Below are 60,948 nucleotides of genomic sequence, written 5' to 3'. Positions count from 1 at the left end.
TCCTTACTGTTGTGCTTCAGCTGTACACTGCCAATGTTTATGACTCAGACAGCCAGATGAACTGTTTATCTGAGCAACGAAGCAGATCTAATCAGCTCTGTCCTCTGTTTTAACGTTAGCTGTTGTTAATTTGAGTCAGGTTTTTTGGCGAGGCTCCTATGTTTTTATGTTTTTTTTTTCCTGTAACCACTTCCAGCCTCTGGCAATTTAGCCCAAAATTATCATTAACGTGATGTTGCCTGACACGGCCAACCCCCATGTGGACCATAAAGAGTTGCCTTATTCACTGCACCTGGCACCACACAGCCTTTACCGCGGTACGTAGTTGTGACACGGGACCACTGCTATACAGGCATTAGAAGAATATTAATGAGGAAAAACGGGTAAAACTATGCTCATAGCAAGGTGACAGATGTAATACAGACTAGGTTTGACATTCACAGCGGAGCAGAATAAAATGTACATCTTAAAAAAACCAAAAAAAAAACCAGCCACATTTGAAACATCAGTGAGGCCGGTAGACTTTAATAAGCCCATGTGCGAAGTAAATACAAAGTGTATTATTGGAGAGATATTTAAAAAGGGAGAGTGTCTTGTATGGACTCTCGTTTTAACAACAGATTCTTGTGACCGTTTGCAGTTATACTCTATTGATTTCTGTTTTTGTCTCTCTGTCCAGCTGTCTGACTTGATCTTATCTGTTTTTCTTCTTTTTTTTTACGGCAGATGTGATTCAAATCGTAATTGAGCATAACCTTTGATCTCATTTGCCATCTTTAAGCACACATTCTCTTTTGCATCCATCAAACGGCGTTTGTTTCCACACGGAAACCTGCTCCTTCCATAAACCAATTTAGATTGATGGGGGCTATTAGAATTTCTTTCTTTCTTTTTTGTAGTGTGTTAGCAAGGGTTAGCAACACAGCATCTCATTCCCCTCATTATTAGCGATGCCCCCTGAAAGCCCTGAAGAAAATCTGGCACACAATGTCAAGATGTGCCCAAATGCCACCCATAAGGGGACGTTCTTAGTTTTTTTTGTTGTTGTTGCATGGATTCTTGGAAGAAGCTACACCCATGGGTGGAGTGAGCTCTTACACCAAGAGGTGAAGCGATTCTGCGCACCTCATAGGCCAGAGAAATTGCATCTGTTATCCAAGGCAAAAAGCATTACTAGGTGACCGCAGACCCTTTGCTGTGACCCAAGCAGATCAATAGTTGAGAGGATTTACGTCAATGGCCTGAGCGGTGGACGTAAATCCTCAGAGTCAGAATAGGTGAAGCATTTCTTGCTCCGGTGATTCAGTGACGGAAGAAAAATGTCTGAAGTATGACCGGATGGCAAAAGGATGAAACCGCATCAGGTGTGACCAAGTCTAACTCCTCTGAGCCAGATGCAGACAGCACAGGATCCTTTTTAGGATTGGAAGAATTCACAGAGCAAGCTTCCAACTCCCAAAAAGGATCACTGAAGTTGGTGGATATAGCAAGAGAGGGGGACACCCATTTGAAGCTGATCTAAGCCGCCATGCAGTCCCGGCAGACATGGAATCAGCAGAATGACTCCCATTTCTCAAGAAGAGAGCCAGGTGGAAACGGTTAGCCTAAAGGAGAAATGGTCACAATAAACTCAGTCAGCCCCATTAAAGACTGACCAAGCATGTTTTTGAGTGTAGTCTGGTCTTGGGTGCAAAATCCAAGCAGGGGGCTGCTCTTCAAAACAAAGTCAATGCTAATAGAAGATCCACTTAAAGCTGAAGATAATAAACACACGACTGTGACAAAATATAGTTTATTTGCGTTCTTGAAGCCAGGTGTTTTCATAAGAATAAAGTATATTTATAATGGAACGCTAATTTTTGGATCTTTTTTGTATACAGCGGATTAGCACACAAAACGAAAGGGTGTCGTTTTCAGATTTATCCACTCTGGGACTTGTTGGATCGCCTGGATGAAACGCCGATACGATAATTTAAAAAAAAATGTATATAGCTAAATGTATCTTCGTGTATGGGCTCTAATTTTCATTAGAAATAATATAGCTAGTAATAGCATATATATTTCGCTAAAAATAATATGAACCCACTTTATATTAGGTGGCCTTAACTACTATGTATTAACATTTTAAAGGGGTTGTTCCGTGGTGTTTTTTAGGCTTGGTTGTGTTTATGAGACGCAGTATAACTTGCTAATACTTCTTCTTTTTTTAAACGCCATATTTTTCTTATATTTTACCTTTATTCCACACTGCTGTCTCCACTGTCCTTTGAACGGCTCGTTTGCTTCCTGCTTCCTGTGAAGCCCATCCCTCCGAAAAACACAATGGTCTTAGATTGGTTAGATGGCCAAATGTAGTTTCATGCATTTTTAATGGCTGAAGTGTAAAGCACAGGTTGTCCAGAAAAGCCACGCCCCTTACCATTACGGGCAGAAGTCACATCTGGGGCAATGTTTTAATTATATTTTATGCGTCTCATGCACTTTATTCCTTTATCATTCATAGTATTCATTTAGAAGTTGTGTTAGTTATTCATTTTAACTTTTTGTTTTATTACACCTGTGCTTTCCTTGTGCTGACAATAAAGGCTCTACAATTTAACAATACTCCACCAATCTTTAAAATAAATCAGCTGACTAACTCACTCCATTTTATATTCATTCTAAATGATTGAACAGCCGCTGTTGGAAGTGTTTTCATAGTGCAAAGGTAAAAGTCCTTGACTGGTTTCCTGAACTAAGAAGGGGGGGAAGTGGTCATACTTATAACCACACCTTAAAAGGGATACTCCACCGCTTTTTCATATTAAACTGTTATTCCCTTAACTAAGACGAGTTGATACATCCCTCTCTCGTCTCAGTGCGTGCACTTAATCACTGACACGTGGTGACGATCTGATAGCATTTAGCTTAGCCCACTAAGCCCAGTTTATTCACTATGGTACCAAACAGAGATCAAGTTAGAAAAGCGACCAAACACCTCCACGGTTTCCCTATTTAAATACAGTTACACAAATAGTTGAAAGATCAAGTATGATGACACAAAATAAAACGTGGTGCTTTTCTTAGCAGGTTAAAAAGGAGAACTGTAATGTATGGCGGAATAGCACTTAAATTAACACCTGAAAAATCCTCCCTCACATCTCCCCCTCCCTCTCTCATTTCCGTCAATGGGGGAGGGGAGATGTGAGAGAGGATACTTGGTTGTTCAGTCTCTTTGCTATCTGGGTATTACAAACACGTATTTATTCTTTTTCGTGTTTCACCACTTTAATAATTTTAGTTTGTCAAGCATCTTTCCTATTGCCTGTTTGATGTAAGAAAATGTTAGCAAAAAAACTCAGCTATTTAATATTCCATTTTTTGGAAAAACCAAACTCTGGTCAGGCCAATCACATTGGCCCTCATTTATCAATCTTGCGTAGAAACGGGCATATATGCGTCTCAATCATCTTACTAGTCCACTAGTCAGGGCACTTATTGGGACATAAGTCAATGGGCTGACTCCCTGATCAGTGCCTACTACTATTTGCCTACAGTGACTACTAAACTATTGAGATGATTGAGACGCGCCCATCGAGACCATCCCCAGGGAAGTGGAAAAAAGCGAAATTGTTTTATTTGGGAGTTTAAAGAGTGGGATTAAAGGCACCCAAAAAAACAAAAACAAATATGGACCCACATTACGAGTACTGTTGTGTGGAGGTTGAGAAGCGCACTCCAGCAGTTTAAAGCTGTTTGGATGAGAAATTATCACAATGCATTATTTAACAGCACGTTTTAAAACAATTAGCATTTAATTTCGTATCACGGCACATGTAGGCTATTGGGGTGTACGATATGATGATGATGTGATATGGAGTAGCCTACCATTCATTCACATTAATAATTGCATGACAATTTGTATTTGTATTATTTTTATTGTTATAATTATGATTTTTATTATTAATGACGCTTATTGTTATTTAGAAGAAGAATGCCATTATTATTTATTTTATTATTATTATTTAAAAGAAGAAGAATGTCATTTTTATTATTTTGTCAGTCTGACTTATTCAGTCCCAGTCCGTGCGCAGGTGACGCACAGGCTCGCAACTGGAGGAATACATGCCTCAAATGCTTTGGTAGCCTATAGTCAAACAAATTAAACATTGAAGTCTACGTTGCACAAAAATAAACACAGAAGTTTATAATTACTATTTTGGTGGTTGTTGTTGTTTACAGTGCTCATAATATAGCATATCTTTGTCAGTGCGTTTTGTGGTGTTAGGAATTGTTTTTCTGTGCATTTTCGCACTAACTCCAAACGTGCGTACACCACCTCCTGAGCTGGTGTAGGATTTGAGCGTGCCGTACGCCAACGTCCATATTGATAAATCTCAAAGTCACCGTTTGGGTGTACGGACTTTTGATAAATGAGGGCCATTGTGTACAGAGTCGGTTGGCAGGCTTAACATAATGACGGCAGAGTTGTGATGGTTCCGCGTGCTTCTTCTAAACAAAGAAGCTGAGGTCTTTTGAATCAGCTTTGGCCGCGACTCTAGAAGACTTAGCTTTTCTCTGAGAAAAGAACGGCACTGAAATCATGCCTAAGAAGGGAAGATGTGTTCTAAGATTTGCCACAAGTTTAATTATCAGCTAGCTCCACTTCGTGTTGCTCTGGTTGGTTGTAGCGCTAACCAATTGTATGCAGAGGGAATTTGAAAGACAACCGTTTATCCCACCCCTCAGATTGAGCCCTGTCAATGGTGAGTTCCCAGACCCAACATCTTGATGTGGGTCTGGCTTGTCAGGCTAAATACAGACTTGATTCATCAGTAATGCAAATCCCAGTTAGGGGTTTCTTCTTAAAGGGTCTTAGTGAAGGGTTAGGTTCACTTTGTAACAAGTCTATGTGAAGGCATTCTAATTACATTGTTAAAGCAACCATTCAAAGACAGGTCACACTATTTTAATTGGACAAATTAATTCACACACACAAAGACAAAGTGCATTGCGTTGCCATATGATTTAACACAACTTTTATTTTACATTCATTTAAACAATACTTTCATTTAAACAACCATTCACTCCATTGATTAGCTCAAAAACGCTGGTTCAGCACATGGGCATAATATATGGTGGTCTTATTATAAACTTCCTACATGAAAAAAAAAATCTATACTTTAGCTTCAGCCTTACTGTATATCTGCTTAAATAGAGAAGAGAAAAAAAAACTTGCGGCTCTGCAAAAGTACACCATCTGAACGTGACACCATACATATGAGATATGAAAACACTGTCTCTGTGAATTTAAACAAGATTTGTCTGCTGTTCACAGATCAACCCATACGAACATGTGCATCATTTAAAGACTGATGTAAATGTCCCATGCTGCCACGGAGCTATACACTGAATAATCCATTTTTATCAAGCTAATGGTGCTCCGCTCATAACATTTCTCTTGCTTCTAATGAAGAACAGTTACCGTTGATGTATTTTCACATAAGCAGTTCTTATCAATGTCAATAAAATTGCTATTTAATTGCAAAAAATGACTTTTTCATATGAATTTATTACTCGCATGAGCAGATTATTCAGTAGGGTGTGTGTACCAGCTCTCTGTTTCTCTCTACCACCACATCATAAATACCCACAAGCCTTTACTAATCCCCAAACCTTCCCCAGGGAGACGTTATTCTCACAGACAGAAAAATGATCATAACGCTCTCGCAGAATCAAGTGCAAGTAAACCGATAGTTCTGAGAGGTGAGGAGGATCATGGAGTTCAAACGATCTCAACTGTGGCTTTACTTCAAAGGCTTGTTCTCCATGGTTGTCCTCAAGGACCTCCAGAAACGCTGCAGTCATATGTGTAGGCAAAAGGGTTATTTGTAGGTTTTGGGTTTGACTGAGGTTGAAGGACATTATGAACAGATTCCAACACATTTCAGAAATATTTAAACACTTCATTTAGTCATTCTGCAGTGCCCTCATGGCTCTTAACTGAGAGGTGCTTTAAAGCTGTGCAATAGAAAACGACTATTTATAAGAATAATCGTTCAGCATCCTGAAATACATGATGCACTTTACTGCGCTTTTCATCCTGAGAATAAAAGTGGACACGATGTCAAAGTATGATTACTACACTGCACATAATATTGCATGCCACAAATGAACTGCTATGAGGAAGATTGTCTTAAAAATGGTGTCATTATGCCACATTTTAGACATCCAAGGTGTTTAAGTGTTTGTTTGTTTTTTTTTAGAAATGAGAAAATCAGTTATCGCATCCATCCATCTTTCTTTAAAAAGTGCACAGCATCCTGGAATCCCTCTTGTTCCAGTGCCTTGAGTCTAGGTAATGAAGGAGGAAACAGGGCTTGGTTCAGCCTTATGATGTTGTCCTTTGAGAACTAAAGGTGGAAAGCAGTTGAAATTTCAAAACTCATTAGGTTATAACTGTTTAGAAGGACAATTATATTTTAAATGTTTACCGAGTTAAGTAGCACTGTACAACTATGAACTGAAAAGTAATTAGTAAGGCTTATTAATGCTAAACACTTACCACAACGCTCATGTTGGCCAATCTGAGATGAAGCTTACTTATGCCCTTATGTGCTGGGGAAATATCCTGGGGGCCGCTAAATGGCGACACTGTTATTGTGCGTCCCACAGGAAGAAGGGGAAGACTGTCTGTGAATCCACCGTCTATCCATTTCTGAGGAAATTAAAATTCATATACACACATACAGATCATTTAAGACATTCGTTTTTTGTCAGATGAGCAAATCACTGAATGACAATTAATAGGCTACTGCAAAAAAAAAAAAAAAAATTTCTATATTTCTATTTGATTAAATATAAGACTATCGGTGGCCATCAACCTTCCGTAATGAATTTTACAAAGATTTGACCAATCTGTCATTTAGCTTTTATTACAGTATTTTATTTAATAAGTTCATAACAATTGTAGGTTAATGGGTTTTAAAGGGCATATTCTTTGCTGAAGCACAAATTGCCATTGGCTTAAATTACAATCTTTAGTGTCTCCTTCAATGGACAGACGTGTAACTCTTTCTAAATGCATTTTTTTCTCTCCAAAATATTTATTTAAAAAGAGAAAAATGGGAATGATTTCTTAAAAGTGTGCTTTGAATGCTTTAAACATTAGTTCAGTCATTAGTAAAGTCTTAGTAGACTTTTATATAGTAATCCTAAATTTAAATTCAATAGATTTTTATTAATATTACTAATATACTAGTTCAAAGTAAATAATAAATAATTCATATAAATATTAAGGGGGGGGGGGGGGGGGGGGGGGGGTGAAATGCTGTTTCATGCATACTGAGCTTTTTACACTTTTAAAGACTTGGATTCCTATCCTAAACATAGACAAAGTTTCAAAAACTAATGTTGGACGTTTGATGGAGTATTTCTGTGTCAAAAACACTCCTTCCGGTTTCTTACAAGTTTCGGAGAGTTTTTTTCGAGTATGGGTCGGCTTGACGTGAACAGAGCGGAAGGTCCTTGTATGGGCCGTACGGGCTCTTCTCCCCGTAGGGTGCGTGTGCGCGTGACTAGAGCGAGAGGAAATGCACGCTCATAAACACTCTCAGGTGCAGATCCAGTCGTCCGTGAACACTTATGTCGCGCCGCGCTCCACTTTATTCCTATGGGTGACATCAAGCGGCTTCAACGCTTCAGCACAGCATTCCGGGAAGGCAGCGCTTCAGTCGCGTCGCAAAGTGGATTTCCACGGTCACTGCTGTCACAGGACTTTACCAAATCATACCAAAGAAGTGTGTTTTTGATGGAGCGGTCCCAGCGATAAAGGTTCGGTCCTGCTTTGGAAGCAGCCGGTGAGTAAAACTGCTTCAAATGTCTATGCTGTTGGCTATCGTTGCGTGAGTAAACATCAGTAAACGACACGATTGCGTGCTTCGTCATTCAAATGCGCTAATGGTTACTCCATTGTTGTTCTATGTATAACGTTACACTAGTCTGAAGGGCAAAACCGTTTTGCTTGCTACTGCTAAGGTTTAGTCCCATACAAAATTCCATAAACCGAATCATGTCCTCATAAACTGCGAGTAAACAAGCGCAAATGTTGACAGGCCACTAAATACAGTACATACCACAGAGACAGACGTCCTGCTGTTGCTGTTTCTCCTGTTCAATTTATTTCAGCCTCCGAATTTGATTCTGGATCTGTATATGCTGAGAATCGATAGCTATGGGTTTCTCCACGCTTGAGGACGTCACCGTTTTGTGCGCATTCGTCATTCTTTAGCTCCGCCCACACGATACGCCTCCAGACGCTCTGTTTTTTCCGGAAAGACTCGGTACAGCCTATCTTTCTTTTATAAATATAATAAAACTAAAGACTTTTCGGAGATATGCAATACTACTCTATAGGTACTCAAGATTGACATGAGATTGACTGAAACTGAGTGTTTCACCCCCCCCCCCCCCCCCCCCCCCCTTTAAAGGCTTAGTTCACCCAGAACATGATTTCATTAATTACTCACCCTCATGTCGTTGGACACCCTTAAGACCTTTGTTCATTTCCGGAACACAAATGAAGATATTTTTGTTGAAAGCTGATGGCTGAGAAAGGCTTCAGAAAGGCCTCCATTGGTATTCAGTACATTCCCACTCACAAGATCCATAAAAGGCACTAAAGACGTCGCTACAAAGTCCATCTCACTACAGTGGCTATACAATAATTTTACCAAGTGACGAGAATAGTTTTTGTCAGGGACGCCACTAGGATTGGAAGACAGGGCCCCAGAGTATTTGTAACTTACGTTTGCAAAATCTTGTATTTTGCTTGTTCACTATAGCTAGATTATAGTTTTCCGTAGCAAACCAAAATATCCCCTTTCCTTTACCTCAAGGAAACGTAGCTAAAGGTAAGCAGGTGATTAAAAACAACTTACAATTTGACTTTATCACGATTCACGACACTCACCAATCTTCCTTTCACCATTAGCGTGTGTATTAGTGTGTGCGGGCGGGAGGGTGCATAGTGAGTTCAGACCAAACTAAAGTTGCTGATGCAGGAGCCCCGCTCGCTATTGTGCTTTGATATTTGCCGTGCGCAACTGATCCGCGGCTGTAGCTATAGGCTACCACAAACACAGATTTATTAAATAACAATTATTTCAAATTTAAAAGTTGTTAGGCTATTGAACATGGCTTGTCATTATTGCAATTTTCCAGTATACACCCTTTCATAGATGACGCGTTTAAAAGCACTATTATAATATAAACAACGTTTTATTCAATTCCGTTATTCCAATTCCTTTATATTTATATAGCCTTTAGATTTATATATTAGGTTGCTCACACAACGCAAGTGGCAAAATATTTAAATCTTGTCTTTTATTTCGTAAATCTTTATTATTTTTTTCAAGAAATCCAGCAGGCATAAAGAACTTTGTTTTTCCACCTCCAAAAAGAAAGGAGGAAGGACGAGTGCTATCCATTATGTCTTCTTATTTAGCTAAATGCCAGGTATGTTGTTGTTTTCCTTGCTTTACCCAAGGCAAAAAAGCCTCATGACGACTTTGAATTATAGTAGAATTATAAACTATATTCACATTATATGCGTCTGTGGTGAAATTACTAGATTTTCGCGTCAATACATGTTTATTTTAATGCGAACAATGCACAATGGCACTTTAAATTTAGCGCATCCAGCACATCAATATATATATATATATATATATATATAGGCTAGACTTGATGCGGAAACGATCGCTGATCTGTAGGCTACTCTGATCTGTACGTACCGCTCCAGGAACGGTTCGCTGGACCGCATGCAGTGTGAAAGCAATAATCCGTTAACATGGGCACGGAAAAAATACGCACGGCAACCGGAGTATGTGTAAAACGGGCAGCAGTGCTCCGGTCTGCAATTAATGCTTTGAAAGCTGCCACAGTTGCAAAGAGACGGTGTGGTGCATGATCACAATGACTCTTTGTACTTCTGTAAACTTACGATTTTTCGACTATTTTTGGTAGCTGGATATATATCATTTGTTGCGTCTATATGAATGAGGATGCGGTTATTGATAAATCGAATTGTTATTGTTGTTCATTATCATTTAGGGGGGCTTAGGAACATTTTGGGGTAGCTTCAGCCCCCCTATAGGCAGGGCTCTACATAGCGCCCATTTTGGGCGCATTTACGCCTGAAAATTACTGTGTGCGACTGTGAAAAAATATTTAGGCGCACCGGTGCGAGTGACCCGATCGATTCTCATGAATGGATGTGTGTAATACAATCAGAATAAAAACTACAACTCCCGAAGTGAATCAACTCTGATTAACTGTTAGGCTACGTTTCCTAGTGCAATCAATTGCTTTTCATGCCTTCAGTCATCAGAAGAAGTGCAAAAAAGTGTGCGACGGACGGACTACACTTCAAACAACGATTGTTTACAAAGTGAAACGGATCTGAAGAGGCCAAGAAGTCCTCGCTGCAGCTACCAGACGCCTCGCGCTGATGATTTACAGCCAAATCAATATTAACTGGAAATACCACATTTGGATTTATAATAAACAAGCTCAGAAATGAACGGATGCTTGGGGCAAAAATGCCATCAAAAAATAATGTATTAATAATACATTTAGAAAGCCCTTGAGTTCTTGAGTTTAATCTTTATCACACATGCTGTTTAAAAAAATACTAAATGTATAAAACGAGCGAGTATATCGTGAAGATTTTTTCCAAACCGTGTTTTTTGTCTTATCCTGAATCACTATGGTACACATAAAACAAGTGTTTATATTCCCGCTGCGGATTAGCACAGTACCTGCGTGACTCGCCATAGACACAAACAGAGAAGTAGATCCGGCCGCAATGTTCTTGCGCAAGACGCATGCGGTTCTTTTTATGAAGCGCCAGCGCGCCAACAGTCACAGCTTAATTGCTTTTGCTCCGAGTACTGGTATGATTGCATATGTGATACTAATCTTGTACAAAAGTCCAATAAACAAGTTGATATTAAGTAACAACGTTTTAGCCACAACACTGTCTATTTAGTGAAAATCAAAGCCACACCAGTCCAGAACTAATTCGCATCTCCAAGCGATTCGATCAAATGAATCTGTGTTTTGAACTATTGACTGAATGAATTCCCGCCACCTACTGGCGGTTTTATTTTCATATTTATACTTTGCATGGACTTTTTATTTAAAATATTAAATGTAAAACTTACATGAAAAACATTCATACAACATTATTTACACATGTAAATGTGTCTAAATCCCACTTCAGATAGAGCTCTGCAGTGCAAAACTGGATCTTTTGATGCATATCTCATTTGATTGGAAACAGTCTTCATTGTTCTAACTGAATTTATTGTTAAATTAACATTTTAAAAACATTTTTTCTGTTTTAATTTAAGAAATTGACAGATGATGCATACATTTAATAAGATTAGAAAACATTGCTCTTTTAATGGTAAAAATGCCCCTGGACATTAATTTAAAGGGACACATATCGCCCTATAATGGGAAAGTTATAATTGGAATGCGTTTGATGGATTAGAAAGTACTCCTAAATTGTTGACTGTGCTCCTAATTTTTTTTAATTAGGAGCACAAGTGCTCCTCAAGAAAAAAGTTAGCGTAGAGCCCTGCCTATAGGCCTAACGACGTCCCTGGTTTTTGTGCGCAAAAAAATCTAAATAATGACTTTTTTCGCCAAGTTATTGTCTTCCGTGTAGGTCTCAGACGTGAATTCACGCAATCTGCGTCATTCTCACGTCAATAACTTGGTGGATAAAGTCGTTATTTAGATTTTTGTGTGCACAATAACGACGATAATATTTTCGTCGCATTGTAAAATTATTGTACAGCCACTGTACTGAGATGGACTTTGTAATGACGTCTTTAGTGCCTTTTATGGGTCTTGTGAGTGGGAATGTACTGAATACCAATGGAGGCCTATCTGAAGCCTTTCTCAGCCATCAGCTTTCAACAAAAATATCTTCATTTGTGTTCTCAAGATGAACGAAGGTGTTACGGGTGTCCAACAACATGAGGGTGAGTAATTAATTAAATCATTTTCATTTTTGGGTGAACTAACCCTTTAACACCAACACTTAAAATTGATTTTAAGTGTAATTAGAAAAGATAAACAAAAAACAAAACAAAAAAGGGTTTTAAAAGTGCATTACTTAAAAGTGTGCTATGAACGCTTTACACAAAATTTGATTTGTCTTAGGTTCCTTTCACACGGAGCTGTATAGCTGTATGCGTAAAAAATTTGTATCATATCAGCATTTCGTCCACATGGATCTGACGTTTTAGGAGCCTGAAACCGGTAGTTTTTTAAACCGGGTGGATAAATCCAAGGGGTAATACAGCACCCAGAAAGCGTGCCTCCCATTGCTAACCAAGCCATCACCTGCTGTTAGCATCCCATTAACTCCCATTAATTTTTTGCTTCACTTTGACAGTTAATAACTTTACATTTGAGGCGTTTTAATGACTCCATTTGTCCATTGATTTTTTCTAAAGAAACAGGACAATGCATAAAAGTCTCCATTACCTTGTATCTTACACTATCGCCCCGTAGAAGATGTTTTTGTAAAAATAGGCTAACGATTGCGTCATAACCAACACAAATGTCGCAAAGTAGAGAAACTACCGTATAGACAGGTGGAGACGCTTGCAGGCAATCTTTTACTGTCTATGAGGCAGTCGGGGGGACGTGGAGAAAAAGTCGGATAAAGTCAAGGGAGAAGAATGGCGAAAAGCCCATACTACAACTACTAGAAGACTTACAGCTGTCAGACAGGTTGCTCACATCACATCTACTTCGTCAAGCTCAGTCTGAGGCTGCGCAGTATGCTCAGCCATCAGGAAGTGAGTCACTTTTCGCCGTTGAAGTCTATGGGGTCACTGTGTCCATTTCTTTTACTGTCTATGGATGAATCTGAAACCGACACCCTCATGTTTTTGTGTGTACAGCCAATTCATATATTCTTTAAAACGGTGATGTCATCACACCACGTCCCATACGGTAAAGACTAGAAGGAATACAGCTATGGCCACTGGGCATTCGCACATCAATATTGCATCATTAAATTACTGTATTTGCATTATTGTAAGGGTTTAGGTTTGGGGTAGGTGTAGGTATTAATAAAACACAATCTGGTAAGTAGCACATTTATTTATTGTTATCTTATCGTGAGATTTTGCCTCATATTCTACCATTGCTGTACCCCTTCTAGCCAGTGGTTAATAGGTTAATAGGCAGTGGTTTCGTGTGCGCGCGCATATTTCTTGAGACGAGGGGAAAAAGATTGCATAGAAAAAGCTCTGGCTTCGTGTAGACGTGGACTTAGTTTTCAAGGATTAGTGTTTTCATTCATAACGTGTTGTTTGTTTAGATTCCCACCACTCATCCATTAACACAGACACTAATCATCACAGCTGTCTTTTAGTTTATCACCATTGTATAATTAAGTCTCTCCTGTCCTATATACCATTGTAGTGTTTTTGGATTTTAATCCAAAATACTTACATGTTGTGCCTTTAATAAATCATATAAGTGAATATTAAAATACTTACAATATTTTTTTTAAATTAATGATTTAATGTATAAATATATGTGGGCAATATATTATAAATACATTTTGTCTGATGAGTACATTTAGAAATAGTAATATGGGTTCAAGTTTACAAGCTTAAAAGCAGATTTTAGTTCATATTCATGGTGTCTCAAAATAGTACAGTTAAGTACATTTAGATGTTCTCATCTTAATTTTTAGTATATTCTGTACAAAAATTAGTGTGTGAAATAAGCATATTGGGTAAACCCAATCTAATCTGCCAGCGATTTGATTTTGCCCCGCAGCTCAGTCTGGAAACCTGTAAATCTTTTATCCTGCTTCTGTTACAAATGTGCGGGAACCAATCACAAACCGGCTTATCTACCTGCCGCTCTATTGGCGGGTTTAACACGATGGCGGATAGAGAAGCGATGGACCGTTGGTCTGATTGGTTGAATGACTATCCAATTGCGTACAGATTCATTTGAACTATGTCCGTTGATCCCACCTCTTGTGCAGTAGAAAATACAGAGCAGACTCCCCAGACCAATGTTTAATTTGAAAAGATTGAGCTTGGTCTGGTGATAGCCAGACAATGAAAATAAAGAACTTTAAGTACATTATGGAAATGTACTAAAATGAAGAGTATTTTAGTGTAAATTGTACATGTTGTGCAAATTGTAACGTTAAATCGTTACAAAACATCAATATACATTTTCTGTATGCCACTTCAAAGATATGAAATTCTGTATAGTGTGTAAGTTAATATACAGTAATACACTACGTTTTCCCATGACTACACACTTGCACTTCACCAATGCAACTTTATAACTGCTTTGGCTAGAAATACCACAACATTTGGCTGCTAATGTAGTTTTATCAGACCTCTGTCAGAATAGGGGGCAAGCAGCAGAAGCAAAGAGTTGGTTTGCTCATTCATCTAAATGAATCCAAACAGCCCAAAACTAAACAGCAGCTCTCAGCAGTCTCGCAGACAGTACTGGAGCCAAGAGAGCTGGTCATATAAGACACCATTACCTGGCCTTGGAACTCCACTGGCTTCACTCCAGCATAGACAGGCACAAAGCAGCTGGCCAAGAGCACCTTTAAAAACAATACAGTCATAATGCGTCAGTTCAACAGTCAGACAGAGGACTAGCAGGTTATAAGTGTAATAAGACTGCATGATAAAAAAAGATAAATCTTTGGTTTTAAATCCGTGGGAATTTGTAGTGTAACCACCGCAGTAAAAAATAGCAGATACTGCCAAAAAAAAAAAGTTTTATATACAGTACCAAGATTTTGAAAAACGCTTTTATGTTCACCAAAGCTGCAATTATTTGATCCAAAATAAAGTAAAACCGGTAATAGTGTGGCATTATTATTATTATTATTATAATGTAATATTGACAATTGTATTTTCTATTTTAATATATTTAAAAGTCATTAATTCCTGTGATGTCAAAGCTGAATTTTTAGCAGCCATTTCTCCAGTCTTTAGCGACACATGATCCTTCACAAACCTTTATGAGATTTATTTTTATTAGGCTGATTATAAACTGCTGTGATGCTTGGGGGGGGGCTGGGGGTGAAATGCTGTTTCATTCATACTGAGCTTTTTACACTGTTAAAGACTTGGATTCCTATCCTAAACATAGACAAAGTTTCAAAAACTAATGTTGGACGTTTGATGGAGTATTTCTTTGTCAAAAATACTCCTTCCGGTTTCTTACAAGTTTCGGAGAGTTTTTTTTTTTGAGTATGGGTCTGCTTGACGTCAACAGAGCGGAAGGTCCTTGTATGGGCCGTACGGGCTCTTCTCCCAGAAGGGAGCGAGAGAGCAAATGCACGCCCATAAACACTCTCTCAGCTGCAGATCCACTCGTCTGTGAACACTTATGTTGTTATAGTCCGCGCCGCACTCCACTTTGGGTGACATCAAGCGACTTCAACGCTTCAGCACAGCATTCTGGGAAGGCAGCGCTGCATTTGAACCGATTTTAACACAGAAATGACAGGAAGCTTCACAACATCACGGATCTCCACAGTCACTGCTGTCACAGGACTTCACCAAATCATACCAAAGAAGTGTGTTTTTCCCAGGTATAGGTTAAGGTTCCCGATAAAGGTTCGGTCCTGCTTTGGAAGCAGGCGGTGAGTAAAACTGCTTCAAATGTCTATGTTATTGGCTATCATCGCGTGAGTAAACATCAGTAAATGACACGATCGTGTATAGTTAATTTATCAATGGAGCATGCGATCTATGGTGTGTGTTTAAATACATTTGTTTAGCTGACCACTATAGGTGTCTGTTTATTGTAAAACCACCCAAACATAAACCTAGGGGACGTTCTCACAAAGCGTGAAAATGGAGTGCAACGGTTACTCCATTGTTGTTCTATGTATAACGTTACACTAGTCTGACGTGCAAAACCGTTTTGCTTGCTACTGCAAAGGTTTAGTCGCATACAATAGTCCATAAACCGAATCATGTCCTCATAAACACACACAAATGTTGACAGGCCACTAAATACAGTACATACCACAGAGACGGACGTCCTGATGTTGTTGCTTCTCCTGTTCAATTTATTTCAGCCTCCGGATCTGATTCTGGATCATATAAGTATTAGTTGAATCTGATTTAGGGTAGAGTTTTCTTCTCCACGCTTGAGAACGTCACCGCTTTGTGTGCACTCGTCATTCTTTAGCTCCGCCCACACGATACGCCTCCAGCCGCTCGTTTTTTTCTGGAAAGACTCGGTACAGCCTATATTTCTTTTATAAATATAATAAAACTAAAGACTTTTCGGAGATATGAAGGACGCAATACTACTCTGTAGGTACTCAAGATTGACATGAGATTGACTGAAACCGAGTGTTTCACCCCCCCTTTAAAAGTTTTAAATCCAGTTTGAAAACCATGATATAAATAGGGTTTTCAGAATTCATTGATGAATAGTTCAAATTCACCAGCATTAATAGATATTTTTTAACAAACAGTCTAAAACAATTAGTAAAAATAGAGCACAATGTACTGTATTAAAGGAATAGTTCACACATAAAAAAAATGTGATTAGCCCATGATTTACTCATCCTCAAGGTGTATATGACATTCTTCTTTCAGACGAATACAATCAGAGTTAAATAATAATAATAAAAAAATGTCCTGGCTAATCCAAACTTTATAATGACATTGAATGGCTGGTTCTGTTTTGAAGTCCATAAAAGTACATCTATTCATCATAAAAGTGCTCCACACGGCTCCAGGAGGTTAAATAAAGGCCTTCTGAATGCGCAGCATGGGTCTATGACAAACGGTGTGGGAGGAGTAGCGTGCAGACGAAAGTGTACAATAATAATAAGTATGGAGAATATGAGAATATGATGCCTTGCCTTTGGGAAGCACCACTAATAATAATAAGTTTATTAGGGTTTCAGTAAGCTGGCTATTCCAAGCCAACTTAATAATAATAATAATAATAATAATAATAATAATAATAATAAACAGAGCAATTCCAATAGGGTCCTCACACCATCGGTGCTCGGTCCCTAATAAAAAATAAAAAAAATATATAAAAGAGGTATATTCAAGTAACTGTATTTTTTTTTTTTTTTTAATAAATTAATAGTATTAAAAAAATTGCATCATTGACCCTTAAACAAAAAGAAAACGATGCAAAAAAGACAGTTTATATCATTATGTAAGATGGACTACAGAAGCACCAGCGCAATTTGTTTTTTTATTTCAGATGGGAACGAATTAATGAACTCAGCATCAATTTTCCACAGCAGTAACTCTGTCAAATGATGGCACTTATGATGTGTCTAATTGAATAGGCGAGTTCCCTTTGGGTTATGGTTATCACTCGGTTAGTTGAAAAATAAATCATTGTTTATTGACCTCAGGCTTGAATACCTTAATGAGATCTTCCCTTGAGGTGAAGCTGGACACCATGCTGTTCTTGTATGTCTTTGAGTGTGTTATTGAAACATGGAGGCGTTCATTGGCTAACTGGTGGGCATTGGGCGGGAGAATCTCTTCGATGCCCTCCCTAGAGGAAAACCAAAGGACAGATGCTCGTTTGTTGTGTTTGCATAATTAACAACCTCAGTGAAATTCCGTTTTCCCCTCAACACAATATAGTAATTGCACAATCTGTTGGCCGAACCACTGAGGTAACGCAGGAGAAAACCCTTTCAGTGTTCCATTCCAAGGATATTTCATCAAAATGAAGCCGCTCCAAGCAGTGTGTCAAGATTATCAGAAGCCCTCAGAGTTTTGTGCACATCACAGATATTATTTTCTTCAACAGAAAGAGGGAGAAAAAAAAAAAAAAAAAACATCCACCTTTTCATATGCCAGCAGTATCTGCGATTTCACAGGTAGCACTGAGGCGGTGCCACTACCATTTTTTCCTTTTTCTGAAGATCTCCAGAGCTGTGTGAGGCCGAACATAAAGATACAAAAATCTGATTTAAAGGGGTGATGAATTGTGAGAACTCTTGAGTTTTAGATATATAAAAGGTCATGATAATATAAAGCCCCGTTTCCACAAAAATTACCCGGAACAATTTGTACCAGGAACTTCGATTACAGGAACTTTCCTCCCCCCAGACCTGCAACTGTCTGCGTTTCCACCGCGATCTAAAGTTCCGTGAAGATTAGGCAAATTAGTCCGGTGATGTAGGACTGCGCGTGACTGCTTCTCCAAGTCAGTGACGGACAGTAATCATTTTTGCGTGACACTAGCCACGTTTACAAGCACACTTTTTTTGTCATTCTGATTGAAAGATTTAGTGGACTGTTTACATGAGACGTTATCTAAACCGATCTGGGGTTTACATGATGACTTTCAATCGCAATCATTTTGTGACATGCAGTTTGTCTGCTGCATCAAAAATGTCAACACTGTTTTCTCCAGCAGCTGGAATGTGTTAACTGTAGCCATAGCAACTCTTAACAATAACCAGGACTAATACAATATTATATAAGCTATTTATTTGTTGTAAAATGTAATAATCATCTCAGAAAAAAATAATTCTTCTGTCAGGCGCAGTTAAAGTAAAAACTGCCTGGGGCAATATACGCTGTGTCATTATTCCAACATTATCTTCATAACTTACGAAATAAAAAGTTTACCCCTCAGAAAAATGAACTTTCCTCTCTTGTCAACATGAGTGCGGCGCGCGCCGTCACGTCATGTAAGGACACACACTTAAAAGTAATCGGGTCAGGTCCTTTACATGGTGAAAAATAGACTGTAAAAAAAGCTTTTACAGACATTGAACGGGAGATGGCTGAGACAAACGCACGCCATCAGACTGAGAGCAAGACTGATATTAACTGAATGCAGAAAGAACCTCGCAAAAGAAGGTTGAAAAAAAATGCCGGTTGAAATAAAATGCTGCGTGAGCTCAACCAATCAGCATGTTCAGCATCCATGTCCCGCCCTCGAAAGTTCCTGAACTTTGAAAATGTACTACCTCGCGAGCAGGGCCGTTTGGAGGGGGAAATATTTACCCGGAACTTCATTTAGACTCTGATTCCTGCAGTCTAAACACACCGAGTACCACCCCAAAGTTCCTGGTTCCTGGGTAAAGTTCCTGCGGTGGAAACGCGGTTTAAGATTATCCTGTAAGTTTCAGAGCTGAAAACTTGTGTGAAATTGTGTGAAAACACAATCATTCATTGCAGTTTTCATCCATTTTATTTATTGTTTTTGGAACTTATTTAAATGCTTTTTTTAAACAGACTGAGAGTCCATGCTTTTATTGTTTTTGGTTGTTTTGCTCTTTTATTGTGGTTATTTAAAATGTTTTCCATTTTTAGTGTTAAATAGTCTTTAGAAATAAAAGTTTATTGCTATTTGAAAAGGTGTACCTGCATTTTTATGCCATTATCATTTTTTTAGATGAAAATGGTCTCAGAACGTCAATATTATCGTTCATCGCAATAATTTCTTGGCCAATTTATCGTCCAGAAAAATTTGTTATCATGACAGGCCTACTTCCAAGTCTCCAGTGCATCACGCCCATCAAAACCCAGCGTTCAGGAGAGAGAGCCTCAAAACCAGTGTAGAAAATAGCATATTACTTATTAGTTATGATGTTTTTGAATGTAAAAACCACACAAACATCATTAGTTGACCTCAGACAACAGTATAAAAAATAAAATAAAAAATAAAAAAACAGTTCATGACACCTCTAAGTAAGTGTGAAACAAACATGTTTTTGAAGAGCACGGTCAAGGTGTTTTGTTCAGCTCTCTCTGTCTCTCATGAATTTACACCATCATATACAAACACTTTTTTCTCTTTGAAGAGCACTTTTAAGTTAATGTTGGAAATAACGTTTATTACTCACGGAGGCCAATCAAACAACAACGCAGCCCCTTAAATCTGAAACACTTAAGAAAATGACTGCAATAAACAAGGATATTTTCAACGGAGCTTGTGTTTCAATGAACAGACTTGTTAAATAGAAATTGTACTCACTGATTATTGAACATTTTGTTCACAGAGGTCTTAGAACATGTTTAGAAAGGTTAGGCACCCTTTTGTCTCTACTTTTTGAAATGCATGTTTATTTCTAATTGTATGACCTGATTACAATGGTCTTTGGTACAGCATTCATGACTGCGCCTTTTAAATGGTAATTACTCTTTTCTCTATAAATCAACACTGGATGCCTTTTGCTGGTTGTCATACAGTGAATTCCAATGTGAACATACTGGAAGCCCCGACTGAACTGCCATGTCAGCCAAAATATTTCAGCTGAGAAATATAAATGCACCACCAAGACATGTTTCCTTGTGTAAGGCCTGACCAGATTTTATAACAAACATATAATATTTTTCTTCCTTCTGTGGAACAAAAAAACAACAACATGCAATTAATAGAGAGAGACTGGCCTGTAAAGTTATTTTCATATTGAAAGTTTAGTGCTTTAAAATATGACTATTTAAAGGTGCCCTAGTATGATTTGAAACAATATGCTAAATTGTTCTCTGATATCTACATAGAGGGTATCTGGCTTATTTAAGGTAAAACAAAATGTCCAGATACAGTTTTACAGGTCCATTTACAACCCTAGAAATTGTCCCTCAGATGTAATGCTCTGTTTTTGCCTTATTTGTAAGGGTCATGAATATTAATGTTGAGCTCTGCTCTGATTGGCTGTTTCACTGCACATCGCAATGACAGCCAACACATCTATACTGTCCGTGTCCGTCATGAAAATGGAGAGTTTAGGCATTCAACCTTATATGTTTGAGCCTGTTTCTGAAGAAGATGCAGATCTTGAGGAACAACAAATTGTTTTGCGAGTGGATAAGGACGCGTCTGAGTGGTAAGTTTAGTATTTATTTTCATTAAGAACCAGCAAAATTGTTATGTCCATACTAGAACTTCAGCCTAAACCATAACTAGCATATAGCATTAACTTTACACGTCAGCAGTCACAACTGTGTTGTTAGCATTGTAAAAATATTTTAATTATTGTAATGTGTCCCTGTATGATTTTACAATGATAGCTTCTTCACTTTGAATTACAAACTGAACTGGGTAGCACATAAATGTTGTTATGAATAGAAATCTTGTCAAATGACTATCGTTTTAACTTATATGGTGGAGAAGGTGACGTTAGCTAGAAGGCTCTAGTGAGCTATCTGTAAGCAACTAAAATAATGAATTATTTTGAATTTGAACCTTTCTTCAGTTGTAGATACTGAGCAAATCCTGCTCGATATTGTCCCAGGTTTGAAAAACTGTCCGCGTTGAAATGGGCCGAGCAAATGAACAACTTTGCATTAAACCGTTCCGGTATCCAGAATATATAATATATTATATATTATTATAAATAAACATCAACCATGCCTGTTGACATTTTTTATCAGTAGGAAGGGTATGGAAAGTCCTCACATGGCCTGCACAGCCTGGAACATAGCATCTGTGTCCATGATCTGACATTTTCGCTATCCTTGCATAACGCTGTTTACCTGCAGTTCCGATGGCTCCGCCTGACAATGAACACTGGCTGACATATGCAAATGTTGGGGGCGTACATATTAAATGAACCCAACGTTTGCGTCACGGTTGGTGTTGTGCTGAGAATCACTTTTTTTCCGTGCTGTTTTTCAGCAGAGGTGGACAGTGACTAAGTACATTTACTTGAGTACCGTACTTAAGTACACTTTTTGAGTATCTGTACTTTACTTGAGTATTATTTTTTCTGGATACTTTTACTTTTACTTCACTACATTTGAAAGACAAATATCGTACTTTTTACTCCACTACATTTATATCTAAGTCAAAAGTCGTTTCTGCAGCAGCTCTGAAAGTCGGAGGATGACTTTTTTCCATCTTTAAAAGTTTTTTTGGTGTTGTTGTTTCAGACAGTCTATCAGGAATCGCTCTTATAGGATCGACCAACTTTTTTTGAACATTGATCAGTTCATAGCAAAATGGAAGAAGACTGTTCTTAGGCACAAGTGTGTGCACCCAAAGCCATACTTTGAAAGGATGTTTCAGTTAAAAAAAAAAAATCAAGATTAGTTTAGTCGGCATACACTTGATGCATGTCTTATAAAATATTAAAAATATAAACATCTGGGAGAAAGAGAAGAGGAAAGTTGGGAGAATATCAGATGTGTATCAGTGTATTGGATCCGTGCATTTGGCCTTAAAGTGACATCAGCTTTGTAAAGAGCTTTGTAACTTATGTACAAGTATTTAAATGAGTTTAAGTTAGTCGTATGCTAGTATGTCAGATGGAGCATCACTGTCTGACTTAAACCATGATGACAGTGTGCATTTATACAACAATAATAAAATAATGCATTGGCATAAAAAAGGAAATTTACTTTGATACTTAAGTACTTTTGAAAACAAATACTTTTGTACTTTTACTTTAAAAATCTATTTTTACAACTTTCACTTGTAACAGAGTAATATTTGACCAGTAGTACTTTTAATCAAGTAATGAAGTTGTGTACTTTGTCCACCTCTGTTTTTCATAAACAAGATTTACATATGAAGGAGAATTAAGTGATGTTTGAGACTCATAGTATGTGATGTCCATGTACTGAACTCTTGTTATTTTACTATGGCAAGGTTAATTCAATTTTTCATTCTAGGGCACCTTTAAATTAATGAAATGAATTAATTTATTTACATACACATTTATACTTCATTTATTTACAGGAGTATCTTATATTATCATATCTACTCCTCCAATATGCCCTACTTAAAGGGGTACTTCAGAGCTGGGAAGATAAATCTGTTTTTAAACTGGGTCATTAATGTAGTAGAAATGTTTCTAGACTGAAAAAAAGATGGGGATGAAAGACAACAATTCCCAGAATGCTTTGCTGACCTACAAGGCCACTCCCAAAGCCACCGCTACTAGATTACAGAATCACTTTCCCACCACGACCGCGTTCATTTTAATAAAATCAGCTCAGTTAGAGAACAGACACTACAATTAAAAACTGAACATGTGTGTTCAATATAATGTGATTTAGCCGCTGAGGGAGTGTCACAGTCCAAACGAACAAACATGGATGAACTCGTGATGAGAGCTGAGGTAAATGCGACCGCGCTCGTGGCATAGATTCACAGCGCATGTTCAGTCTGGTGCGTTTTCAGTTAATGCCTTTGGAAGCTTAACTTTCGCAGGAATTAATTAGAGAAGTTGAAACACTCACTTTTCTCCGCCGACAGCACCGTTTCCATGAATGCCTGCAGCTGCGAGCTGAGCTGTGAGTGCGATCTCCTATCCCCCATGCGGGGATTGAAAACATGCAGAAATAGCTCCCTCTGCTGGCTGGCTGTAGTCTTTAGCCTGCCCAAGGGAACGTCTGCCAATTCCACCAAGTGGTTGAAATGTATAATTTGCATGAATTAAAATTACTTTTAACATTTAAAAACAGACATGTTAAAATTCCACAGCACAACATTGGAATTTGAACATTAAAAAAATAATAATTTTAATTAATAAAATGATACGTTTCAACCACTTGGTGGAATTGGCAGACGTTCCCTTGGGCATCAAGCGCCGTGATCGCGAGTAAAAATGTTCACGAGTATAAATCTGCAGCTATAATGCATGTAGGCGAGTTTTAATTGATATGTCATGTCGATATACAATGGTTACACACTTAAAACTGACCGTTATGTTTATATCTTTGTGAGACTGGCCAATATAGAACAATGGCAAGGAAAACTAACTTTATTGCACTCCGAGAGCCCTCGTGGTCAGGAGCATTTGCGTTGTGTTATGGCGACTCCGTTGGGTTGTGGCTCGTTTCCATTGTGTTGTGGCTATTTCGTTGTGTTGTAGGGTTAATTTAGTAAAGCTGCACTACTGGGCCACCGTACCAATGTGATCATCATTTCAGAGAAATAGCGAAGGTGAATGCATATACAAACAAGCTCTCCATTTAGGATTCGAACAAATTCAATCCAAGGCAAGCGCCTTTGATGACGTGGATAATTACCGGTACGTTACTGTTTATTATCTGTCCATCATCGTCTAAAGCCCACCCTGATTTCATTGGTCCGAACTGATTTCATTGGTCCGAACAGTTTCTGTTCGGACATAATTACTCCTCTATGGATCAAGTCCAGACCGAACTGCCCGAGCTCAAATGTTGTGGGTGGGGCTGAGTTTGGCTGGCATCCAGGCTATATAAAAGCTTTTCTTTGACTAAAAAAGAAGTTTTCAGCTCTGAAATTTACAGGATAATCTTATTTTATCGTGACCTTTTATATATCTAAAACTCAAGGGAAAGTTGATTCCTCAATTCATCACCCCTTTAAATGTCTGTGTTGTTGGCTATCGACTCAAAGGCACTATTATTCCCTTGTTTTCTACGTAAACACGCACTACTCTGATGTGCAAAACCGCTACGCTTGCTACTGCTAACATTAAGTCCATACACCAAATCATGTCCTCATAACCCATGAGTAAACATCTACAAATGTTGTAAAACCCGCACATGACAAGCCGCTGAGCAAGTGTATACGTTACAGTTACAGTACATACCATTGAGACGTCCTGCTTTAGTCGTCATTGCTGCTTCTCATGTTCAATTTCAGCCTCTAGATCTTATTCTGGATCATATATGTATGGTTAATCTAATTGATCACAGATTTCAGATGCTCTCAACGCAATACCTGCGCTGATTCTTTTAGCTCCGCCCACACGATATGCCTCCAGTCGCTAGGGTTGTGCAATATATATCGTCTGCGATAATATCGTAATTGTCCTTTTAGCGATGTGCGAACTGACATTATCGAGTATTTCCCTCTCTCCCACACACACACACACACACCCAGAGTGTGTTTGTGCACGCACACTACGTGATGTAGCCTTGAAGATTGGACTAGTGCGTGTGCACGCTTTCACTGCATGTATTTTTAATAAATATCACAGGATGAATCCAGAACAAATGTAATATTTAAGTTTACTAAACAATAATTTAATAAGTGTATAAGTAATAAGTGACTTACATTTTGGACACAATATTGCCCATTTTTACTCTATTTTGCCAACGAGAATAGTTCAAAACATAGTCACAGCATTTTTTTATGAATATTGTTTTTTAATGTGATTTAACACAAAATTTCAATATTTCAGCTGGGCTCCTAGGCTAAAATCATTTAGTGAAGTCCTAAAGAAGATTCATGTATAATACATGTAATATGTGCACTACCCAACTGGACTAATAGGCACTCAAGATGAGAATGAGAAACCTTAACAGTACATTATTAAAATTCTTATTGGATTCAGAGAATAAAGTCAAAGAAATGTTGACTAAATTACAGAATTTTGTATTGGGGTGAACTACAAAACTTGCTACTCAAGCTTTTCTTGTCCACCAGTTTATTTTAATGAACTGTAGTTTATTTTTTTTCTTGTCTTTCTATGCATTCTTAGTTGCTATTTTTATATGATACGATCGTGAGATTAAATCAATGTCCACAACAATAAGAACATTCATTCTTTTGTTTTTTTTTAGCAATAATTGATTTGATCTGCTTTAACTATATAAAACAATATTTTCAGTGGATGTTTCACAGCAACTGAAAAGGTCTCCAGGATACCAATTTGAAGAAATTGGACACCCAGTACTTTACAAATGCATCTTATTTAAAACACTGCAATGGCATCAGAAAAAAAACATGAAAGCGTAACAACAGTAACAAATGAAAGAGACTTTCAGCCACTTACAATTAACTTCAGGATTTAAAAAATTAAATAAATAAATAAAAAAGTATATGTGATGAGTTTCAGTGCAGGGTAATTTTGATCCAGCCTCAGTACTATCTAATCACAATATTCTAACACCATTGAAACTTAATTCAATTTGAAATGAGGTGAATATATAAGTTGTGTGAAAGAAATAGGATATCTTACCAAGACAGACTTTCTGATTAAAATTCTACATGCAGGAAAAAAGGTTGCAAAAAAAAAAAAAACCCTCTAGGGTTCATTTCAATCTAGTGAATCATTTTCGTTCGATCAAAAAATTATGTCTGGGAGACACATTTACCTCAGTTCAAGCATGAAGTCATATCCTGGCGTCACAGCTCCCAATCTCTGACTTCTCACATTACTGGCAAACCTGTAGGTGAATTCCTTACAATGCTGGAAGAAAAGCCAGAACATATAGGTAAAGAGCTCATTCAGTTATATGCTTGAACCTTGGTGATGCAACGGTGAGAAATCTGTAGTTTCTATAGATCTGTTGGCTTTACAGGGAACACATCAATCTCTTTCAAGCGGGTCAGTATGTTTTTCCAAGCAAGCACAATGAGGGCCATTGCTGTTATGCAGTATCTTTTGAGCTCTGTAACTTAAATAAAATAAAAACAACGAATATGTCCATAGCCCTATTTGGACGGGATTAGTTTTATAAGGGTAGATGGAGTAATGCAATTTTGTTCACATCTGACATCTGTAATATTATTGGCCAATTCACACGGGATAAGAAATATCAGTAAAACTAGCAGAAGTTAGCTTGACAAGCCAGACCCACATCAAGATGTTGGGAACTCACCATTGACAGGGCTCAATCTGAGGATCGGGATAAACGGTTGTCTTTCAAATTCCCTCTGCATGCAATTGGATAACCAGAGCAACGTGAAGCGGAGCAAGTTGAAAATTAAACTTTTGCTGTATCCGGTCGGCAAAACTCCGAACACATATTTTCCCAATCCCATCTTAACTCTTTCCACGGCAAACACAGAAATTTCAATTTTTTGTGAGAAAACGCTTGCCAGCCAATAACGGAATTTTCCGGGTTTACGCGTTTTTACTGTCGGACACTAGGGGGCGCTATTGCGCATCTTTCGAATGAGAGTACTGAATCTCCTGATCAAAACACACGTGAGTAAGATGCAGTGAAACGAGCGATCGCATGTAATCATATGCATATGAAAAATAACGTGACCATCGTCAATAAACAGCATATGAATCAAAACTGCCTAATGTAAAGCCCCGTTTCCACCACAGGAACTTTACCCAGGAACTAGGAACTTTGGGTGGTACTTCGTGTGTTTAGACCGCAGGAACCAGGGTATAAATGAAGTTCCGGGTAAATATTTCCCCCTCCAAACGGCCCTGCTCGCGAGGTAGTACTTTTTCAAAGTTCAGGAACTTTCGAGGGCGGGACTTGGGCGCTGAACATGCTGATTGGTTGAGCTGACGCAGCATTTTATTTCAACTCGGCATTTTTAAAAGTCTTACACGCCGCGCTCATGTTGACAAGAGAGGAAAGTTAATTTTTCTGAGGGGTTAACTTTTTATTTCGTAAGTTATAAGATAATGAAGATAATGTTGGAGTAATGACACAGCGTATATTGCCCCAGGCAGTTTTTTACTTTAACTGCGCCTGACAGAAGAATTATTATTTTTTCTGAGATGATTATTTAAACAAATAAATAGCTTATAATAACTAAATCCACTAAATCTTTCAATCGGTACACACAAAAAAGATTACTGTCCGCTAGGGCTGTCATTTTTGAAAAAAATCTAATTCGAACGGATATCAAATATCAAGCAATGCATTCGAATATATTCAATTATCTACAACGCCGTCATCTCCAGCGCCTGGAATGTGTTTACGGATGCCATAGCAACTCTCAACGGCCACCAGGACTTACGGTTTTATAAAAGCTATTCATTTGTTGTAAAGTGTAATAATCATCTCAGAAAAAAATAATTCTAATGTCAGGCACAGTTGAAGAAGTTGATTGTTTGCTTACATAGGCTTAGGGACAGTGTCATTATGCCAACATTATCTTCATAACTTCTTATGAAATAAAAAGATTATCCCTCAGAAAAATGTATTTTCCTCTCTTGTCAACATGCTTGGTGCATGAGCGCGACGTGTGCTCTTCAGTGGGGCGCGCGCTGTTGTCACATAAGGACGCACACTCAAAAGTAATCCGGTCAGGTCATTTACATGGTGAAATGTTTCGTTTGATCGATTCATGAAAAGATTTATCCACCCATCTCAAAACGATTACAATTTCATTCAGTTTGGGCATTTTTATTACGATTGAGGTGTTTATATGGAGCATTTTCCTTCAGATTGGACTTTTAAACTGATTACAGTGCTCCATGTAAACGCACCGACAATAAAAAAAAAAATTGCGCTACATGGCACTTTAAAAACCGGATAGTTTATTTATAGTTCGATTACGGATATTTCACGTCATCTTCGAATGCATATTTGAATATCGAATAAAAAGTGACAGCCCTTGTCCGTCACTGGCTTGGAGGAACAGTCGCGTGCAGTCCTACATCACCGGACTAATTTGCCTAATCTTCTCGGAACTTTATCGCGGTCGAAACGCAGACAGCTGCAGGTCTGGGGGGGAGAAAAGTTCCTGTAAAAAAGTTCCTGGTACAAATTGTTCCGGGTAATTTTGGTGGAAACGGGGCTTTAGTGAATGAAATGTGGACCCACGACGAGCTACATGACTGTGCAAGCATTAGGGGTGTTGATGGACTCGATCTATTCCATCTGTGTTTGATCATCGCTCTGAATCTGATCTGGAAAAAGTCTTTCAGAAATACGTGATTTTCTAAGCTTTTTGTTCAAAATTTGGCTTTTTTTATGAAACCTACCCATATTCAAGTGTTGATAAAAAAGGAATGCATGAAGCTAGAATAAAATTATTATTTTTTTTTTTTAAAGAAGAGGGTCAGCTCTTTATTTTGATACATTGCATGCTCAGATATTCATTAAACAAAATATAACATAGGCTATAACATTTTTGTGAAAATTGTCAAAAATCCTGGCGGTGGCTGGCAAAAAAAAAATGTAAACGCTGGCGGGGAAAGAGTTTCAGTGCCGTTCTTTGTTCTTTTCTCAAAGAAAAGCTTAACTCCAAGTCTTCCAGAATCGCGTCCAAAGCCAAAAACGGAAGTCCGCCATTTGCCAGCTTCTTTGTTTACAAGTAGCACGGAACCTCCGTTACTCTGCCGTCATTATGTTAAGACCGCCCACAGACTCCATACACGATGTGATTGGCCTGACCAGAGTTTGGTTTTTCCAGCTAACAAGTCTTTGGAGAGTTGCTAGACAATCGCTGCAAATGAGATTTGCTGCCGTTAGGGTGCGTCTAGATTTCTAGGCTAAGCAGGGCTTCCATATTTGAAAAACTGCGGAAAACTACTTTTAAAAAGGAAATGACAGGATTTATTTATATTCCAATAGAATATTCTATTTGCTCTGGATTAGTATTACCTGAGGTAATTTTTCCGGACCTTTTTACAGAAGGTAAAAGTAGGGCTGGGCGATATGGCCAAAAAAAATTATCACAATATAATTTGCCATATCAGTCGATACTAATAAATATCACAATAAATGTAAAATCTTTATTTCTTTAAAGTTTAAAGGCATATTTTTGCTCCTGAGTGAAATATGTAGAAACCAGACAGTTAACTGTGGTTTTAAACTATTATTTATTGTCAAAACATGACAAACACTTACCAAACAGGTGAACAATTTATTAAAACTGAGGTAGATTTATTTATTAAAATCTTTGAACATATATGTATTAGTTGAATCTGATTGATAGCCATGGTTTATTAGGGTAACGTTTTTTTCTCCACGCTTGAGGATGCCACAGCTTTCAGACGCTCTCAATGAAATAGCTGCGCGCACTCGTGATTCTTTAGCTCCGCCAACACGATACGCCTTCATCCGCTCGTTTTTTTTTTCCGGAAAGACTCGGTACAGCTTATCTTCCTTTTATAAATATAATAAAACTAAAGACTTTTCGGATATATAAAGGATGCATTACTACTATATAGGTACTCAAGATTGACATGAGATTGACTGAAACTCAGTGTTTCACCCCCCTTTAACGTTGAAACTGTACGGTCCTCTGCACGGCTCTCATGTTGAGTTTCTTACATAGACCGATTGTGTCGATTCTTAAGACCTCAATATATCATCAGGAGCCACAGGTATTAATTTGGTTTTGTATTTTATTCTCAAAGTGATGGCACTCACTTACATCCATTATATGAATCAAAGAGGACCACAAAAAGAAAAAAAATTCTTTACTGTTCTGAAGAAAAAAAAGTCACATTATGGATAGATTGTGGGTGACTAAATTAACAGCAAATGATCATTTAAAAGGATAGTGGGCTATAAAAGGAAATTGAACACTGAAAAAAAGGGTTTTAATTATAAATAAACTGAAATCATTAACACACACACACACACACACACACACACACACACACACACACACACACACAGGCTATATATATATATATATATATAGGTTTAATATAGAAAGAACACAATTAAGTCATCCTTTTTCTTTCTTTATATATATATATATATATATATATATATATATATATATAGACAAATCGCAACATTGTTAAATGAATTCGGCACTTCATTCACAGATTTTACTATTTTGGTTGCCTAGATCAGTGGTTCTCAAACCTGTCCTAGGGACCCCTCACCATTGCACATTTTGCATGTTCCCTCATCAAACAAACCCAATTCAAGTCTTGCAGTCTCTACTAATGAGCTGATGAGTTGGATCAGGTGTGTTTGATGAGGGAGACATGCAAAATGTGCACTGGTTGGGGGTCCCCAGGACAGGTTTGAGAACCACTGGCCTAGATAACCGTTTTAACATGTTCTGGGGTGTAGTTAAATAGCTTTACCTGTAGTTTATCAGGAGCAGTGATCATCACAGCGGCCACTAAAGCACCAGCTGAAGCGCCAGCGCAGGCTTTTAAAGATGACAGCAGCTTATCTCCGTGACTCAGTAACGCCTCTGTTACCCCGAGATGATATGCTCCTAGAAACCCAGCCGCAGCAAACGATAAATTCACCACCGCCATACAGTGTCCTGAAAACAGAGATATGATTTTAAAGATTAATATTAAAATATGTGTGTTGTTTGGTTTGGAGAGTCCTGATAGAGATATACACATTTCAGCTGTGCACCCAAGTTTGTGCAAAAACCAACATAAGGCTATATGTTGTTTAAAACTGGTCTGTCAGATTTGATAAACTAAAATCATTCAGTAAGGTATCAAAATAAGCACACGTACAAATTCTCTGTCAACTTAAATCGTCCAACTTACGTATCGGACAGTTTGCACTTTCAGAGGGTGAGTTTTGTTTGACAACATGGCATGTGCACACAGCTTCCGCGTTTAGACATTTCAAAATAAAAGTACATTTCAAAAATTCGTTAAGAAACGTATAATGTACAATCAGGCATTTTTGTGCTGATTAGTTGCTCGTACATTTCTTAGGCCTTCATAAGAAAGTTTCACAGTAGGGGCTTAATAGTTAGTAATAAATTATCTGTATTAAAAAAGATTAATAAAAAAATATTGTAATAAATCAGCTGACTATAAATATGTATAATAATACAGAATGCATTAACTGTCTCTAAAATTACTGAGGAACTAGATTTGATATATATATATATATATATATATATATATATATATATATATATATATATATATATATATATATATATATATATATATAGTGGTGAATTTATCGTTATATATATATAGGCTACTACATACACACACAAATATACACACCTGCTCACAGCGCCAAAACCACTGGTAAATAAATGGTTTATTGACCATGGTATTACTGTGCTCAATTGGCCTGACTCTCCTGACCTGAACCCCATAGAGAATCTGTGGGATATTGTGAAGAGAAAGTTGAGAGACCCAACCCAACATAACTGAACATAATTATTTGAAGGTTGACTTTTTTTGTATTAAAAACACTTTTCTTTTATTGGTCGGATGAAATATGCCATTTTTTTAGGTTTTCATGAGCTGAATCTGAATGCCAAAATCATCAGTTTTAAAACAATAAAAGACCTGAAATATTTCAGTTGGTGTGCAATAAATCTGAAATATATGAAAGTTTAATTGGTATCATTACATTATGGAAAATAATGAACTTTATCACAATATGCTATTTTTTAATGAAAACAGTATTCCATGTTAAAATCGAGACAGGGCATTAAAAAAATATATATATATATATATATATATATATATATATATATATATATATATATATATATATATATATATATATATATTTAAAAAAAAGGTAGTTATTGCCCTCTAGTGGCAGTAAAAAAAAGAAAAGAAAAACTGATGTAATGCCCTGTTACGACCACTAGGTTCCTATAGAACCCTATATAAAGTGGCTTATAAATTCTTTAGTGTTTTTAGACATAAATACTAATTTTTATTAAGTTGTGAAATATTTGGATTTATACTTACACATTCTCTTCTATTTGTAAAGGTTTGTAAAGATTTCTTTTACATTTTTTATGTTGATTTGAATGTCAGTTTTTGCATTAATTTTACTACATTCAAACCTGAGCACAGAGGAGAACATTTTAAACATATAACATTAAAATTCAATACAAATGTAACAAAATTGAACAGGTATGTTTTATCCCCGCATAACTGATCTGGTTTTAACCTCTTGAGACTTTTGGCTCAATTTTACCACAATAATAAAAGCCATACGAGTTAATTTGTGTGTGTATATTATTGTGGTTTGTGTGTGTGTCTGAGTGTGTTTACGTGTGTGTGTGTGTGTGTGTGTGTGTGTGTGTGTGTGTGTGTGTGTGTGTGTGTGTGTGTGTGTGTGTGTGTGAATGTTTGTGTCTGCTGTCTATTGGTGACTGTAAACCTGTCCCTCAAAGCTAAATTGATTAGAATGTTATTCCAGAATCATCAAAAACATTGATCCAGAAACATGTTGTAGTTGGTGAAATCACATACATCTTTTTATTTCGGCTATTCCCTTCAGGGGTCGCCACAGCGAATCATCTGCCTCCATCTATTCCTATCCTCTGTATCCTCTTCTCTCAGTCCGACTACCTTCATGTCCTCCTTCAATACATCCATAAACCTCCTCTTTGGTCTTCCTCTTGACCTCCTGCCTGTCAGCTCTAACCTCAGCATCCTTTTACCAATATATTCATTCTCCCTCCTCTGAACATGTCCAAACCATCTCAACCTGACCTCTCTAATTTTGTCTCCAAAACATCTCACATGTGCTGTCCCTCTGATGTACTCATTCCTGATGCTATCCATCCTCGTCACTCCCAAAGAGAACCTCAACATCTTCAGCTCTGCTACCTCTCGCTTTTCCTCCTGTCTTTTCCTCAGTGCAACTGTCTCCAAACCATACAACATCGCTGGTCTCACTACTGTCCTGTACACGTTTCCTTTCATTCTTGCTGGTACTCTTTTATCACACAACAGACCTGACACTTTTCTCCACCCATTCCAACCTGCCTGCACAAGCTTTGTCACCTCTTTTCTACACTCCCCATTGCTCTGGACTGTTGACCCTAAGTACTTAAAATCCTGCACCTTCTTTACCTCTTCCTGTAACCTCACTGTTCCACTTGGTTAACCTCTCATTCACACACATGCATTCTGTCTTGCTGCGACTAACCTTCATTCATCTTCTCTCCAGAGCAAACCTCCACCTCTCTAGACTTTCCTCCACCTGCTCTCACTACAGATCACAATGTCATCCGCAAACATCATAGTCCATGGAGATTCCTGTCTGACCTCTTCTGTCTTCTGCCTGTCCATCACCACCGCAAACAACAAGGGGCTCAGAGCCGATCCTAGTCCCACCTTCACCGTGAAGTCCTCTGTCTCACGTACGGCACACCTTACCACTGTCCTTCTGCTCTCATACATATCCTGGACCACTCTAACATACTTCTCCGCCACTCCAGACCTCCTCATACAATACCACAGCTCCTCTCTTGGCACTCTGTCATATGCTTTCTCTAAATCTACAATGCAGCTCTTTCTGACCTAATCTGTACTTCTCCATTAACATTCTCAAAGCAAATAATGCATCTGTAGTGCTCTTTCTTGGCATGAAACCATACTGCTGCTCACAAATGTCCACTTCTTCCCTTAGCCTTGTTTCCACTACTCTTTCCCACAACTTCATTGTATGGCTCATCAGCTTAATACCTCTTTAGTTTCCACAACTCTGCACATCTCCCTTGTTCTTAATAATCGGCACCAAAACACTTCTCCTCCATTCCTCATGCATCCTCTCACTCTCTAAAACCTTGTTGAACAACCTAGCTAAAAACTCTACTGCCATTTCCTAGACACTTCCATACCTCCACTGGTGTCATCAGGACCAGCTGCCTTTCCTCTCTTCATCCTCTTCAAAGCTCTCCTAACTTCATCCTTGCTAATACTTTCTACTTTCTGGTCAACAATATTTGCCTCTACAACTCTTCTCTCCCTGTCATTTTCCTCATTCATCAGTTCCTCAAAGTACTCCTTCCATCTTTCCCTCACCCTCCTGTCATCTGTCAAAACATTTCCATCTCTATCTTTAAAGGAGTACTTCAGCGCTGGGAATATTAATCTGTATTTAAACTGGGTCATTAATGCAGTAGAAATGTGAAATATTTTTTTTAATTTGGTGCTTTCCAGACTGATAAAAGACAGAAAATGTATTTTTGTCTCATGGGGATGAAAGACAACAATTCCCAGAATTTTTCCAGAAATATAATGCATACATCTCTTGTCTCAGGGGGATATGAGAGGGGGGAGCACAATCATTCGAATTTACTCCAGGATTTCTACTGATACAAAGCCATATGTGTATCGCTGAAGCAATCCTTTAATCACTCTAACCTGCTGCACATTCTTTCCATCTCTATCCCTCTGTTTTGCCAACCGATACACATCCCTCTCATCTTCCTTACTATCTAACCTTGCATATATGTCCTCATAAGCTTTCTGTTTGGCCTTTGCCACCTCTAGCTTAACCTCATGCTGTATCACCCTATATTCCGGTCTACTTTCCTCCGTCCTCTCACTGTCTCACTTCTTCGCTAACCTCTTCCTCTGGATACTCTCCTGGACTTCCTCTTTCCACCACCAAGTCTCCTTGTCTTCTTTCCTCCTTCCAGATGACACACCTAGCACCTTCCTACCTGTCTCCCTGATCACTTTGGCTGTAGTAGTCCAGTCATGTGGAAGCCCCTTTGACCACCTAAAGCTTGTCTCAACTCCTCCTTGAAAACCACACAGCACTCTTTCCAACTTCCACCACTTTGTCTTCTGCTCTGCCTTTACGCTCTTCATCTTCCTCACCACCAGAGTCATCTTACACACCACCATTCTATCCTGTCTAGCTACACTCTCACCTACCACTACTTTCCAATCGCTAATTTCCATCAGATTACAGTGTCTACATAAAATATAGTCCACCTGTGTGCTCCTGCCACCATATTTATGTCATCCTGTGTTCATGCCTCTTCTGAAAGTACGTGTTTTCCACAGCCATCTCCACACTTTTGGCAATGTCTACCAACCTCTGTCCTTCTGGGTTCCTTTCCTGAAGACCAAACCTGCCCATTACTTCCTCATCCCCACTATTCCCTTCCCCAACATGTCCATTCAAATATGCCCCTATCATTACCCTCTCACCTCTGGGAACAGTCTGCATCACTTGCTCCAGAATCTTTCTTTCTCATCTTGCTTACAACCTACTTGTGGAGCATAGGCACTAACAACATTCTACATCACACCTTCAGTATCCAGCTTCAGAGTCATCAACCTTGATGTCATCAAAAACAACAACTTCTTCTTCAGGATCACTCCAACTCTTTTTCTTCCTGTCCACACCATTATAAAACAGTTTAAACCCTGCTCCAATGCTTCTAGCCTTGCTCCCTTTCCACCTGGTCTCCTGGACACACAGAATGTCAACTTTCCTCCTCTGCATTATATCTACCAGCTCTCTGCCTTTACCTGTCATTGTGCCAACATTCAAAGTCCCCACTTTCAGTCCTAAACTCCTGCCTTTCTTCATCTCTCTCTGCCTATGGACATGCCTTCCTCCTCTAACACACTTTCCTCCTCTCCTTCTTTGTCTAACAGTAGCCCAATTTCCACCAGTGCCCTGTAGGTGGAATAGGTCAACGGCACTGATGGCGGTCTTTGTTAACCCGGCACCCAACCGATCCGGTATGGAAGAAATATTCGTGATTCGCGATCACATACATCCATAGGGTAATTTGTGGGTGGGGTGTGTGGGACATGTTCCTGGTTACAACTTTTTGCCTGGTTCTACTGTCCCCACCATTTTTTGAAAAATCTGGCAGCATGAATGAACCTAATAGAAATAAACATCTCCATTTGATTAGTAATTTATTTTTTGTTGTTGCATTAAATAAGAGAAGTGTTGTTTTAGCGAGTGCTCGTTGCCACTGTTATCAGTTTCTCGCTTCACACAGACGAGTACTTCAGTAAAGCACTATACATTACTATATATACTATACACTATACACAATAAATTAAACTTGTGTATTATTGAAATTGATTTCTAGACATTATAATGTAATTTTTTTTCTGCAATTTTTATTTTACATTTGCCTGGCTATCATCAGACCAAGCTAGCCTGGTTAAAACCATACCATTCTTAGTAGTAATTGCGTTATGGTCTGAATAAAGCTTCATAGACAAATCATTTTCAAAGGGGCGTCACCAACAGACGTTGCTCAGATCCCTCTGGGTGCAATTGGATAGACTAAAACCAATCAGAATGATAAAGGAGATGATGATTGGAGAGTGACGGAGAAACATCTGAGACTCTGACAGCAATTCTCTGTTTGTGATTTTGAGGAAGATTTTGCAATGGCTTCTGTCAAAATATGATAATAGCTAGTGTCCACCGCCACTCCATCAACATTTCTGCAAAATTTGGAAAACCTTATAGCATCTCAGACCAACTGAAACATCTCGGATTGATGGTCAAACAGAAAACATCAAGCTCTGATCGCATTTGCCCCCATTTTGCAATATTTTTAAAATAAAATAATATTGGTAAGTCTTTGGAAAATTGTGTCTCACAAACTGTATTGAAATTCAGTCATTTCAGATTTGTTAGAACATTTTCAGACTTGACCATAGTTACTCTAGTTATTTATTTACAATTATTTACATGATTACCAGATCTAGTGTGAGAAAATAAGCACAGAAATGCCAGATACGGAGCTGCTGTGTGGTGTTAGCACATGATCATACTCCCCAACCTCCTCATCAAAGTAATCCACAACTGGTATCCGAGTGCTGTTCTTTGCTTGGGTTTTAACGAAAATGAAAATTTAAATCGCTTAAAACAGACGGATAGCTGATTTGAACGAGTGATGTTCCACGGCGTCCTTCATCTTTGAAAGAAAAATATCAAAATATCTTTGATTATTTTGGATTCTTTCAGTCCTCCCATGGCATCTTTGGCCACGCTCATAAAGTGTCCAGAGGTGACACAGAACACAAAGACATTCTTCCAGTTGTGTGTAGATGTCATCTTCAGACTTGTCGTCCAGAAATGTTTCAAAAGCAGTTTGCCAGTTCGGTCTTTGTTCTCATTGCAGTCCTGCAAAGGGAAGGCTCCATCAAATGGTGTTGCATCCTTCTTTGATATGCAAAACGTCCATTGAATACCTCACACCTCGAGAGAACAGTCTCTGAAGGTTAGAGCAAATGCTTGTCCCTCTTCCTGAGGACACAGGATGTGAACTTGTCCAGCAGGTATCCTGTGATTAAAAGAACATATAGCACCACAAAGAGCAAAAGCATACATGGCATTTGTCATTGGTCAGAAGTTTGATATGGTCAGATTCAAATGGTCTCTGGCAATAAGCCATTAAATCGATATACTTAATAAAGTGGTCAAGGTTGAGAATAAAAGAAGATCTCACAAGCTCTTACATTGTTTCCGGAAACATTAAAAATAAATTGCATTATAACAAAACAACAATCATTGCTGGTTTTAAACCCTTTTTTCATGAAGAGTATCAAAAAAGTATTCAGTGTAACCAAATACAGAGATTCAGTTGAATGGATGTCCTAAAACATTGTTCCAAATCAAATGGACAAAATTCAAATAATCAAATAAGTTCAAAATCAAAAACATTGTTGCAAGTCAAATGGACAAAATACACATAATCATATAAGTTTCAGAAATGTTTCAAATCAAATTCATTGTTACAATACAATGATAAAATAAATGTTTGCACTTACGTAAGAATGAGAAATACTAACGTAAATTTTGATATTTAACTTGGTGAGACAAATAATAACTAACTGAATTAGTAAATCAAAGAAAAACAAAACAAACAATAACTGGAAGAAATTCACAGTTATAATACAGTCTAGATGTAAAGAGTTTTTTATGAGGCAGATATAGATTTGACTTTGTGTGTGAAGATCAAATCTATGTGAATGCATTTAGCTGTGGCTATGTGTGAATCATGCCCCAAACATGGTGAGGAGGCCTGGGTTTACAATTGTGATGTAAATTTGGTCCTGTTGAACAGGCAGCCAGCTGAGAATGTGAGTGAGGTGTGGTTGGCTCAACATCTCCTCCCACCAATGTTTGTGTTAGAGAGCATGATAAAGTGCAAACGTCAGAGTGACTGAATCCTGCTGTGATGAAAACATTTTCATGGTTAATGCAAATGTAAATTACACTGTAGCCAAAATGGCAATTCTATGCTCCTGTACATGGTTTTACTTCAGCTATATGGAAAATAGCAGAGTTTTCCACTTAGGAGACAAACAAATTCAACATAGAAACACATGAAACTTGAAATTGCTTTACAATTCAAGTATTAACGTTATTCCAATTTTCACAAGATACATGGTCTGGAATGCATAGCATCTACAACCTTTATCCTAAGTGTTTCATACAACACTTACAGTAAAGCAATCATGTGTTTTAAAGAATAAACTTAACGAGTCTATGTGTATTTATTAACACAAACAACTATAATATGTGTTCAATGCGCACAATGCGTTAATACAATTACAAATTTGAAAATACAAACAGGATCATTGCAATTTGGATGTTTAACTATTAAACTCACTGCTGTTAGGCTGCCAGCCCACTAGCCAGTGAGGTTAATAGTTGAAGGCCTTGCATGAACAATGCAGTTAACTCACTGAGAGTTTTACCTGCAAATGAGCGATAATCTTTGCCCTTAGAAAGGAATTTCCTATCTTTCTGAAAGTAAGGTGGAGGTCGACCTCGGCCCAGTGACCAGCATTTTACCTCTGAATGGCCTATTTTCTGACAGGAACTGCAAAACCTGTTCTCTTTGCCATAGGTTTGTCTGCTATGTTCTCCTGGAGTTGGAGGATTTTTATGACTCCCTAATGCTTGAACACGAAGCGTACTGGTACATGACTCTGCGCTATTGCGGTGCTGCATCACCTTAAGAACTGAAATAGGCACATTTCCTTGAGTTGCACATGCATTTTCTGAACTAAACGTTTCAGATTCATTAGATTGAACATGCGTTTTAGTCCCATCGCTGTTAAGCGTTTTGGAGATGGACTTTTTAGCTATTAGCTTAGCCTTGAGATCTGCAATGGTCTCCTTGTGATTTTTACACTTCTCAGTCAGGGCTAACTGATCAGCTAGTAATTTATCTAGCTGTGCTTGAAGATATTGAATCTTTGCCTCAGACTTTTCTGCTTCAGCATTTTTAGAATCAATTGCTTTACATTTAGCCTCTAGACTTGATAATAGAAATGGTGTCACAACATTATGTAGCCTTTTACAACTTATGAAGTTTAAAGCCTCAATTATTTCACCATGTTTTGATTTCTTTTGGTGTTTACCAATTATGTCCCACCATTTAAGCATTTTATCATCTGAACTGTTGATTCCAATATCCTCTTTCTTAAGTTTGGACAAGATAGGCTCAACTTTTTCGCTCCATAAAGCAAACAATATCTCACTTTTATCAAAAATGTTCCCTTCCATCCCGAGGTGATATTCTGAATGTACAGTAATGGGACTATTACAGCTGTTTAAGACCTTCTTCTTGGATAAAGTTCTGTTTCATGCAATTCATAAACAATGAAAACAGACTTACCCAATCCTTAGTCAGAAGGCCAGCTTTAATCCAAACACAAGATCAATTGTGGAAAAATGTCCTCATTCTGATGAATTTCAGAAAATTCACTGCAAGGGATCCCGGGTTTCGGCACCATCTGTAAGGGTGGATCGCCTACGGTGGTTCTGACTGCAGGGTTGCCGAACGACTAAAGAAACGTTATCAGCAAGATGGTAGAAAACTGTACATTTCTTGTCTATAACCACCCACTGCAACTTATACCAATGACGGAAATAAGCGCAGTTACAATAGCAAAATATGTGGGAGAGCGTTGCTTTAATGTGACTATATTGTATTGCAATAGGGAGCACTTCAAAGTCAATACCAAACCAAAACTAGTTAGCAAATCATTTATAATTGAAAGAATTTAATGACAAAATCCGGTTATGGTTACACTTAAAATAGTTACAAAATAGATGAATGAGATGATAAAACTTATACCATTAATCATACCCAGCATGTGTAGAATGTTACCTGAGAGATAGGGAGAGATAGAGAGAGGTAGAAAGATAGAAAGAGAGAGAAAAGAGAAGAGCCAAAGAAGGCCCTGGAAGAGACAGCCAGAGAAAAAGAGAAGACCTTCAGAGGAAGAAGACCCAGAGAAAAGAAAGACCTCGAGCAACAGTTGCAATCTTCTTTTATACATCCCTTGACCATGTGACTGAAACCCTGAGACCTTCAAACTGACCAGTCAGACCAGACTTCCCCCACTGTACTACAGGTGTGGCACCATTTGGCCTACAGGCCCTCAACATCTCTTTGTCTTTAGGAATCCCAAACAGCCCCACTGATAAGAGAGAGGGGGGTGAAACACAGTAAAACTATTCTAAGGCCGCTTCTTTTAGTACGATCAAACGGAGTCTGGTATTTCCGCAAGCGTTGTCTCGGGACAGATCAAACAGCAGGACGCAATGGCGGGAGCATGGAGCACCACATTAGCGATAATCTGATTTCTGACTGTCACTGTATTAGCAAGTTGTAGTCCCTGTGATTATTATTCCCATTACGCTTTAAGATGAGTAAGCAGGCGCAACCACTTAAAGGTAAAATATTCACTCTGCAATCCTCTGACTAATATCAGAACCGGCTCGTCTGTGTTTGAGAATGTAATTCGCGAAACATATCTCTAAGAGATATCGGGTCCCTTGATGAACGAAGATAGTGAGAAGTAGAGATACTCAGAGAGATCAAAGATCTAAATTAAATCACAACTAATCATTCGATCAGCTATAATTTATAAATGTAACAAACTCAAGGAAACTACATACAATTAGAGTCAGATTAAATTAAAACATGGAGTCAGATTTAAAATTGGATCTTCACACTTTAATAAATTACAGTGTCCTTTATAGAAGCGCCCGAAAAGACGAACACGCAGTATTCCTTCGACCAGCTTTTGGATTCCTTCCTTGGGCCGGCCTGGTTTTCCCTGGTTGATGGTAGCACACACCATGCAGGTGTTGCACCACCTTTCAATGTCCGCCATCATTCCCTGCCACCAAAACTGAGTTTGTATCAGCTGTGCTGTTTTTGTTGCCGATACATGCGCATAATCATGATATAATTTGATTATTGGTTTTTGGAGGGCTTCCGGAACGACAAATTTCCCATCTCGGAGTACTATGCCTTCAATTACGTTCACCATCTGATCATGTTTCAAGTGTGGCACAAGTTCTCCCTCAGAGACCCACAGCTCTTGTTGATACTGTTTGAGGTCAATGGGTGTGACTTGGGCAGCACTTGCTACAGAAGCAGAGGATGTCTCTTTTTGCCACTGGTCGCCTTTGACTGCGGCCAGCTTAGCCAGTTGGTCAACAATATTATTGTTTTCCTCGTGCACATCTGGATTTTTGCTTATGTGTGCGCGTACTTTCACAATGGACATGGGGTTTTTTCGCGCTTGGACTGCTTTCCATATTGACGTTATGGTGTTGAAATGTTTTATAGGCGTTCCAGCAGAAGTGAGGAATTTTCTCAATTGCCATTGAGCCATAAAATCAGTTACAACCCCAAACGCATACCGACTATCTGTATACACGCAAAGTGGTTCAGGGTTTGCCTTAATCGCTTCTAGCAATGCAATGAGCTCGGCTTCCTGTGCGGATACGTTAGACGGTAATTTAAACAACAATTGTTGTCCAGCATCTGTGTCTGGAAGATTGGGGGCCCACACTGCACATCCAGCATAAAAATGACCATTCTGACAGAACCGTGAACCATCTATATACACAGGTGCTTGGCCTGGTAATGGTTGGTCATGAACAAGGCTTTGTGCCTCTTTTACAGGCTGGCATGTGTGTGGATTTCCCTCAACATCCCCGAGCAGATGTGGCAGAATTCGTGTGTTTTTTATGGTAATGTCACGCGCTTGAATGTCGGCTAGCCATCTCGCTAATCTTTGGGAAGAAACTCCCTTGATTCGGCCCTGTAACAACATTCGTACAGGCGTGTGCATTGTGTGTACAACAACAGGTTGAAAACCGACAATGGGCTCTGTTGTTTTTAGCATCCAATGCACCGCTAGCACGTGTTGCGTACATGGGTCGAATCCTTGCTCGACCAGAGATTTTTTCCGACTGTAATACGCGCTTGGACGCAGTTTTCCCCCATATTCCTGAGCTAAGACTCCGCTTAGTGTTATTTCATGCGTGTCTATTTGAATGTGGAAAACTTTTGATACATTGGGCAACCCAAGGGCAGGCGCGGCGCACAAACGCTGTTTTAAATCACTAATCACTAATCATGCTTGTTCATGCTCGTCAGTCCATTCAAGGACATCATTTGGTTTTGTTTTTCTTTTTAGAAGCGAATACAACGGCGCAGCGGTGTTTGCATTATCAGGGATGAAGTCTCGTAAATAGTTTGCTGTTCCCAATACTTTTTGTAACGAGTTTAAAGTATGTGGTCGAGGCAGTTCGGCGATGCATTTCTTTCTATCGTCTGTTAAGGCTCTGTGGCTTTTCGTCAGAGTGTACCCTAAATAGTGTACCTCTTTTAGTGCAATTTGGGCTTTTTCTTTGTTCATTTTAAAGCCTGCGTCACCTAACCTTTGTAACACCTCGTCAACCAGCTGCAAATGGTTCTCAATTTGTTTTCCTGTAGCTATCAAAATGTCATCCACATAGTGAACGACCTGGCCAGTCCCTAGTAAGGGACCGAGGACATCTGCCACAGCTCTGTGGAAAATGGCTGGGCTGTTGTGTAGGCCTTGTGGCATCCGCTCCCAGGTATACTGCATTTGATTTACAGTAAATGCCAATTTCCATTGGTCTTCTCGTTTAACTTTAAGAGACCAAAAACCATTTTTGATGTCAAGCACTGTGAACCATGAAGCATCGGTTGAAACTTGTGATAAGATGGTAGCTGGATTTGCCACTATTGGTGTCGCTTTAGGTAGAACTTTGTTAAGACGCTGATAATCTATGCACAGATGCCATTTTCCATTAGGTTTTGGTACTGGCAAGCACGGTGAATTCGTAGTGGAACTGCATCGTCGAACTATTCCTCTTGCCTCAAGCTGTTGTACTATCTCATGAACAGCGACCTCCGCCTCTGGCTTGATGCGGTATTGCTTTTGCGGGGGAGGGGGCTCTCCCTCGATGCATACCTCAAAGTCAACAAGGCCGCAATCGTGCTCATGATTAGCCCAAACATTGCTGTGTTTGCTGATGAGAAGTTGAATTGGATCTGTACTGGACATGGACATAATGTTTGCATTGCCTTTAGGCAAACTTCCCTTTGTAGTTTTATATGTTTGTAGTTCAATTTGTTTTTCAAAACAATGAATCACAAATCCATGCTTTCTCATAATGTCCATTCCCAGCACAGTTCCTTCACTATTGTCTGGTAAATACCAGAATTGTTCTGTTAGCACTACCACACCCAAATCAAGTTTAACTGGTTGTGTTTGCGTTGCGGTCATCAAAGTATCGCCTATGCCTTTAATTTGAATAGTTCTCGTGTTTAGGGGTAACGGAAGGTTTGTACAAGAGCATGCGGCTCCAGAATCAATGAGAATGTTAACTAACCGGCCTCCGAGATTAGCTCTTATTTTGATTCGGTTACCACTTGTGACAACGCTTCCCATAGCAACGGAGGCCACGCACCCCTATTGGGGCCTTTTATGTTTTTCTATCAGGGCAGCGAGCTCTGTTTGGAATGCGTCATCTTGGGTCAATTTTCTTTCTTCGGATTGCTTTGCGCTGTTTTCTGAAGTGTTATTTTTTGCAATCAAATCCCCTAAACGCCTGAGTATTTCATTGTCGTCTTTAGAATGCGTTTCCTGATTTAGTTTGCGTTTTAATTGAAAACAGGTTTTGATAGTATGGTTGTTTTTCTTACAAAACTGGCATCGAGGTTGAAATTTAGGGTCAGGATTTTTAGCGCCTCTTCCTTCGGTTAACCATTGTGTTGTTGCCACAAAACGGGTTTTGTTTTGTTTTAGTCTAGCCTCTATTTTGGAAGCCCAATCCACCAATGACCGGTAGGTATTCTCTGGCGGATCGGCTCCGTGAAATAATGCCTGTTGTATATGGGGACCGGCGTTATTTTTCAGGAGTTGTAATAAAACTTCCTGATCGCGTTGTGCATCCTCTAAACCTGAATGCTCTTTGTATGTCACCCATAAACGTTCAGCATAAATTTCAAACGGTTCTTTGTTGGTCTGTTTAATCTCTAAAATCCTATTCCACTCAGCGTGTGTTGGTCCCCTTAACTCTAATAAAGTTTCCTTTAATCTTTCATACACGTCGTCGTCATCCTCATCTTCCTGTTTGATTATGATTTCTCCATTTCTTAATTCGCGGGGAATTTTTGGTTTTAGCTCGTCTGGAATGGTAAGAAGGGCTACTTGCCAAACATCTCTGATCTCTAATTTGTACACCGATGCCTGTAACATTAAGTTGTCCCAGTAGGGTTGGAAAGGACCTTTTCGTGGCATCATTCCCACAACTTCTTTGTGTTTCGTGCATTCTTCGCAAGTTAAAGGGCGGCTAATGGTAGTGACTTCATCATCTGCATTCGTCATTGTTTTAAGCACAGCAATTTTCACCGGTTTCCGGAGAACCGAGCCTGATTTAACTCGAGTTATTATGGGACTGCGTTGTTTTCGCTCATCGGGTAATTTTTGCTCTTTCGCGGGTCCTGGAGAAAGCTCACGCTCTCTCAGGTCCAGATGGCCTTGCAAACTGCTCGACACAAGTGCAACATCATCTTCGTCACTATCGCTATTTTGCCCGTTAACGTTACCCATTTTACTGCTTATCGCCGCCACTACAGCAGATACAGGAAATCCTGCTGATTCGCAACAATCCTCAAGCGCGGATGTGTAATCTTTATCTAATTTAAGCTTCTTTTCAAGCTTTTTCATTTGTGATTCGATCGCGCTGCCCTGTCTTGCCCATGTTTGTTTATCATACACAGATGCTTCAACCTGCGCTCTTAGCTTTTTTAACTCGTCCGATCGTTGCATTTCTAGCTCTTTTATATTGGCTATTACACGTTCGTTTTCTGCAATAGTTTTCAAATCATTTCGACGCAGCAGATAAACGATCGCGACCAGAATTTTCTTAAAAGGAGCCTTTTTTTCCAATTTACGGCCCTCAGTCTGGTACCAAGCTAGAATTTTCTCATTGTTCCACTCAAAATCTACACCTTTGTTGCGCAAGCTAAGGAGGAGATCTTTAATGTTCACTCCAAGAGTTTCCATTATCTCCTTATCTACACTCAAACTGCCGCTTCCCTGATAAGCCATGTTGTTTTCTAATAACCTTAAACACCACCGGATTTCTACGGTCTCCAGTCTATTGTGGGTATACCGACCCGTTCAACAAATGTGTCTATATTGGGTGCGTCTAGGCTTTCCCTCAACACTTTCTAAAAGGTAAACAAAAATGGACTTACCAGGACATTTGTAGACAGAAAAGTAGAACTTCAAACCTCATGCTCACTCGGGTGGATCTGAATTGTCGCGCCAAAAGACGTCACTCGCCTGAGACTGGGAGATCACGTAGGGCGGGGTCACTGTAAAAACTGCTGTTCACTCTATCATCTCTTTTGGTTCGGAGGATTTGAACGGCTACAGGATGTCCTGTTAGAACATGACGTCTCACACCAGTCTGGACTTCAAGATGCTTTATTGAACAAATGTTGGTGTATGTGTGTGTGTGTGGTTCTGTAACAGACAATATACAAAATATGAATAAACATAAATGTACAATCACAGATCTTTAAGCGATACTAGATCTATCAAGCAGCCCTTAACTATTAGTTTTAAGTTAGGATATTAAATGACACATTAAAGAAATAGATATAAACCCAAATATGTTAATACAAACACAATACAATGTTTATACTATCATGATGCGAGCCTATAGCACGTGGTGTTAACAGCGCATGCGTCTCGTACATGTTCCCCGAGACCCTTTCACGCCTATACAATACAAGTGCAGCATCAATAGCCCACTGACAAAGAACTCAAGATGATTATAAGACATTAAAACAAGGTATTTAGGCAACAACATAATGTGCAAACCAAATTATTAATATAAACATTCCGACGGAATGCCGCGGTAGCGCTCGTTACTGTCTCTTAACAATATATGAATCACTAATGACGAGAAATACTTACAATCAGCTGCACGCACGCACGCACAATCCACACAGCCGTTGTTAATGACACTTCTGACTAACTTTAAATGTTCATAAACTATATACCAGCCCATCTCTACTTCCTCACTCATTGCTTTCTTGTTGACAACTCCGTGGAAAGTTTTGGAGCGGTCCAAATCACGGACAGAGGTGGGGGAGTTTGGAAGAGTCCATTTGTGAAGGGTGGCCTTTTTTACAGCCGCCCCCAAATTCGCAATGTGAATTTGCACAATTAAAAGGCCTTATCAAGTATTGGAATATCACTCAGGCAAGGGAGGTAGGCTGATGATTTTGATCGCTGGCCTCAAGTAAGTTCTATCCTTCACTTTGATTTCAGCTGATCTGACCCGATTATCTTTTCCTGGGTAAACCTGTGTAATCCTTCCGACCGGCCAAAGTGCGCGAGGTAGCTGTTGGTCCACAATCATAACGGTTTCACCTACTCGTAGATTTTCCTTCTCTGACATCCATTTCTGTCTGGTTTGAAGACTAGGTAGGTAGTTACATATGAATTGCCTCCAAAAGTGGTCAGCTAACAGCTGACTATGCCTCCATCTCCGTTTGCTAAGGATTTCCGAATCCTGGTATGTCACTTGAGGAAGTGAGGCATCCCGCCGCCCCATCAACAGGATGTTGGGTGTAACTGGATCTGGGTCGGCGATGTCGGAAGATGTGTAGCCAATTGGTTTGGCATTAAGTATACCCTCTATTTCAATGAGAACAGTCCGCAATACTTCTTCAGTGACTGTCTGTGCTCCGAGGGTCACTTGTAGGGCTGTTTTCAGGGATCGAATTTCGCGCTCCCAGCATCCACCAAAATGTGGTGCACTGGGTGGATTTAAAGTGAACTCAATTTGCTGGCTTGCAAGTTGAGCCTGGAGCTCAGGCTGAAGAGCTGCAAAGGCCTCCCTAAGTTCCTTTTCCCCACCTTTGAAATTCGTACCTTGATCTGAAAGGATTTCAGAGGGTTTTCCTCGCCGTGCAATGAAGCGACGAAGGGCCATCAGGAATGAATCCCTGTCCATACTTGAGAGGAGATCAATATGCACTGCACGTGAGGTCATACACTTGAAAATGATCCCCCAGCGTTTTTCATTTCTTCTCCCCACCTTTATGAGGTAGGGACAAAAGCAATCTATCCCAGTAGAATAGAAAACTGGCTGGTGAATTCTCAACCTGGCTGGTGGGAGGTCTGCCATTCTGGGGGGATGCGGGTTGGCCCGCCATTTCTGGCAATCAATGCATTGGCGTTGATGATGTTTGACTGCTGCTCGTCCTCTTAATACCCAGTATTTCCTCCTGAGTTCTGAAAACACCCTCTCTGGCCCAGGGTGGTGCAGGCGATAATCATAGTCTTTGATGATCAACTTGGTGACTGGGTGATGTGGGTCAAGGACGATGGGGTGGATGTTATCCTCTTCTAGCGGACTGATCTGTCTGAGACGACCACCAACTCGAATGAGATTGGTGCCATTATCTAGTTCAGGGGCTAGACACAGCAGTCGACTACTGCTTGGCAATGGTTTATCAGCTTTCAAGTGCGACATCTCATCTGGGAATGATTCCTCCTGGATCTGACGGAGGGCTGTGAGCTCAGCTTCTTTATAGTCCTCTGCAGTAGCAATTGAGGAAGAGCTCTCATTCGATGGTGGTATGAGGGCCTTTAGGTAGTCAGTGAAGGTGAAAAATGTATGAGGATCTGGTAATGACTGAGCAGAAGTTACCAGTCCACAGAAGTTTGACCTTTTCAGTTCACTGTCCTGGGTTACGTGGGCAAATGGTGGCATTTCTGGCCAGCTGGCTGGTGTCTGACTGAGGAATGCTGGACCTTGATTCCATCTGCTGTCTTTGGTGAGATCAGAGGGAGATCTTCCTCTTGTAATGGCATCCGCTGGGTTGTCGCTTGACTGTACATAACGCCAGGTATCAGATTCAGTTAAGTCCTGGATCTCTGCCACTCTGGTCCCCACAAAAACCTTAAAGCGACAAGACTCTGATAAAAGCCAGGTCAGTATTGTAGTGGAGTCAGACCATAGTGTGATGTTGTTGAGTGGTAAGGTTAGCTCTGTTTTCAGGACTTTAGCCAGCTGCGCCCCTGTGAGTGCTGCACACAGCTCAAGACGTGGAATGCTTTGTTGTTTCTTGGGGGAAACACGGGACCTAGCGGTTACAAAGGCCACCTCCACTTTACCTTGAGGATTCTCTGTTCTTAAGTACGCCACAGAGCCATAGGCCTTCTCTGAGGCATCACAAAAGATGTGAAGCTGCCTGTTACTAGTGGAACAGTCCAGTTCTTCACTACAATAACATCTGGGCAAAGTGATGTGCTGCAGGTCTTCCAACTCGCTCTCCCACTGTTTCCAAGAGTCTAATAGGTTCTCTGGTAGTCGTGGGTCATCCCACTCTCTCTTTTTGTCCCACAACCTTTGCACTATTACCTTAGCTCGAGTAGTGAAGGGGACAATGTAGCCAAGGGGATCATATTGGCTAGCAAGTATTTGGTAGATACTTCGCATGGTGGGCACTTGACAGTCAGGTTTGCGTCGTTTGTAGGAGAGTGTGTCTGATTGACAATTCCAATGCAGGCCAAGCGTTGATTCCTGGACATCTTGGTGGCCTTCACAGAGCCAGAGGATGCTGTTCTGAGACTGAATATCGAATGGCAGATGGCTGATAACCGAAGGGTCATTACTAGCCCACTGTCGTAGCTCAAAGCCACCAGATGCCAGGAGGCTGTAAAGTTTGTCAACTAGATTCTTGGCCGTTTTAGGGGAATCAAAGCTCTGAAGGCAATTGTCAACATAGAATGACTTCTCTACAGAAACCCGTGTGTCCTCTCCAGGCTGACTGTGATCTAGAACATGTTTCTGTAAAGCAAACGAAGCACAACATGGACTGCAAGTGGTCCCGAACGGCAGCACCTGCCATTCATAGACATCAGGGAGCCTATCTCTTTGCATATCTCTCCAGACGTATCTCAGCAGTGGTTTATCCTTTGGCAAAAGGCGCACCTGATGAAACATGCCACGGATGTCACTGCTGATGGCAATAGCGTGTTCCCGGAAACGCAGAAGGACTGCCAGAAGGGATGGACCAAGTGTTGGACCAGGTAATAGGAGCTCATTCAGATTGTGCCCTTGGTATGAGAATGAACAGTTAAAGACTACCCTGTTCTTCCCATTATGCTGCACTATGTGGTGTGGAATGTACCAGGCCTCTTTTGTTCTGTCCACCTGCTCCTGTCTAAGTTTGACAACATACCCAGCCTGCACTAGCTTGGCCAGCTCCTCTTGGTATGCTGCAGCCAGATCAGGGTCCCTTTCAAGACGTTTCTCAGTTCCCCTCAGCTGTGGTAAGACCACTTCCTTACGTGCATAGAGACGAGGCATGTTCTTAACACGAAGCAGAGGAGTTGCGTATCGCTGGACACCATCAATATTTACTCTTACAGTGTTTTCTTGCAGAAGCTGAATGGACTCTTTGTCTTGGCGTGACCTGGTGATCACCTTTTCACTCTGATAGGGCAGAACGTCCATTTGCCACAGTCTCTCCACGTTTGCATAGAGGTCATTGATGGGCCGCAGCGTGGTGAAGAAGCATTGATCAGGAGCAAGATGACTGCTCAATTCTTGAGCTGGACCCTGCAGGGTCCATCCCAGACGTGTTCTCACTGCTGCCGGACCACCAGGGGGCCCCAGTCTGACTGGCTGTATAGATGTGATAAGATGGGGGCAATCAGAGCCAATGAGAAGCACAGGATGTACCTTGTCCAGCTGTTGTAGTGGTAACCCGGCAAGATGCTTGAACTTCCTTTGCAGGGCACTGACTGGGTGAGTATGTTCTGCTAGACCAAGTGCTTTGGCTGTGAATGCATTTCGGATCTTGTAGGCTTTACTGGGTTTAACAGTTGGGGACACGGTAAAGGTCACAGCCGCCCCGTGAATAACCTGAGTATCTTGTCTCACTGTGCGAAGCACAAGGTGTTCGGGCTCCCCCACAAGTCCCAATTTCTCCACTGCATCATGCAGGATGATGGTACGCTCTGATCCATCGTCCAACACCGCATAAGCCTCTATTGCCCTGTTACCAGTCCTGATCAGAACCTTAGTAACTTTGAGCAGCACTTTACTGCCGGATGTTGGGCGGTCAACATACAAAACTGCACTAGAAGGAACTGTACTCTGCTGAGGTGGCTTGACTTGATCATTGACGTCATGCAGTACCAGAAGGTGCTTCTTGTTGCAGGTTGGGCAGAGAGTCTTTAGTGTGCAGTTAGCTGCTTGATGTCCACGACCACAGCGCCAACATCTGTTCTTTGTCTTTATCCAGTCTATCTTCATGTCTTTGCTGAGAAGCTTAAAGTTGTCACAGCCATTCAAATAATGCTTGTTGTTGTCACAGTATGGACAAAAAGCCTGTACCTTCTCTGTTCGGAATGAAGCTGGTTTTGATACGGCTGAAGACGGCGACATGGACGGTGACTTTTCAGTCCCAAGGAGAATAGTAGTTGGTCTGCGCGGCTGCTTAGGCTCTCTTCTCACCTCTCTGATGCGTGTTGAGAAATCCTGCTTTGGGTGACAAGCATACTGGCTACTGTCTTCCTGAACCTGAAGCTCATATTCCAGCCATTCAGCGAAGTCTAGCAGTGTTGGAATAGCAACTTGCAGAGGGTGGGTGTACCGTTTGAAACCAGATCTGAGGTCATGTGGCAGTTTACTGAGGAGTCGAGACACATGTGATCCACATTCTAGCTCTACACTACCTTTGGGACCCAGCTGTTGCAACATACTGACAAGCGAGCGCACCTGCAGACCAAACATCCTGAAGGCTCTGACATCACCACTGCGTATATTAGGTCCATCCATCAACTCAGCAATTCGTTGCAGGGCTAATTGGTGAGGTTGACCATACATTTTATTCAGAGCTCTCATAGTGTTTGTGAATGGAAACCTTGAATTACTATAAGAGTCCGCTACCAGGAGGGCCTCTTCCAGTTTCAGATGGTCTGTGAGGATTTGGAACTTGAAGTGTTCTGTGGCGTCGTCAGGCAGGATGTTCTCTAATGCAATTCTCAACCTTGAAAACTCCCTAGGGTCAGGAGAGGTCAGGAAAGGAATAGTAGGAGCTGGACCTCTGTAGGTTCTCTCATGGATAGATGAGGTAAGTTGATGCTCTGTAGGGTATTCAGCGTGAGCTGGCCTCCTCTGGTCCTGTGATGGGACCATAAACTCAGGCATCTGACGTGGCAGAGAATATGGTTGAAAGTCTGGATACTTGAACTGCGGCGAGTCAGAATACTGTGTTGTAAAGGCTCTCTCATGTGAAGAAGAGGAAATGTTCATGTTTCTCAGGTCGTCAATCAGCTCTGTGGTTTCCGCTTGCACAGCTAGGCCTGATTGTCTCTTAGCGGCAGACAGCAGCCTCGAGCGCGGAGCTGGTATCGGATGGGGAGTCTGGAGGCGAGCTGCTGGAGGGTGAGAGCGTGGTGATGGCATTTGTGAAGTGACTGATTCAGGTGGAGCTCCCCGCTCAGATTTCAGGTTTTGAAGCTCATGGAAAAGTGCAACATTTTGTTGACGCATCTCTTCGACTGCAGAGATGATCTCAGGGAGCTGGCTAGCTTGTTGTTGCAAGGCAGTGTTCTTCCGCTTCATCTCCTCTAACATGGCAGTAAGCTCTGGTAGCTGTCTCACTTGTCGTTGCAATGCAGCATTCTCCTCTCTCAGTCTTTCAGAAGTGCTGTCCCACTGATCATTGAGTATCCATTCTGACCGCTCTGATGCTTGGCTGACTGGTGAAGTGGATCTGGAATGACCTGTAGTACTTGGCGGTTTATCATCATGTACACCCTGGTAGCTAGGTGACTGTGGTTGTGGTCGACGAGGCCCAGGTCCAATAAGCTCGTAGTCTTCAAAGTAAACAGGAGGGTTAACTCTTCTTCTTGGTCGCACAACAGGGGGTTCTCTTTCTGGGTGAGACATAGCTGCAACAGTCCACTCCTCCGGCTCGAAGGACCATGTAAAAACTGCTGTTCACTCTATCATCTCTTTTGGTTCGGAGGATTTGAACGGCTACAGGATGTCCTGTTAGAACATGACGTCTCACACCAGTCTGGACTTCAAGATGCTTTATTGAACAAATGTTGGTGTATGTGTGTGTGTGTGGTTCTGTAACAGACAATATACAAAATATGAATAAACATAAATGTACAATCACAGATCTTTAAGCGATACTAGATCTATCAAGCAGCCCTTAACTATTAGTTTTAAGTTAGGATATTAAATGACACATTAAAGAAATAGATATAAACCCAAATATGTTAATACAAACACAATACAATGTTTATACTATCATGATGCGAGCCTATAGCACGTGGTGTTAACAGCGCATGCGTCTAACTCTGAATAACATGCTCGTACATGTTCCCCGAGACCCTTTCACGCCTATACAATACAAGTGCAGCATCAATAGCCCACTGACAAAGAACTCAAGATGATTATAAGACATTAAAACAAGGTATTTAGGCAACAACATAATGTGCAAACCAAATTATTAATATAAACATTCCGACGGAATGCCGCGGTAGCGCTCGTTACTGTCTCTTAACAATATATGAATCACTAATGACGAGAAATACTTACAATCAGCTGCACGCACGCACGCACAATCCACACAGCCGTTGTTAATGACACTTCTGACTAACTTTAAATGTTCATAAACTATATACCAGCCCATCTCTACTTCCTCACTCATTGCTTTCTTGTTGACAACTCCGTGGAAAGTTTTGGAGCGGTCCAAATCACGGACAGAGGTGGGGGAGTTTGGAAGAGTCCATTTGTGAAGGGTGGCCTTTTTTACAGTCACCACTTTGTAAACTCCACCTGTTTGGCCCAAGGAAGGAATCCAACAGCTGGTCGAAGGAATACTGCGTGTTCGTCTTTTCGGGCGCTTCTATAAAGGACACTGTAATTTATTAAAGTGTGAAGATCCAATTTTAAATCTGACTCCATGTTTTAATTTAATCTGACTCTAATTGTGTGTAGTTTCCTTGAGTTTGTTACATTTATAAATTACGGCTGATCATATGATTAGTTGTGATTTAATTTAGATCTTTGATCTCTCTGAGTATCTCTACTTCTCACTATCTTCGTTCATCAAGGGACCCGATATCTCTTAGAGACATGTTTCGCGAATTACATTCTCAAACACAGACGAGCCGGTTCTGATATTAGCCAGAGGATTGCAGAGTGAATATTTTACCTTTAAGTGGTTGCGCCTGCTTACTCATCTTAAAGCGTAATGGGAATAATAATCACAGGAACTACAACTTGCTAATACAGTGACAGTCAGAAATCAGATTATCGCTAATGTGGTGCTCCATGCTCCCAGCATTGCGTCCTGCTGTTTGATCTATCGCCGAGACAACGTTTGCGGAAATACCGGACTCCGTTTGATCGTACTAAAAGAAGTGGCCTTAGAATAATACAAGATTAATCAAAGTTAATGTTTATTTAGCCAGGCAAAATCATCAAAATATAGTCAAATTAAAAGACAATGATACACAACTGATCAGCATACAATGTTACTCAAGTATAAAATAGTATATACATAATTTCAAAGAGTCATCATTTTACCTGGCTTCTAGAAACACACGGGAACAGTGTGGGAAGTTCTGATTACAGATGCTTCCCCGAGTGGTTTGCTCCTTTCCCTTAAATACTCCACCAGATCAAAGAACAATAAACATTTAGCACCCAAATATTTATGCAGATCTTGGTTCTTTTCTCAGACCCAAATGGTCCCACCTATCCTGGAGGCCTGACAGCAAATGTTTATCAAAAGATCTTTATGAGCATCTCCTACACCAGAGGAACAAACCCGGTTGTCCTTCTTTTACGACCTGTTTTTCTAGAGCTGGAATGTCACCAGTTCCCCTGATGTGAGAATGAAACCTGTTTACCAATCACACCAAAAGTCTTTGTATTGACCATACAGAAACAGCTTGTGGCAGTATCTGTGACATTTGCATGTGACCCAGAGGGTGAGAGGGTCATATCTCGGCAGGGGTGAGGAAATAGGATTGGGCCAGATGCAGTCTTGTTTACTCTTGCATTCAGATAGTGAAGTTTTATTGTCTTTATTGCAGCTTTAATCCCTTTAGTTTGTTCTCAGGTGAAATCCATTCTTACAGTTCCACCCTTACATCTTTGTAATGTACAAAATCTGCTTCACCGTCACTGCGCTGTCGTCATCATGCAAAGCCCGCCCCAACGTTACTGATTGTTGCCACGATTTTGACGGATTGGAAATGGGCTTGAATGGGCTCTTTGCAAGACTACTTGCAGAGCAAATCTAGATTTGCCAGAAGTTGTCTAGGTTTTCCCAGGCTAAGACCAAGCTCAATTTAAAATTGAACATTGGTCTGGGGAGTCTGCTCTGTATTTTCTACTGCACAAGAGATATGATGAACAAGCATAATTGAAATGACTCTGTCTGCAATTGGATAGTCATTCAACCAATCAGACCACAAGAGGCGTGATAAACGGGCAACGACCCATCGCTTCTCTATCCGTCATCATGTTAAACCCACTAATAGTGCGCCAGGTGGATAAGCCAGTCTGTGATTGGTTCCCGCAAAAGTGTAACAGAAGCAGTATGCATGTACAGGTTTCCAGACTGAGTTGCAGGGTGAAATCAAATCGCTGGCAGATCAGGCTGGGTTTACCCAATCTAATTGTACATATCATTGTATTAAACCGACCCATTCCCCATTCCTGTCCCACCCACTTTTTAAAACTGGGGTCATGTCAACCTAGGATAAGAGACATAATGGATAAAACATCATGCAGACATGTGTGAGTCCTAAACAGCATTTACATACATTAGAGCACAATACATTAAGACTGAGTGACAAACATTAATTCATGACTTCAAATTACTCCAGTGTCTCTCCTAGCCTTGAATTACACAGATGTAGTGGTTTATTATAGTGCCACCCCTGAGATAAAGACATCTCATTAGTTATTAAGAAGCATAACCTTGGCTGGGATTGAGAGGGCCTTCGTGGTTTAATTGTTCTTGCCCTGACTTGATTGCCTCTTCATTGCTCAAAATCACTACACAAGCAAGCCAGGTGAGAGTGTGTGAGTTGGTACGTTCATTGTCAGCCCATGGTTGAAATATCCTAGGCCTTTTCCTAAATGCCACACTTAATGTGGACAGGGCCACATGGTGTCCCATTTGTCATTTTAGATCTTAGAATGCTGCTTGTGAGCTATGTTGGCAAAACTGCTTTAAAAATATAGCTGTAATTGGGGGTGGGGGTGGGGTGGGGGTGGGGGGGTGTTTTTAATAAAGAAAACATATAGCCTATAACCTTCTAGTAATATAATTTAATCACAATGGCACAAAACACAATGTTAGTGATCTTTAAAGTTCATTACAAAGGTGTGGTGGGAGAGATAAAACCATGCAGGCCATCGTTTAAATCAGTAATAGATATTTAATATAGAGTGCAATAAAGCAGGACAATTAATCATTTTTAAAGGCTATTATTCACCTTAATGTGCTTGAAGACTTCGACGCAGACAGTGTTTTAAACATAGTTTTTTGTTACATAAATTACATACAAAAATGTAACCTTACTTGTCGATTCATGTCAAATATAAACCCACAACTATACGTCCTTTACATAACCATTAGTCGATCTCTTTACTGTAAAGGTGCACGATGCGTGATATAACAATAGACGGCTATAATGCACAACTTTTAGTTTGTAATCTAATAAGAAGAATACTAAATGCATTGTAGGTTTGTCAAAACGTGCTACACCGCTTCTTGCTGGAAAAAAAGTAGTTAGCTAAAATGGAAACTCTACACTGTTTTAAAAGCAATAGAGCTAACTGTCAAGAAACTGAAAACTGTATTGTTGCTACTTGTATTGTAGTTATCTACTCCCCAACACTAAAAACATTTATTCGATATAGCAGGGAGGCAAACTAGTGAATGAGTTTTGGGAAACTAATTTACATGAACCATCCATATGTGCGGATTTACTATTGAATAAGACTTTCCAACATTAGCGAAAGGACCCCTTAGGTTGAATATCCGTCTTTCCAATACATAATATAGGCTAAAGGACAATCAGATTTTTTAATGAGTGAGAGGGCCATTTGAATTGAATCCCTAGAATATATTGGATAACCCAATTATGCAATGAGAGACCAGGGATGAAGTGATTCAATAGAATCAGAGGGCCTATCCAAATACACACAGTTGCGGTCTTGGCCACTTGAGGCCATATTCACGCAACAGGAAGTAATTCCGTTCTTAAAACAGGCAAAGCAAACCCACAAAAAGGGTATGTCTATTAATTCAGTTCCCTAGCTCCCAAGCATGAATCAGTATATCGTGTACATGAGTTCGTGCATTGGTAAGGACAGTAAAGGATGCTAGGTCACTACACATTGGGACACTGATGACTCTTTCCGTCGACGTGAAGACGTCATCATTGTACATCATTACTGGTATTTATGAACAACAGCAGAACTTATATCTTTCAGATATACATTACTTTTAATGTTATTTAAAGTACATTATGAGAAATACTTTGCTTGTTACATATACATGCAACATATCAGCTATAAATAAATTATAAATGTTAGCTAGACTGTGTGCAGTACCTGTCTAACGATGTATGTTTATGCTAAAATATAATAAAATAATGTCTTGTGTTTTTAAAAACATATATTGCGTGTCGTTATCGGTCAGTATGTGGGGTGAGTTGGCTCACGTGATTTGAGTTTTGCGCTTCAGAACTTTCGTTAAGGGGACATAGTGAACATCAATGCACCCTGGGTTTTGCGGTGCATTGTGGGACTTGGGAGCGAATATTTCAGTGCACTGGAAGGATTTAGCGATTGAGACAACTCCCTGATCAGTGCCCTGATTACTGAATTAGGGAGCTGATTGAGAGACTCCCCAAAGTGTTATTCGAAGCTAAGTGTATCCCATCATGCATCATACTCAGGAACTCACATGCCCTGAAAACATCAGCTGTAAGTTAAATTAGATGTATAATTTGGTATTAAAACATAAATTGTACATTTTTTTGGTGAAAAGATATTACTACTACTACAGTATTCACTGTACATCATTTGCAACTGCTCTTTATTACTTTTATCACAATTAATGGAGTCGTCCGTTATAGGGACTAGATTATTTAAAAATGTCAAGTATTGAAAATCAAAATAAAGCTCATTTAGTAAATTTTATCATAGATAAATTCATAAATTCATAACTCATAAATTTTAATTTATTCTTCTGCGTATTTGTCTGTGATGACATGCAGTTACACATGCAGAGGGAGCATGTGTACCCCTGAGGGAGGGGTTCTGGCAGACCAATCACAGCGCTTGCGGTCCGCCTAGAATCGATGCATTGTTACATTTTTGGAGAGGTGAATGGCAGGGTACGTCGTAGGCTACGCGTCCAACACAGCCTACAACATAGCAGTTTTGAAAGCCCAATTTATACTTCTTCATCGAGTATATGGCGCGTACATTCGACGAAGAAGTATAAATTGGGCTTTAGGCAAAACAGGAAATACACAATGTCTGTAAATAGACAAGTGGTCAAGTGCAAAAACCCCAATTGCGGGTATTGGGCAGGCCCAGACTTTACAATACTATAATGCTAGATATGCGTGCAAGAAGATCTTTAGGTGAGTGCATCTCAGCTCAAACAATAAAAACAGTTTTGATGTGCTACAACATACGTTTAATAACGTGTTATTGGAAAAGCTCTGTTATGAAAATCTTCACCATTGCTCCTGAATAATTTAGTTAGCTGTTAACATTGCAACTTTTAATTAATTACTAATTGTGTAGACATGACTGTGAGGACTGCGCCATGTCTTTTTTTTATTTTTTTATGACTGTCGAAATAGCTTTAGGTTTTAGCAATTTGAGAGCCACTGGAACACAGCAACAACTTTTAAAAAAACGACCAAAACTGCCTGCCAACTTTTTTTTTTTTGACTGCATTTATATTACTGACAGATGAACTGACAATGGCTTTCTTATTTAGGTTTAAATAAAAGGTAATGTAAAGCTAAAGGGAGGAGGCCCCGGGGAAGACCCAGGACACGCTGGAGAGATTATGTCTCCAGGCTGGCCTGGGAACGCCTCGTGGTACCCCCGGAGGAGCTGGAGGAAATGGCCAGGGAGAAGGAAGTCTGGGCGTCTCTGCTTAGACTGTTGCCCCCGCGACCCGGCCCCGGATAAGCAGAAGATGATGGATGGATGGATGGATGGATGGATGGATGGATGGATGGATGGATGGATAAAAGGTAATGTGGTGGATAAACATTGTTAAAACGTTTTCTCGCAACATTTTAAAGACGCGATCGAAATACAGAAACCACAAAAAAATATATAATATAATATTTTGATAAATAAGCCTAAAAAAATACCTTCCTAGAGAGGAAAATAACATTTTGAGTGCATTTACATGCACATTCATAAGCCGATTGTGCCTAAAAGGGGTCTCACACAAGACGCAAAGCTCAGCGCCTTCTCAGATATCTCACACCGGACGCACACATGAACTGCATGATGGGTCTATCTTGTAGCACAGGGTGAAATCAGTATGTACATTGACTATTTGAGGGAAATATAATATAAGTTTAATATAAAACCTTGAAATGGCGCTCTGTGGGGTGGCAGGATTTTAAACAACTTCCTGAGTTGCCGTGGACAGGCGCCGAATACCGCCACCCGTGTGTATACACTCATTGAAAACAATGTATTCAAATTTTAAAGACGTGCCGCGGCGCATCCAGTGCAAAGCTCAGCGCCCTTAAAGGGGTCACAAAGCTTAGAGCCACGCCACGTCTTTAAAATGTTGAGCACCCCCATATTGCCAAAATGGTATAATCCTCGTTTCATAACACCGGCAAAGATTCGACTGTGAGATCGGTGGTCGAATCCGGCTCCGCATATCGATGCATCGAATTTTCAACTATTCGTGGTCACCCCTAGTACTTACAATATCCCAAATGTTTCCAATTGTTTGTAAATTGTGAGAAAATTGCTATTTTAACCAAGGACCTGGGATGTCTGAGTATAGCATCTGAGGGAGTCGAATGTCAATTGTGTTATATCTGCGTTACCCGGTTTTATTTGGTAGAAGTGCTTTACTCTTAGCAGTGTGAACAAGTGTCACAGTAGCCGCTGAGTGACTGCATGGAGTAATGCCATAACATCATTTTCAACACACTTAAATGTATATAATATGATAAACAGAGCTGCATTACCTCATACTCATAAATAGCACGGGGCGCCCGGCGACTGTGTGGCTCCATCAGCTCCACAACACTCGGTCCTGCTCTGCGTCACACTACAGTAACGTTAATAATCGCATCCATCAACAGGATTTCTGACCGAGTCCTATTAAGACCACGTCCCACACCCCTATTGTTTTAAATAGGCGCCCTTTAGCGGACGGAACGTTGCATGGTGCACCTTTAATTGTTTGCTATATAAACCCTATTACTAATATTACTGTCTCTCTCTATCTAAGTTTGTTTCACAAATCTTTCTGTAATGATGCCTTACACATCATCTGTATTTTATTTATTTATTTATTGAGATAAATACCTATAAGCATTCCCCCATATGTAGACAGATTTATTTTTGTCTTTCATGTTGAGTAGCTGGAGTGTAATTCCTCCAGTACTTTCTCAAGTCAGCACTTATTTCTCACAGACCCAAAACAATGATTATTCTGCTGTATTGGGGTGTCAGCACAAATTTCTTGCACCTTTACTTCTGTTTATTGTTATGTGTAATGTGCTGAAGAAAAGTTATGGATCATGAGAGAACAATAAAACTAGCAAGTGTGTGTGCCTGTTAGTATGTCTCTATGCATGTTTTCCAGGTATAAATCTCAGATGAGCAGAGGCAATCTCTGAACCTATCTTTCAAAGCCTACCCTGTCACTGCCACTAGAGCTGATGTACCTGAAATCTCTGAGCTCTCTCCTTCGGCTCCGACGGCTCCACCATGGTCTTCTGCTTGACCGTGGTGGTCTCCTGCACCTTCTGCTTCCCCTTGGTGGAGTCCTGCTCTCTCCAGCTTTGCTTGCTCCACCTTGGTGTTTGCACTCTATAGCCAAACACACACTGTAAAAAAAACAAATTCCGTTCTCCAGTTGTAAATGTTCTAGTGACTGATCACATCTAAATTTTTCAGTTGG

The 60,948-nt window shown here is 39.8% G+C and overlaps 1 protein-coding gene across 3 annotated transcripts; it reads right to left on the bottom strand.

Annotated features, from left to right (window-relative positions):
- Positions 1 to 5,003: 5,003 nt before the first annotated feature.
- Positions 5,004 to 31,243, bottom strand: pnpla4 (patatin-like phospholipase domain containing 4). Of its 3 annotated transcripts, none has more exons than XM_067441426.1 (7): positions 31,175 to 31,243; positions 30,749 to 30,936; positions 26,100 to 26,194; positions 17,463 to 17,598; positions 14,585 to 14,650; positions 6,545 to 6,697; positions 5,004 to 6,392 (listed from the first exon to the last, which is right to left on the bottom strand). In XM_067441426.1, exons 2-7 carry the CDS (start codon positions 30,926 to 30,928, stop codon positions 6,261 to 6,263), a joined length of 762 nt encoding a protein of 253 aa, XP_067297527.1. In that variant the 5' UTR covers positions 30,929 to 30,936; positions 31,175 to 31,243; the 3' UTR covers positions 5,004 to 6,260. The 3 variants fall into 3 exon arrangements, with proteins under 3 accessions (XP_067297527.1, XP_067297528.1, XP_067297529.1); XM_067441427.1 differs by having other exon boundaries at positions 31,142 to 31,218; XM_067441428.1 differs by lacking the exon at positions 14,585 to 14,650.
- Between the last annotated feature and the right edge of the window lie 29,705 nt (positions 31,244 to 60,948).

Source organism: Pseudorasbora parva, chromosome 4 (genome assembly GCF_024679245.1).
Source record: "Pseudorasbora parva isolate DD20220531a chromosome 4, ASM2467924v1, whole genome shotgun sequence".
NCBI classification, from domain to species: domain Eukaryota; kingdom Metazoa; phylum Chordata; class Actinopteri; order Cypriniformes; family Gobionidae; genus Pseudorasbora; species Pseudorasbora parva.
The sequence above is the reverse complement of the archived record's forward strand: the minus strand, read 5'-3'. Positions and strand labels throughout refer to the sequence as shown.

What these genes read in the sequence shown, in the direction of transcription:
- pnpla4 (XM_067441426.1), bottom strand. Translation starts at nt 30,928, where the DNA reads ATGGCGGTGGTGAATTTATCGTTTGCTGCGGCTGGGTTTCTAGGAGCA. An exon ending in CTGCTCCTGATAAACTACAG is followed by an intron (nt 26,195 to 30,748) that starts GTAAAGCTATTT and finishes CTTTTCTTCCAG; the next exon opens with CATTGTAAGGAATTCACCTA. An exon ending in TGGCCAACATGAGCGTTGTG is followed by an intron (nt 6,393 to 6,544) that starts GTAAGTGTTTAG and finishes TTCCACCTTTAG; the next exon opens with TTCTCAAAGGACAACATCAT.